Source organism: Sorex araneus, chromosome 1 (genome assembly GCF_027595985.1).
Source record: "Sorex araneus isolate mSorAra2 chromosome 1, mSorAra2.pri, whole genome shotgun sequence".
In the NCBI taxonomy this organism is placed as follows: domain Eukaryota; kingdom Metazoa; phylum Chordata; class Mammalia; order Eulipotyphla; family Soricidae; genus Sorex; species Sorex araneus.
The window spans coordinates 193,049,661-193,120,318 of NC_073302.1; positions in this window are offsets into that span (position 1 = coordinate 193,049,661).

Genomic DNA, 70,658 nt, shown 5'->3' on the forward strand with positions numbered 1-70,658 from the left:
CCCACTCTGCACCTCAGCTGCCACATGCTGGCAGAGCACTCGCCCTCGAGTCCCCCTGCCAGGGTGGCTCCTATTCTCGGGACCCCCAGCTCTGCCTGTCTCCCACCCACTGTCCCTAGGCACAGTCCCTCCAACCCGCACCCCAGGGCTTGGCTGAAGTTCCCCTGGGGGATTGACTCAATCAGGGGTTGCCGCCCTGTGCGCCCCCAGTTTCTGAAGCACGCCGGGCAGCGGCAGGACCGGGGCCCTCAGGGTGGCGGTACCCGGAAGGGCACCAGGACACCCACCGCTTCGGCCCCTCCCCTCCTCCCCGCCCCTCCCGAGATGAGCCTGAGTCGGCAAGCGGGGCTCAGCCCTGCCGCGCTGCTGAACGTGGGTCTGAGAGGAAGGGGCGGCGTGGAAGCTGCTCCGGGAAGACCGTGGCGTCCCCCAGCCCTGCCGCACTTGGCGCACAGAGCACTGGATGCCTCCGCACGCGTCCGCTTCCACGGGGCCAGGCTCTGCCCCTGCCTCTGCGGCCCAACAGCCTCTCGTGGCTGTGAGGACTCGAGTCCTGAGCTGCTCCCCCCAGTTTGTCTCAGGATGGCTGGGAAGGAGGCGGAGCTCCAGGGCCGTGCCTAAGCCTTCACATAAAACCTCCGGTGTCTCCGGGGGGCCGGAAGGAGGAGGTGCCGCCAGCACACCTTCTCCAGATGGATCCCTGGCGACACTGGCCAGCAACTAACACGGCTCCAGGATTCGGGACTGGGACACATCCGAGCTGCGCGGCCGATTATGCGGCCACGCGACCTTTTCTAAAACCTGAAAACATACAATCTTTTAATGGAAAACTAATTATCAAATGCTTCCTTGGTAGTAGGGCTGTCTTTCTTGGGGGGAAACTCCCACAACAATAGTGAGTTTTGTGTTGAAATATGGAACGTAATCAAGGTGAAGAGAAAATAAAGTGAAATTCATCAGTTATACAGTTGGGGTGGGGAGCGGGGGGTATACCGGGGATTTTGGTGGTGGAATATGGGCACTGGTGAAGGGATGGTGTTTGAATACGGTATAACTGAGACATAAACCTGAGAACTCTGTAACTTTCCACATGGTGATAAAATTTTTTAAAAAATAAAAATTAAAAAAAAAAACTCCGGTGTCTGCGTGTGTCCATGGATAGACATGGAAGTGCACATATATGCTACAAACAGTCTCTCCCACCCAGCCATCCATCCACCCACCATCCATCCACCCACCCATCCATCCATCCATCCATCCATCCATCCATCCATCCACCCATCCATCCACCCACCCACCCATCCATCCATCCATCCATCCATCCATCCATCCATCCATCCATCCATCCATCCATCCATCCACCCATCCATCCACCCATCCACCCATCTATCCATCCACCCATCCACCCATCCATCCATCCATCCGTCCATCCATCCATCCACCCACCACCCACCCACCCATCCATTCCTCCCTCCCTCCCTCCCTCCCTCCCTCCCTCCCTCCCTCCCTCCCTCCCTCCCTCCCTCCCTCCCTCCCTCCCTCCCTCCCTCCCTCCCTCCATCTATACTTCTTCCCTCCCTCCATCATCTATCCCTCCTTCCATCCCTCCCTCTATCCATCCATCCATCCATCCATCCATCCATCCATCCATCCAAGCCTAGCCAGGACCATGGTTTGTGCCGGTTATCGGATGGAGGCCATGTCTCAGGCATCATCCCCTCACAGTTCACCTCAGCCTTGGCCTATCTCCTCCGTTACAGCCGTGGTGCTCTTTGCTAAGTCCCCCCGGTCCAGGACCCTGTCATCTTCACGCTGCCGGTGCTGAAACAGGATTCTGTGCAGGAGGGACTGTCGCCACCGTGAAGGATGCAGGCCAGCTTCTGAGCCAGAACTCCAGGAGCTCGTGCTTCCCACCGGCGGGGGCAGCCCCACGGGGTGACCGGCGGCCACCCATGTCCTGACGAGGGAGATGAAACACTGCCCTCTGAAAATAATGGTATTTCCAGCAGATCCCAACGCAGATGCCAGCCATACTTTGAATTCTTCCCTTTGCGCTGCTCAAAGACTGCATATTCAGCTCCACATACTGGGGTCCACAGCCCTAGCGGCACGTTCTCACGGGACAGGCCCTCGGCCCTCAGACGCACCAGGCACTGTGGCCGAGCAGGCCCCGAGGGGCAGGACCCTCCCCCTCCTGCCGCGCTGCGTGGGGGAGTCAGGGCGGGTGGGGTCCTCAGGAGCGTCCCCCTGCTGCTCCGCGCACCCCGATCACAAGAATCCCACGGAAGATGGATCTAGGAGGCCTCGCTCACCCTCAGAGGTGGGCTGGCCCCCGCTGAACCTTCCCGCTGGGGCGGGAGCTGAGGGGCAGGCTCTGTGGGAACCTGGAGGAGAGGCTGCGGGAGGGTCTGAGGTGCCGGGGGCGGCCCCGCAGGTTCCTGACCCGCGTGGCGTCCTGCCACCGCCACCGGGACCTCCACTGCCCGAGTTCCGGCTCAGCAGCCCCTGTGAGAAGCCCCCGGAGTCACTCTGGGCTCTAGCCCCCCCGCCCGTGGTGAGGGGTTCTCCCATCCAGCTCCGCCTGGTTTGTCCTCACTCTCGGGGAGACCCGGCACCCCACTCCCCACAAGCCTGCCCCCCCGCAGGCCTCCACGCTCTCAGCCCGAGAGGGCGGCGCTGGCCCCTGCTGGGAACAGCCTGGGGGGGCCCTGAGCTCTGACCCCTGAGCTCTGAGTTCCCAGGATTGCCCAGGGGTGCTCTGGGAAGTGACGGTGCTACCCCGCCAGTGACAGTCCCGTCACGCTCACTCGTGACTCCGAGCAGGCCAGTTGCCCCGTTGTGTGAGTGTCAGACCTGAGCGGGTGGTTCTCTGCACACACTGTCACCTTTCCTCTGTCTTTCATTCTTTGTTTTGGGTCACACCCGGCACAGGAGTTACTCCGGCTCTGCACTCGGGAATTACTCCTGGCAGTGCTCAGGGGACCATATGGGATGCTGGGAATCTAACCTGGGTCGGCCGCGTGCAAGGCAAACGCCCTCCCCCTGTGCTATCGCTCCCGCTCCCACGTTTCCTCTTGGCTCGAACCCTGCCCAGCTCGGTGGCAAAGTCTTATGGCTCTGGCTTGGCCATCAGCCTTTCCCACTGTCCTATGGGATGTTTTGGGGTTGGCTCGGCCCCCGTTTCTGAGTGCCTTGAGCTCTGTCCTCCCCAGTGCAGGTACCCTAGGGCAGCCTCAGGGCACACGACAATGTTCATCCCCCAGGGAGTCCCGTGGCTCTGTTTGAGCAGAGGTTTTGGGTTCTGTTTGGATTTAGGGCCACACAGGGCTCTGATCAGGGCTGACTCCGCTTCTGGGCTCGGGCGAGGCTCTGGGGCCATATGTGGAGGGACTGGACATGCTCAGCCGCACGCAGGGCAAGAGTCTTAACTCTCGTATTGTCTTTCCGGCTCTTCTGGCTCTGTCGGAAACGTCTCCCCGACAACCTGATTGCTCCTCATCATCTCCGGGCCTTGTGCTCTGTTGAGAACCAAATCCCAGCCCCGGGCTCGTCTTTCAGCTTTGCACGTCCCTCCCCGCCCCAGTTTTCCAAACACAGAAGCCAGAGAGACCCTCAAACCCGAGTCTTTCCTTTGGAGGCTTCTTGGCAAGTTAGGAAAGATCCTCCACGTTATCCAGCTATTCCGTTTCTTGTCATCTGCCCCAAGAGCCCCCAAACACTACTTCAAAACAAAACTTTTGCTCCGGTGTTTGCTTCACTGTTTTTAACAACATCCAAGACCTGGCCCAAGTTCCCAAGAACAGGTGCAACTGGTATACAAATACAACGGAATACTACTCAGCCCTGATGAAGCAGGAGATCACGCCAGAGTGACAGCACAGCTGGTCAGATACTTGCCTCGCACACACCAGACTGGCTTAGATCTCTGGCACCCCATGTGTTCCCTTGAGCACTACAGGAGTCATCCCTGAGTTAAAAGCCAGACACAAGCCTTGAGCACAGCTGGTGCGACCCCAAAGCTAGAATAAATAAATAAAATACAAAAATAAAACAATCAAACAACAAAAAACAAACCAAAAATCAAAAACCAAGCAAAACCCCCCAGAAAGTGTGATTAGTTGCAACATGTCTGGGACTACAGGGGTTATGCTGAGTGAACAGTCGGAGGGAGCGAGCTGTAAACCCAGAGCTGTGTGAACTGCAGCAGCGCAGCAAGGGTAGGGAGGCGAGAATCACCGTAGAACACGGTGAGCGGGGTGGGAGGTGGCGGGCCCTGCCCGTGCGGTGGACTCCCTGCTGTGCAGTTCATGCCTGAGATGCTATTACTAACAGGACTGTAAACCAGGGTCACCATCACGATCAAGAAATCCCATTAATCATTGATTTCTCGGGCGGACTCAGTAACCTTTCCATTCATCCTTTCCCTGAGATCTTAGAAGTCTCTCTCGACTGGGCCGTCCCAACGATGTCACACTGGAGACTCTTTCAGGGTCAGGGGAATGAGATCCAGCTTGTTACTGGCTTTAGCATATGAATACACCATGGGAAGCTTGCAAGGCTGTCCCACGTGGGCAGGAAACTCTCAGAAGCTTGCCAGTTTCTCCCAGAGGGAGAAGTAGGCTACAAAATATTGAGCAGCCGCTTTGCGGCCACATGCTTCTGGGAGCTCGCTTTTAAGTCTCTGGATGTTGGTGGTTGATGGGATTACTACACACACCTGGGTTCCTCTGCTGGTACCTTCATGCACGAGGCTTGTCCAAACCTGTGGTGAGGGGCCTCGAGCATGGCTGCAGCTAGGTTCCGGTGGTCTTCAGCCGCCGGGAGCTCTGCTCGGGGTGGGGAGGGAAGCTGGAGCCCATCCCCTCCGAGGGGCCCCGGGGAAGACAGCCAGGCGTGCGGGCAAGGGACTCTCTCAGGGTGCCAGAGTAAAAATTTGGAAAAAATGTGCAGATGTTCATAATCTTCCTCCACTTGTGAAAACCTTATTTTCCTTCTGGAAAGTTCTGTTATGCCTACATGATCGATCCATTATTTCTCCTAATTCCTGGCCCTGGTTCCAGTTCTCTCCACTGTGGCCACAGCAGCCATGTGGCCACCTGCAGGGTCCTGGACGTTTGCGGGGTCCAGGTCCAGTCTCTGCCCTCGGCTGCTCGCACCCCCGGGAGATTCTGTTTGTCCTGTGTGAGGCTTCCTCTGCCCACCACAGCCCCAGGCCCAGCCCCGAGGGGCCTCTCACTGGGGCGAGCACTGGAGCTTCTGTTGGTCCCACAGTGGCCGTTGGTCAGTTGTTCCCAACTAAAGAAGCTGAGTGCATCTTCCCAGGGCTTCATCGTGATTCCGTGCTGTACCACAGAGGCCGGGGAATCACGCCCGGAGCACGGTCTGCATTTTTATCTCATAAAGTTGATCATAATATCGGTGGGAACTCAGAGGCCGGAGGGAGGGGTCCGAGGGTCCTGTCTGAGCCTGTCTTCAAGGTGCCATTCCACAGCATAGGGTGGCGACGTGACTGGTGCAGGGGACGGAGCCTTTCCTGCACACTCACCCAGGAGAGTGAGACCCCCGAACAGTCCCCCTGGGGGGAGCCCGCCAGGCCAGCTCCAGCCTCCCCCATGCGCCTCCCTCTCACAGTCCCCGAGTTCCTACAGCCTCGCCCCTGCCCGCAGGCATGTTTTGAAGTCATGTGAATATGTCGCAGGCTTTCAGGGGAGAGCCGAGAGCCGAGGCCATCCCACGAGTCGGCATTTCTCACACAGGAGTCCAGTGCAGCAACATTAACTGTTGGTGTCTGACGCGGTTCATCCTGGACTCTGTCCCCTCTGCCGGGTGCCCTGTGACAGCTCAGAGCTCAGCAAGCCCCTGCACGCTGCACCGAGCTCGGCCGACCTACCGCAGGGCCTTCTCCCCTGACCCCTGGGGCCTGGGCCCCCAAAGCTGGGAACTTTGAATGCTGCTCAGAAGCGTTGAGAGCACGGTGCTGGCGGGCGGAGCTTAGTTTGCTTGTATCAAGGTGCTGAGTTTGCGCAAAACCGACGGAAAACTTCTCCTGGTTCACTCCACCCTCAAGTTCTAGTTTGATGCATCAAGGAAACACATTTGCACTCAGAATCACCCGTGGAAACACACTACTACGAGCCATTCCAAGGTGACTAAAACTACAGAACAGAAGGTCTCGTATTACTTCATCCTTAATATGGTGACCCAGTGGCACGTGTCTCCGTGCTCCACAGCACGCGTGGAGGGGTCGAGCCTTTGTCCCTACCAGACCCCGGGAGGGAGAAGAAGGCCAGGGGCAGGGCCGCGGTGAGGGACAGAGGTTCGAGCTCCAAGCACTCGGGCCAAGTTCCCGGAGCCCTTGTGAAGGAGGGGACACTTGCCCCAGGTGACCAGGGTCTGGAGGAGAGCGACAAGGGACCCCCCGCAACCTGGCGAGTGCTCTGGCTCTGGAAATGAAGATTTTCACTTGGAAGTTGGAAAATAGCACAGGGAGGAAGAATGCGGGAGAGGAACCCGGGTGGCTGATGGTGGGAAGGTCCTGTCCCCCCCCCCCCCCACACACACACACTTGGCCTCTGACCTCCTGCTGCACGTGGCCCACACTTACAGGACCCACCTGCGGGCAGGTGCAGGCGTCACCCACCCTGGCTCTTTCTCCTGTTATTTCTATCCAATACACGCCCCCTCCCCCCCCGGGAGAAACAGTGAAACTGTGATCGCAGTCTAAGCTGACTCCAGAATACTCCACAAACGGTAATTATTTCCACAATGTGGCTAATGGACTCCAAACGTGTTTACTTCTCCTTCCCTGCTCCTGTGATTTTGTAAAAAGCCAGTCTTTCATGTTTAGGATGGCCGACCTCACGCTTTTGGAATTCAATCTGCTGAATGAACTTGGTCCGCCTGCCAGAGCACGGAGCCCGGGGGAGAAAAAAATTAGGCTGATCATCCTATTGTGACGACTCTGCTCTTTCTCAAGGCGCCAGCTCTTTATTAGGATCCTGTCCTGGCGGAGAGGCTGGAGACATTTTTTTTATTGAAGCAGGAGTGAGTCAGACGGCTTGACGCTCACTCAAGCAGTGGAGGTCGGTGGGCGGGAGGTCCCCAGCGACGTGGTGAAGTGACCACAGTCCCGCGAGCATAGTCTGGTCTGAGCGGAGGAGAGACCGGACATTTCCAAGGAAGAACCTCAAGGATGTCGGGGCTCTCGACCATAAAGAATCCGTGTTTTCTCTTTCCCACCCACACCTCTCAGAAGTTTCTCAGCATCTACACGCCGGATATCATTGTTCATGATTCTCCAGAACCGACTGTATGTCATGATGGTAAGAAAGTCTAAAGGTTTACATGATTTCCCCTGGAATTCCAGTGAAATGATGATGTTTGATCAGAGGGAGAAACGTTGATTCACCCGAGAGTTTCCATGAATTCCTGAGCTCTGAGCAGCTCCGTGTGTGGTGGACGCTGCGTGGACTGAGAATCTACAGCCCCCCGTCCCGGCAGCGCCCCCCCCCCCAGCGACCCTGAGCAGGCCGGGAAGCAGCAGTGCAAACAGCAACGAGCCGTTCGCCTCCGGAAAACCCAGCCTAGCAGAGACTCTCAAGGCTGCCACCAAGACTCGGCCGCTCTAATCTGAACGAGATCCCTCCCACCCTGGCTCCGACCCGGTGACTCAGACCAGGCCTATTTAAAGAGTATCAGATAAGCGGTCTCTCTGTAGGTCCGGTTACACGCGTGTGCGATCTGTCATTCTGACCTGTCAGCATAATTACTTAGTTGCTGATGAGGTTACCAGTAGTTGTGTGGTTATATGAAATGGCTCCGCAGGCTCCGGTTAGTTTCATGAAGATGAAATGTGTTTTAGATTTCTAATAACATTGGAATGAGGAAACGAGACTATAATTCATCTCAGATTTGCTGATTAAACAGCTAGTAAATCTGCATGAGTCAGCGAAAAGCTGGAATGATGCATTTATTAAAGCAACTGATTAAAGGAAACATGGAAAATAAATGGTCTTTTGTACCACCGTTTATCTTAAATATATTAAAGTGCTCGTGAAATAACTACAGAAGGTTAAAACGTCAATATTAAAGTCCAGGCATAGAAAGAAGCACAAGAACCAGACAGAACAAGGTGCGAGGGGCAGGGGGAGACTGAGGAGATTCTGAGGGGATGGGACGAGAGGCGGGCAGTCAGACCCTGGAGTCAGACCGAAGGGAAGGTGGCAGTCACCCGACACATGCTCCTCGCAGGCGTGACGGGGAAGCATCCCCAGAGCACGCCCCCCTCGTGCTGGGGTGAGGAACTCAGCAGGAATCCGTAGCTCAAGTGAATCAGTCACAGGGTGCTGGTGAGAGTTGTAAAGCAAAACAAAACACAACACCACCGAAACACAGAGCAGCCCAGACGGCCGCGTGTGGGGGCCACGGTGTCTGGGAAATCCCCGACAATGAGCCAGCACAGGGAGAGCCAAGTAGTTACCCCAGGATTTACTCTCGGTGCACCCCTTCCCGGGCTTCCAGTGGGAGCAAACAAGGTGGTGAACGCCCCAAGCAGCCGAACTCAGGAGGAGGCGGATCCAGGGAGCTCGTTTCCATGCAAGCATTTGACTCCAAGACCGACGTTTAAGACCCGCTTAAAAAGAAGGAAACAGCAAAATAGTCGACTGTGTCCACAGACATAAAACGGGAACCGCCGCCGTGGAGGCAGGCCCAGGTCCCTAGCCAGCAGCCACGGCAGCCCTGGGAGCACTCAGCAAGCTCTAGGGGAGCACTCTCAGCTTGGGCAGGTTGGGGCGCCCCTGTGGGAGCCCACCGTGGAGTTCCCACCCTGCAGAGGTCACACCGCGGCAGGGAGGAGGGGGGCAGGGCCTGAGCGGGAGCACTCAGCTGCAGGGAGTCCCCAGGTTTCAAAGCTTCGTGCTGCTGGCCAGAGTCAGAGGGTGGGCGATGGCGAGCAGGCGGCGCTTCCCTGAGTGGACGGCCGGCCGCGCTGACCAGCAGGCCACGCGGGAGGAGCGAAGGGCGGGAGGCGGGCGGGGAGCTCTGTGGCGGGCAGTGCCCCTCAGGCGCGCCCCCTGGCTGACCTGCACCTTTATTCACACACACACACACACACACACACACACACACACACACACACACACACACACACACACACACACACACACACACACACACACACACACACACACACACACACACACACACACACACACACACCCCGGAGGCAAGAGCCCGAACAACAGGACCCAGGCAAGTTTCACAGGCCCCGATGGTTCTGGGGCACACGCGTGTGGCTCGCTCCGCTCCCTGTTCTCGGTGGTGCCGCTCGCCTGGAGGCGTGTTGGCCCGGGCGGGAGGGAGAGGCGGAGGCGGGGATACTCGGCCGACTCCAAGTCTGGGACTAGACGCTGAGAGACTCGGAGCGGATCTGGACAGCCCCCGGGTCCTGTGGGAGTGTGTAAGAAGGGCTCACGGGACACCAGGTGTCTTCAGGGCTGGGCACGGCGGGGCGGCTGCCGGACGGAGCCGGGGCAGCTAGAGAAGGGCTCCCCGCAGCGCCAGCCCGGCGACCACTGTCCCCTGCACAGTGAGTCGGTTTGGCTGAGTCGCTGAGCCCTGTCCTGCCCCGCCGCTCTTCCTGCTGCTGGGACACCTGACCAGAGCAGATCAGGGCTCCGAGACCCCGAGGTTGGATCGTGGTGAGCCGGGGGCCTGTCTGGCCCCTCCCTCCTCGCCCTCCGCCAGGACCCTCTTCTGTGACTAAGCGGAGGGAGCTTGAGGAGACCCTGGTCGGCGAGATAGGCCAGGTGGAGGTGGCCAGGCCAGCCGGCCTTGGCCGTGTGGGATAAGAACCGACGAAACAGAGGAAGTGGGGGGCTCGGCAGCCCCCACCCGCGACTCAGGGAGAGCCGTGGTGGTTCCTGGAGGGGCGGGCAGGGCTGGAGGCCGGGCTGCAGGGCTTGTGGTGGCGGGTGCCACCGGCTGCACCCGGGATGCAGGTCCCCCACGGCTCTTTACTTAACGGCTCCTGGGGGCATATCATTGGGGTCACAGCTGCTGTGAGGACAGCGTCCAGCCAGCAATGCCGCTGCCGTGCTCTCCGCCCTGCCCACTTCTTTTTTTAAAAAAAATATTTATTTATTTATTTTAATTTTGTTGAATCACTGTGAGATAGTTCCAAGCTCTCATGTTTGGGTTACAATCACACAATGATCAAACACCCACCCCTCCACCAGTGCACATTCCCCACCACCAATATCCCGGGTATACCCCCCCTTTCCCACCCTCCCCCTGCCTCCATGGCAGACAATATTACACATACTCTCTCTCTCATTTTGGGCATTATAGCTTGCAACACAGACACTGAGAGGTCATCATGTTTGGTCCATTATCTACTTTCGGCACACATCTCCCATCCCAACTGGTTCCTCCAGCCATCATTTTCTTAGTGATCCCTTCTCTATTCCATCTGCCTTCTCCCCTCTGCTCATGAAGCAGGCTTCCAGCTATGGGGCAGTCCTCCTGGCCCTTATATCTACTGTCCTTGGGTGTCAGCCTCATGGAAAGTTACTCTATACTCCACAAATGAGTACAGTCCTTCTATGTCTGTCCCTCTCTTTCTCACTCATTTCACTTAGCATGATACTCTTCATGTTTATCCGTTTATAAGGATAAACATGAAGAGTATCATGACATCATCTCTCCTAACAGCTGCATAATATTCCATTGTGTAGATGTACCAAAGTTTTTTTTTTTTTTTTTTTTTTTTGCTTTTTGGGTCACACCTGGCGATACACAGGGGTTCCTCCTGGCTCTGCACTCAGGAATTACTCCTGGTGGTGCTCAGGGTACCATATGGGATGCTGGGAATCGAACCCGGGTTGGCCATGTGCAAGGCAAACGCCTTCCCTGCTGTGCTATCGCTCCAGCCCCATGATGTACCAAAGTTTCTTTAGCCAGTCATCTGTTCTCGGGCACTCGGGTTGTTTCAGATTTGGGCTATTGTGAACAGTGCTCCAATGGACATATGGGCACAGATGTCATTTCTCCTGTGCCTTTTTGCATCCTCGCCTGCCCACTTCCTTCCTGGGCTCCCTCTTCTCCACCCTCACCTTGCACCTCTCCCTTCCGCAGTCTCCCTGCTCCGCTCTCTCTGGGAAGACTCTGGGTTTCTGTACCTCAGGCTTCCCCGGCTCTCCCTGTTTCTGCTCCTGGTTGGTGGTCTATGAGGTCACCTGATCAGAAAGGCCGACAGATGGCAGGTGTAAATGAGGGTCCTGGGGCCAGTTCAGCACAGACGCACCTGTCCCTGGAGGGATTTGTAAGGAGGTGGTTCTGCCCAGTGAAGCCCGAGGGAGGTCAGTCGGGTCGGCTGGGCCCTCAGGAGGGCTTGTGGTCAGCCCGCTGGACTGGTCAGCTTCAGAATAGCTGGGCCCTCCTCTGCAGTTCCTCCCCAACAGGAGGATGGTGGGGCTCTGCTGGGGGGAAGCCGGGGACTGGGGAGGGGCAGGTGACGGACACCCCGGGGGATGGGGAGTCCCAAAGTTCTGCACAAGGCAAAGGGACAGCAACGAAACAGTAGACAAAGACACCCGCCAGCTGGGGTGAACGGGACATGGCAGAGTGAGGGGCAGTGGCGCTGGGAGTGGGTGGGGTCCCTCCGTAGTGCCTGGGGGTCCCTCTCCAGGCTGCTGGTCCCCGAGCAGGAGGGGCCTCTCGGCTGCCCCACAAACACGCTCTGAGCTGGCGGCGGGTCCTCGGGCTGCAGCTCCACAGCCAGGGGCTCCGTCCTGCCCCAAGAGCCCAGGGCATCCCGGGAACTCTCTCCCCAGGGGACCCCAGAGCGAGCGGTGGCCCCTCTTCTGGGCACGCAGTGTGTCCCCGAGCCGGTCGCTGTCCCAGTTGCCGCCGGGCTGCAGAATGGGGACACTGAGGCCTGAGACAGTGGACAGTGGACAGTGTGCAGGGAGGCGTCACGGGGGCACCTCGGGGTGGGATCTCAGGGTGGGCTCCCGTCCTGCGGGGCCTCTGCACGGGTCAGTCTGTGGTGCTGGCGCAGCCGGGAGCCCAGCGCAGCTCTGAGCGGGTGATGCTGGGTCCCGTGGCGCCCTCAGGAATGCAGCCGTGTGTCTGCCCGGGGGCGGGCGGGAGCAGGCGGTGGGCAGAGCCAGCCTGTCCGGGCGGGCATGAGGGCTTTGCTGAGGTACAGTGAGGGAGGGAACTTTGCAGGGGGGCAGCGGCCGCAGGACGGGCCGTTGGGAGGCGCAGGGTGGCCGGGCAGAGGATTTCCCAGTCTCTGCCCCCTTGTGGGGCCACGTGAGTTCCGGATGCTTCCCGGGAAGCAGCGAAGCGGAGCCGGGTCAGACCCCGGCTGGGCCAGTGGCCCGGGAGGGCCTGTCTGCAGGGGCTGGGCGCTCGCCCGGAGCCCGGCTGCTCAGCTAACAAAGAGCAGCGGCCGCTGGGCCTTGTGGGGGCTCCTGATCGGGAGCAACGGCGGGTCCATCTTGCACGAGCCGCAGACTCCGGCCTCCGGGGCGGGAATCGTCCCAAAGGCTCCGAGTGGCTGTGAGAACCCCGGGGTGGGTGGGGATGGCACGCACTGTCCGGGAGACGGGCAGGGGCTTGCATCTCCTTTCTGAGCCTCGTGGAAATCTGGGGTGTGACCAGCAGAGAAAGTTCTGGAATTGCCTATGACGCAAGGTTCATCAGCCATTTCCCTGAATACCGGATCTGTGGAGCTGAGTTCCGTGAGATTTGCTGGCCAACATGACAGGACTTGTCCTCCTTCAACAGCAGTGGGGACAGAGGTCACAGAAGGACAGTGGGACTGAACAATGAACCCCACAAACACTGGCATCACATTCTCCAGATTTCTCCACTTGGGCTACAAAGTGAGGATCCAGCCAGGAGACTGAATCCCTCTCACCTGTGCCAGGTGTAGCTGGGAAAGTAGCGTGCACCCCATCTGTCCAGGTGTAGCTGGAAACATAGTGCATACCCCACCTGTCCAGGTGTAGCTGGGAAATAGAGTACACCCCACCTGTCCAGGTGTAGCTGGGAACGTAGCGCACACCCCACCTGTCCAGGTGCAGCTGGGAACATAGTGCGTACCCCACCTGTCCAGGTGTAGCTGGGAGCGTAGCGTACACCCCCATGGCTCTGCATCGCCCAACTGAGACGGCCGCGCAGTGCAGGAGAGGTCGGGCAGTGAGGGTCAGGTGGTCTGTGACTGGAGGTGGCGGTGCAGGATTTGGGCACTTTGGTGCTGGTGGGGCCGCATCTTCACACCCCCAAGCCATAAATGTTAACACTGTAGCAATCAGGATCATTGTAAGTAACCAAATCATAACAATAATAACCCTCCCCCGCCAAACTCGGTGACGACACCTTGGGAAACCCAGATGTGTAGGACTTTTGTCCCGGTGAGAGGCAGAGAGCTGTCCTCGCCCGCTAACCCCGCATGCCGGCCACTGTCCCTCACCCTGGACGTCCACGGCCTGTGCCACGGCTCCCACCCGCAGGTGATGGCCACCCGGGAGAGCCCTGAGCCTTGGTCACGCCCCGTAGAACATGGTCATCTGAGAGCCAGGAGGCCAGGTGGCCTGCAGGTAGAATGAAAGAGCTGGTTTGTCGGAAACGTCCCAAGTCTGGGAGGGTGATTGCTGTAAGTGCGGGTAGGAGGAATTGGAGATTATTCGAGACTGATCAGCAAAGAGTCAGAAGTACCCAGATAACACAGAGAGGACCCGGGCACTTTCAGGAACAAAGTCCCCAGACAACTACCTTTTCTTTTTTAAGAGTGAAAAACACTTACATTTAAATACTTATTTAGTCCTGGGGAAGATCAAACCCAGAAACAGGACATTTATTTCACGCAAACTGGGAAGTTATCGGAGGAAGCAGAATTGTGTTTTCTGTTATACAAGTTTGCGGATTAGATAAGATTATGACTTTAAAATGCTATCTCAGACAATTTTCTAAATAAATTCAAATTCTCATTTTCATAGTCCCCAAGTCCCCGAATGTTACAGATTGATTGCCAAACTCAGCCCAATGTCATTTATATTTTGGTTGCAATTGCATTTATTTAAAAAAAATTTAAAATGTCTTATAGGTTGTCCTTGACGAATAACGAAGACTCTGACTATCACCTCTCCAAACCTAGATATATTTATCTACAAACACACTAGAGATATCCCATGACCTGCCTGCAATTATTGGGCTTTTTGAAGGATTAGTTGCCTCAAATCTCTCTCTCATCGTCAATACTAACTCACGGCCCTCAAGGGCCAGGGAAGGCGCTCACACCTGCCACGGGGGGTCAGAGAAGCCCCGCCTGTTCCTCACCGTCCCGGAGACCAGCATCCCGCAGTGGGGCCGGGTCCTGGGGTGGGCAGAGGGCGGGGCCGGGCTCACCCTGAGGCCCTGCAGCTCTGCACGTGCCCCCCACACCAGCCCCCCCTGCGCCTGGGGGTCTCGGGGCTGCGACTGGTCTGGACCCGCTCCTCCATGGGGATGCGCATGGCCGCCACCCCCAAATCCTTAGCTCCGTCTCACCCAGAAAGATGCCCTCTCTGCCCGTGCTCTGCCGTCCCTGGGTCCTGAGGGGAGTTGGGTGGCTTGGAGGAGCACTGTGACACTCTCCATGGCCTACCATGGGACACTTTCCTTGATTTGCTTCACAGTCGTATTTACTCCTTGGGGGGCATTTTTGCCACGCCCCGCCGTACTCGGGGCCCGGCTCCTGGCAGTGCTCTGGGGGCCCGTGGGGAGCTGGGCACTGAGCCGGGGTTGGCTGTGTGCAGCCGAGCGCCGTGACCGGCTCCCTCTCTCGGGCCCTAGGGCTCTCATTGACAATGAAGCACGCTGGGGTTTCTTGTCGGGCCCTGGGGCGTGCTCTGCAGTGCCCGTGAGCTCCGGGACCTGGTTCCCAGGCCAGGGCCCAGTGGCCGCTGTCCGGAGAGGGGTGGGCCCTGGCGGGAGGCGGTCTCACCCCACAGGTGGCAGGAGCTGTTCCCTGAGACGCCCTGCGGCTGTAACACAGGGACTTCCTCACCTCTCCCACTCCGCGATCCCCGAGGAGGTGGTGTGGGATGTGGGCACCGAGCGCTGGGGCCAGGGGACGTCCCCCCGCCCCCCTGCAGCTTTGTAAAGATCGATCTCACAGTGACTCAATAATAAAACCTTTAAAAAGGTTAGGTGAACAACCAACAAACTTACCAAACGTCTCAGGTGCTAGTAATTACTCTGGCAGAGAGTCAGTCCTGTGGAATTAGCTTTCTACTCTCCACAGCGATGAAGACAAGGTCAGCACAGAACACCCGCGCTGTGGTCACGTAAGAGGAGTCATCCGGAGACAAAGTGAGGCAAGCGATCACACCTAAAATAGCACCCAGAGGAACAGAATAATTAGGGGCAAATTCTTAAAATACACAACTATGCTCTGAAAATTAAACTGATGAAAGGAGCCGAGGCTGCCTGCACGGGGACAGACAGCCCTGTCCTGGGCGGGCCCCGATCACCCTCGGCCTGGCCTCCGACTCCTGGCACTGAGGAAGAGGGAAGCCGGCGGTGACAGCCAGGGCGCAAGGGCAGATGCTGCGCCGTGAGAAACACCACAGGGGCCGCCTCTGGGTTTTCCTCCCAAGTGAAGCACAGTCCAAAAACAGAGACTGGGGGGCGGGGGGGCACCCAAGCTCGCGATGACAGCAGCCCGGAGACGTCTCTGCACCCTAACCCGGGCTTCAAAAAGCTGCAAACCTTGGAGCACGGAGGGGCTTCACCGCGGGGACGCTGGTGGGGGACCCTCTCCCTCCCCTCCACACCGAGAGACCCTGCCCGGCACCCCCGGAACACGGCCCACGGCGTGGGGATTCCTGCCCACATGGAAAGGACGTGGGTGCTCGGCTTCTGCGGAACGTGGGTCATGCCCAGCGGGACTCGGGAGCTGGCCCTGGACTCGGACTCAGGGATGGCTCCTGACAGTGTCGGGGACCCCGGGGGCCCAGGGATGGAGCCGGGGGTGCTTGTGTGTCCGGCGAACGCCGTAAGTGCTGTCTCTCTGGTCCTGCGCCAGGCAGACTTGAAGATCAGGCCTGGCCGCCCCCTCCTCTATTCTTGGGTTTTGGGAACACACCTGGGGCTGACTCTGGCGACGGGCGGGGGCTCAGCAACCACGCGTGGTGGCAGGAACGGACCCCGGGTGCCAGCGCGCCAGGCAAACACCCTCCCCGCTCCCCTGCACTAGCCTCGGGCCCGGGACAAATCAGGAGGTCGCAGGACCCTGTCCGCTGAAGGGAAGTAGCAGGAACCTTCAGTTTCGTGGGGAAAGTGCCCACAGCAGCTCCGCAAAGCCGCGGTGTCCCCGTGGAGGCCCTAGGGTGGACACGGTGCTTCCCAGCGGAGGCCCTAGGGTGGACCGGTTCTTCCTAAAGATGCAGCCCTGGGCGTGGCGAGACTTGCCCGAGGACACAGCCGCGGCCAGAGGGGCCGAGGGTGCAAAGGAGCACGGTCAGGGCAGATGGCTAAGTCCTGGCCTACGTGAGACCCCGTTTCCCTCCCCCCTTGGGCCCCGGGCTTCCCGGGATCCCAGATCGATAGGATAACGCCTATCAATGGCGCAGCAGCGGGCGGACCACCCGGCGTGCGGAGCACTGTGTGTGGGGTGCTCACTGCTACTCGGCCGGGGAGAGCACTCTGCTGTGTTCTTACTGACGCTGGCAGGGAGAGCACTGTCAACAACGAGTCACTTTTACTGAAAGTCATTTCCAAGTAGCCTTTCTGCAGCGGCACTGAGGAAAGGACTCGGCTCATTCCGGACGCCCGGAACAGACCCGCGCTGACAGAGGGCCAATGCTGTGGGTCTCGCGGCCGTGTGCATCCAGGTGGGTCTGCTCACTGGCGCTGCCCGTGGCTCCTCGGTGGCCGGGGCGGGCACGCACACGGACACACACGCCGCGCCCAGAGCCAGCCCGTCCTGCAGGCGGTGCTACTGGGACGAAGGCTCCAGCTGGGGATGTTTGTCTCCGACGCCAGGCAAGACCCCTCCCGGGTCGCGGGCCTCACCCCTGCGGAGCCTAGCGTGTCTGTGAAGCAGCGGTGAGGAGCAGGCAGGGGCGTGGCGGGTGGGGGGGCCTTTCAGGTCAGACCTGAGCAGACTCGGGGACGCGCGTCCCGGCCGCCTTGGTGCCGCCCTCTGGAAGCAGGCTGTGCCGCAGCCCGTGTGGGGCGGGCGGGGCAGGCGGGGGCCGGCCTCGGGGCCTGCCAGGCTGGCCATGGTCTGGGCCGTGCCCGCGACCTGGAGGAGCCCTCTCCTCGGGCTGCAGTTCCCTCTGCCCCGGAAGGACGCGGCGGGGAGCAGCTCGCTTCAGTCCCGGGGTCCGTGGTCGTCGCCCAGCCAGAGCACGGGACACGGAGTGGCTCACCCAGCCCTGCGACTTGCTCTAAACGCTCCCCTCGGCTCCTGGGGGAACCAGGCAGACAGACCCGGCCCGCCCTGCGGGGCCGTGTGGCATCTGCCGCGTTTGCTTGGCCCAGGTGAGCGGCGGGACGGGGGCCCGAGGAAGTTCTGGAAGCGTTTTACTGAAAAACAAACCTTGGCAGGCCAAGCCCAACGCCGTCTTCCTCTGGAACGGATCTGTGAGCAATTCCCACGTCGGCGCGGCCTGGCTCTCCTGGGCCCCGCACAGACCTGTGTCCCTTTGGTCCCCACCGGGGCTGCGGCAGGCGAATGCACCCCTGCCGTCTCCCGGGAGCCATGCAGCGTGGAGCTGAGCCAACGGGCCTGCAGCATTCTCGGGTCGAGAGCACCGGAGACCGGAGCACCGGAGATGGAGCACCACGCTCCATCTGCAGCACCGTCTCATCTCTCCTGGGCTCCCCGGTGACTCCGAGATGCTGAGGCGCTGCCCGGGCTGCCCCGTTTCACACTGAGCGCCGGTGATGCCTCAGACCAAACACGGTGCGCGGCGAGCACACACAGAATAGACTTGCTGAGGAACACAAACACTGTCTCGGGGTTGCCAAGTTACGAAACAGCACAACAACCTCGGATGGGTTCAAAGGAATGCTCCGGAGAGCACCCCAAACTCAACAGTGCTCCAAGCTGGGAGGGGCCCTCCTGCCCCCAGCCGCCCTGGGCCTGCCTCGCCGCTGCCGCTGACACGGGAGGGCCGTGGCGAATGCAGACCTGAGGTGACCAGCTGCGGCCCCCTGGCTGGACGCTCGGCCCCACTGGTAAAGGCAGAGCCCAGAGGTGTCAGCAGCGGACACAGCTGCTGTGCGGAGACTCAGTTTCCCTCCGAAAGGCGGAGAAGACACGGAGAGGGTCGAGTGTCCATCTTCCCACCGAGGTGGAGCTTCCAGATGCCCGCGAGCACTGTGCTGATTCCTGGGCCTGGGGCCATGAGGACAGGACCCACGTGGCCGCGGGAGGGGCGTCTCCATGACACAGTGATGGATTGGTTCCCTACGACCTTTCACACTCACAGTGTCACGTCACCGAGGACGACGGTCGCGACACCAGGAGATAAGGCAGCACTTAACCTCACAAATGAGGAGGAACGAGACCAACAGGAGGAAAAGCAGCCGCGAGTGTTCCCAGCCACACTTCCTGGAGGGGAGGGGTCCGGCTGCAGTCTGGGGGAGAGTGACGCGGCGTTCTTCCCGCAGGGCCCGCCCGGTCCTCCTGCAGGCCCCCCTTTCTCTCTCTCTGTCTGTCTCTGTCTCTCTCTCCCCCTCTCCTCTGTCTCTATCTCTGTCTCTGTCTCTATCTCTGTCTCTGTCTCTCTATCTCCCTCTCCTCTGTCTCTATCTCTGTCTCTGTCTCTCTCTCCCTCTCCTCTGTCTCTCTCTCTGTCTCTGTCTCTCTCTCTCCCTCTCCTCTGTCTCTCTCTCTGTCTCTGTCTCTCTCTCTCCCTCTCCTCTGTCTCTCTCTGTCTCTGTCTCTGTCTCTCCCTCTCCTCTGTCTCTATCTCTGTCTCTCTCTCCCTCTCCTCTGTCTCTATCTCTGTCTCTGTCTCTCTCTCTCCCCCTCCTCTGTCTGTATCTCTGTCTCTCTCTCCCTCTCCTCTGTCTCTATCTCTGTCTCTGTCTCTCTCTCTCCCCCTCCTCTGTCTGTATCTCTGTCTCTCTCTCCCTCTCCTCTGTCTCTATCTCTGTCTCTCTCCCTCTCCTCTGTCTCTGTCTCTGTCTCTGTCTCTATCTGTCTCTCTCTCTCCTGGTGCTTCCTTTGATACATCCCCGAAGTGGAGGGAAGTCCCATCTCTGCGTTCTCGTCCCCGAGGTCACCCCGGCCCACCACCTCCTGGATGGTTCTGGGGCTTCGAAAGCAGCGATGCTCACGGTTGTGGTTTATCTCAGGGAAAGGTGCGAGGGAGAGCAGTGGAGGGGAGGGAGCTGCGGGTCGGGTCACAGCCCGAGAAGTCGGGCGCTGGTCCGTGCCTGGCTCCTGCAGCACCCAGCCTGGTCCCGTGGGGAGCAGCTCCCGGGGTCCAAGAGCTCCCATTGGCAGTGCTGAGCCTCTCTGTCCCCGCCTGGCTGGAGACCGGCCGTGTTACTCTCAGCAGGTCAGTTCGGGACGGTTTAGTCTAGAGGGCGGGTCACACCCAGCAGAGCTTCAGTCTGGGCAGGCGGGGAGGCCAGGAAGCAGGAGGGTGGGCGGGGGGGGGGGTCAGTGCTCTTCTCAGTGGCTCAAGGCGCCCCGCGCCCTTCGCCCCGACAGGCCCCAGGTGCTCCACTCTACGTAGCAGCTGAGTACTCTGATAAAGAGCTGAGTACTCTGATAAAGAGCTGAGTACTCTGAGAAAGGCACCGTCTGGTTTCGCCTCTGCCAGCACAGTTCCCTGCTGCTCAGAAGCGGGTATTTTCTTCTGTGGGGCAGAGGAGAGGGGGTACAGCCAGTGTTGCTCAGGGCTGACTCCGGCTCTGTGCTCAGGGGCGCCCCTACACGGTGCTGGGACGGAACCCAGGGTGCAAGGAAAGTGCCCGGGTCACTGGAACATCTCCAGCGGCCCTGGGAAGCTTCTCGATCACTGGTGGTGGACATAGATCAGGTTCTGGGCTGCAAGTGGGTTTTACTTGTGTGCTGACCGTTGGGTTTTACTACTTGTTTGCTAGTGTTGGATTCCGCTGTGGGATCCGCATGCACTGAGCTCGCACTGGACACCTCGCTGGACCCAAGCCCACTATGAGGGCTCTTGTGTGAGTTTCCACAGTGCTGTATGTCACACAACCTCACCATCCTGTGGATTTCGACTTGCACTTTATTTTTGATTTTATTTTTATAATTTATTCACAATAATTTGTTGCATTTAATATTCCGACACCAACCCCACCACCATGACACCTTTCCACCACAATATTTAGAATGTTTCCAACCTGACCCCCCTGGCCTGCTCCCAGAGCAGGACCTAAATAATTTATTTTGTATTGCTTTGTATGAATAGTCTGCTACGAATGATCCAAACGTTTTCTTAGAGGAAGGAGTGTGAAGATTGTTGTATTTCGCCCTGGAGCCATAAAGCCCCTATATAAGAAGCGGTGCAGAGTATGAGATGTTGCATGGCTGCATTCGTGCTCCAGGAATTCTAAAATTTTAAATACAGTGGTACAGCTGAGGCTAATTTAATTTTTTTTTAACTGGGTGTTGACTTCTGGGTCCCGGAGGCATCTCTGTGGCATGTTGCTCTCATGTTGCTCTTTTCCGAGGGTTTATTTCTGACTCTGGATCCTGGCCATTAATGAGCTCATGCAGTGCCAGAGGCTGCTCATGGGTGTGACTGCCGGGCTGCCCGGGGCAGGGGAGACGGGGGGAGCCCCTCATACCGAGTCTGTCGAGTCGCACTGCAACAGTTTGTTTTAGAAGGAATTATGGATGGCAATAGAACAACTTCTCTCCAGTTGGGAGATGAAAAGGTGTTTTTAAAAATAGAAGTTAGTGGCTTCTGTCAGATTGCAGGAGAATGTCTTAGGGGTGTAGTTCCACACTCTTTTTTCTTGCTTTTGGGTCACACCGGCGATGCACAGGGGTTACTCCTGGCTCATGCACTCAGGAATTAACTCCTGGCGGGGCTCAGGGGGCCATATGGGATGCTGGGAATCGACCCCAGGTCAGCCGCGTGCAAGGCAAATGCCCTCCCCTCCATGCTATCGCTCCAGCCCCGTAGTTCCACACTCGTCAATGCATGCCGCCATGCCATGTCCACTGCTCCTCACCGTTAAGCCCCCCTCCTTCCTCTGGCCACCGTGATTCCGGATGGGAACGGAAGGTTTGTTTGCTCTGTTTATCCCCTTGATCTGATTTCTCATATCCTACATATAAGTAAGATCATTGTATAATTGCCTTTCTTATTCTGAAGTATTTCCCTTCACAATTCTCTCCGGTTCCATTCATGCTGTTTCAAAAGCCAAGATTTCATCTTTCCTAACAAGTGAGGCGTATTTCATTGTGTCTAGGGGCCTCATGTTCTCTGCCCATTGGTCTGTCATTGGCCACTTGGGTTGTTTCCAGATCTTGGGTATTGAAAGAAAGGCTGCAGTGAACGTACAGGTGCACAACTTACTTAGATTCCTCAGTGTGGAATTCCTGTATCAGAGAGAAGCTCTAGTTCTATTTTTAAAAAAGCCTCTGCTGTTTTCCACGGGAGACACAGCAGTTCATTTCTACCAGCAACGACGGCAGCTGCCCTATGAGGCACAGCTCCCCGTGCTCTCTGCTCCGGTCCCGCACTGCAGCCTTACTCACGGGACTGAGGTGGCACCCCAGGGGGCTCCCACTCACCTCTCTGGCAGGCAGCAAGAAGCACGTGTCCACGTGCCCTTTGTCATCTTCAACGAACAATGCCTGGAGTATTTTCTGTTCAGTTCGTCCCCCTAACTTTTAAATAAAAAAAAAATCTGTATTTGAAATTTTCACTCTAGAAATGTCCCCCCCACCCCCCAGCCAATTTGAGCTTGTTGCCCAAGGCGGGAGTTGGCATTAACGTTTCTCTGTCTCGGATCCACCTGGGTTCTGTCTTGTCCCCTGGAGTTCAGCTCGAGTTCCGTGAAGGTAAGACTTGGCATAGCACTTTGGTGGTCACAGAAGAAGGTGGGTGTTGGTTTTCTCTCGTCTACGCTTGATTTCTCTAAGAGGCTGTGAAGTGGCCTGAGAGAAATGAGACAGTCACTCCGCACTGACAATTCAGAACCACCCCTTGGGAGACTCGAGTAATGTGGCCCAAGGGAAGCCGCCAGAGAGGGGCACCCCAGAGGAAGACGGTCTGTCTGCAGCGCCTGCCTGAGCGCTGAGGCTCGGCTGGGTATTCGGGGAGGGAGAGACTAGAGTGAAAGTGGTGCCAAGTCGTCATCGGAGGGACACGGTCCCAGTCTCTCTGGATCATCGCCGCGCTGCTCTGCTGTTTTTCTCACCTGGCTTTGCAGTATCTCAGGGCAATGAAGATGGCTATACTTATGTCTATAGAATCGACGGGTAAACGGACACTTGGAATGCATTGTTTAGGATTCTCCGGTCAGCAGTGAAAGTGAAAATAAAGCCCCAAAAGGTGGGTGGACAGAGAGACAGAGACACATACGGAGAGAGAGAGAGTGAGAGGGGGAGAGAGAGAGAGAGAGAGAGAGAGAGAGAGAGAGAGAGAGAGAGAGAGAGAGAGAGAGAGAGAGAGAGAGAGAGAGAGAGAGAGAGAGAAGGAAGGAAGGAAGGAAGGAAGGAAGGAAGGAAGGAAGGAAGGAAGGAAGGAAGGAAGGAAGGTGCCTGCTGTAGGATGACATTACTTTGTCCTCTCCCTGCTTGCCACAAGTAGCTTGTCCCTGTTTTCCCCGGAGTTTAGGCTTACCCCAGTCTCACCCATCAAGGTGTTCCTGACTCTCTCCCATCCCTTTGTTTAGCTATAATCACTTCTCCATGCTCTCTTCCCCAAAAGAGTTAATCCTCGGCTTTTCCTTAATCTGACTCTGCTAATTTGCAAGGTCAGACCTTCCTAGGATACTGAATTTATATTATATAAGTTAATATTGCCTTTCTCCTCTTCTTGTGCCTTTTGAATAATTTACTTTAAAGCTATGTCTGTTTTGTATAGACACAAGAAGACAATATTATGTTTTTATAACTTGGGAATTAATTGGCCTCAAATATTATTCCCTCCCGGGCATCTGCTTTCTCTACTTAAGCCTCAGTTGCCCTCAGTTCCTAGCACCCCAAAGTAGGGTCCCCGACGTGGGACGGGAAGGATCCAGGGCAAGCGGTGAGTTATGTGCTACCCTGGCATCGAGATGGGTCTGGCCAAAGTGCCTAATTCTTAACTATAAGTTAAGAGCTTGATCATAGACAAATGCTGTCATGATCCAATAGTAATTATGAGACTGGGATCCTGCCAGGGATAGGAAAGACTGATCTGGCCTGAGCACTGTAGTCTGAGATTGAGATGGCCCCAGGAGAGCAATTCTATAAGCTTTAATGCATCTCTTATTGTGTCCATACAAAATAATTAATATTGTGAATTCTTATATGTTTGCTGGCTGAGGAGAAGAGAAACACACTCATGGGACTTCACCCTTGGGTGGATCCTCCTGCTGAAAGGGAGTCAGTCCTAGGAGAAGCATCCCCTGAGGGAAAGGAACCTTACCCTATTGATGGTGACCACACCTATGTGTACGCCCCAACCCCCTCATGCTGGGGAGATTTAACTAGGCTGGAAGAGTGGGTTGGGGGCGAGATCCACGGGGGCGAGATCCACGGGGGCGAGATCCACGGGGGCGAGATCCACGGGGTCAGATCCACGTGGGCCAGATCCACAGATCCAGAGAGAGACCGAGAGCCGGGAGAGAAGCAGGGAGAGAGAATGAAATAAACTGATCAAGCAACCAGTTTGGCCTTCTTCCTTCTTCCTTCCGTCGCCTGCCCTCGACCGACAGCACACACAGCGGTTCCGGGGCACCGAACGTGGGCGGTGAGACAGAGCCTCCCGGAGAGCCCGTGAGTGCTCGAGTCCCTCCGCGAGCCTTAGTTTTTTACAGCCTGCCATAGAGATAGTCTGGGGTGGGGGAAACTGGGGACATTGGTGGTGGGAAGTGGACACCGGTGAAGGGGTGGGTTATGGAACATTGTATGACTGAAACCCAATCATGAAGAATTTTGTAACCGTGTCTCTCACTGTGAGTCAATAACAAAAGTTAAAAATACAAAATAAAAATAAAGTATTGATGCCTTTATTTGTGATGCCCACGGAGATGGCTTCGTGGGTGTGAATACACAGGAGCATGCGGACGCCTAGTCTAGAGGCCCCGTCTTCCCTGACTGGCTCCGTTGCCCTGCAGTGGACGCCAACGTACACCAGCGTCCAGGCCATCGTGTTGCGAGCTGTTCCCTGCAGGTGGCCAACGTGAGCCAGAGAAGCTCATGTTGTCCCATCGTCTCACTGTTAGGATGCCAGCAGACGTGACAGCGTGACAATCTTTGAGAAGCATCTAATGTTCTTGGTCACTCCAAAGACCACGAACTTCTGAATGACATTAGCGCCATTAACACCCTTCACATGCGGCCCTCTTCCCACGGCAGAGTTGTGATCTGTAACCAATTACTTTCTGGACTTGAATGAACGCTGCAAGCTCTGGGGGCAATCTGTATTCTTGGTATATGCAGATGCAATTATTTCTATTTTTCCCTTGGCGTTTCACACGAGTATTTTCTGTGTTGGTCTTTTACTGAGTTGTTTACAGCCAAACACTTCCGTCTCCCTGGTGAGTCCAGCCAGTGGTCCTCCCTCTGGCCGGAGCAGGACTGCAGATGGCACTCCTCAGGACGAACCTTGGGGCTCCACCCTCAGAGCCTAGACCCAGCTGGGTTAGGGTTCGTTTCACATCTAGGGGACGCTGTGCTGGGAACTCAGGGGCACTGTGTCCCAGTTGACTTAGCCTGATGCCCCGGAGGCCTGGAAGGGACCTTCTGCCTCACTGTCGCGTGATCAGAGAAGCGCCTGGCTAGAGAAACAAGGGTGGATATGGAGGGTCTCCCAACGGTTAAGAAAGAACCATTTCCTTTCCTTACAATTAACTAGAAGTCTTGAAGCAGGGAGAAGGAGGAGAAACGCTCATTCAAAGACACTAATGCTTCTCCTATAGTCATGTCAGAGCAATTCTCAGTGGCCCTGAGTTGGGAACAAACCAGGTGACCATCAGTGGGGGAGAGGGAGAGGACACGGCCCGTGAACATAGGTTCCAGGAGCCCGGCGCCTCGGGACAGCATGGATGGGGCTAGAGGGGCCTGTGCTAGTGAAAAAGGTCAGAGGACCGATGCCACAAGTCACTCCTACGTGGTAAAGAAAACCAATTAATTAACTAAACCAAAGAGAAGCAAGTTTAAGATGGTAAGAACAAAATAGTGGATACATGAAGGGAAGACGAAATGAGTCGGCCAGGAAAATCGTGTCACCTACAAGGTGATAGGTGAAACTAGAAGTCTGAGGCAAGCATCTGCAATAGACACAGGTTTAAATGCATCTCTGAAACCCGTGTCATTTAATAAATCAAAGAGATTTACATTAAAATAGGCAAAATACCTTGGAATTATCTAGATGATAGTAATGCAATTAAAAAAAAATCTGTGTTTACCTGATTTAAGTTAAGTGGCACTTAAACCTCTCTTAACCAAATGGCCCCTCCCGATATTTCCAACTTTAATTGACTTATATTACCAGTTTAGATCAATCACTTGTATCACTTGTCATCCCGTTGATCTTCGATTTGCTTGAGCGGGCACCAGTAACATCTCCATTTGTCCCTGTCGTGTGTTAGTGTAGCCCAGTGGAGTTTAGATCAATATCCAAAATATTGATATCCAAATTTCTGTTTGTCTGAGTAAGTCCCCTCTTAAATTTTTATGAAAAATATCTCAGATTGCTTGACCTGAATGGCATTAATAAAATGTCCTCACGCCCTCGCCAAAAATGTGTGGACTCAGGAGCTAAGTGCTTGCTCTGCCCTGGAGTGAGTCATGTCACAGACAGAGCAGACCCACCCGTCCCCGTCCTCCGTCGCGTCCGTCTCGGCTGGCAGGTGGAGCGCCAGCAGTCTAGGAGTCACCGAGGGATGTTCCAAGCAAGTCAGAGTCCTGCAAGGACAGCTGGCATGGGGGTTCTTAGCCCAAGTTCCTGGGGAGAAGCAGAGGCGAGTGTGGACACGTCTCCTGTGTACACTGATGCTTTCCTTGAGAGAATCACAGTGGAGTTTCCAGCTCTCTCTGTGTTAATGCACAGACATTACTGAAAATAAAATTCATGTGAATTGGCTGGGTTTCTTTTTTTGTATCTTTCACAGAAGAAACACAAATGCTAGGGGGTCCCTGCTCTTAGTTGGCTATTTAAACAGGCGATGTACCATGAAGCACAGCTGCACACAAATCTTTAGTATTCACCCATTTTCCACTTAGTATCGTAAAGATCCTTTGAGGACTCACCATCTGAAAAGGCAAAGGACAGGTTCCCATTTGTGTGCTCTGGTTCTATTTTTACTGAAATTCTCCCCCCTTCAATCAGCACTTACTTCCTTACGGAATTCAAAATTGGAGGTAAGGAAGACAGTGCCTGGGTGAGTTTTCTCCAGTTATTTCCTGAGACTCTTCACCCTATTGTCCACCTGCAGAGGGACCATGTGGCCTGGGCGGAGTCAACACTGGCCACAGGAGGGGCTCGTGAGGGGATACAGGGGCAGCGAGTGGGAATCCTCCACCCCTGTGTGGCTTCCTCCCCCGCTCTGGCCAGAGGGCAACCCGCAGGCTGGACTATCCAGGGTGACCGATTGAGAGAGCCGGTGCCCTGCGTAGGGTCAGCAGAGAGGGAGTGGCCAACATCCCCCCAAAGTACAAGACTCCAGCCCCAAGCAGGGTACAGCTCAGTGGAGAGTCCGAGCAGACTACAGATGGACCATTGTCCACGGGAGAGCTGGCCGTGGGAGAGGGGCACTGTCCAGGGAGATGCTGGCCGTGGAAGAGGGGCACTGTCCACGGGGATGCTGGCCGTGGGTGAGGGGCACTGTCCAGGGAGATGCTGGCCGTGGAAGAGGGGCACTGTCCAGGGAGATGCTGGCCGTGGGTGAGGGGCACTGTCCAGGGAGATGCTGGCCGTGGGTGAGGGGCACTGTCCAGGGAGATGCTGGCCATGGGAGAGGGAGCACTGTCCAGGGAGGTGCTGGCCGTGGGAGAGGGGCCACCGGAGTGGAGGAGGCAAATAGCTCTCTGAGTTCGGAACTGGGACACAGAGGGGTTCCAGAGGGCGGGGGCCAGTGTCCAGCACTGACCCTGGAGATCCACCCGAAGGCGCTGTCGATGAGCCTGAGTCGGGCCGTGTGACACGGGTCCCGCACTGTCTCGGCTTGGTCAGTCACCCCTGGCCGCAGGTGTCTGAGGGACGTGACCCTGGGCGTGCGTGGCCGGCCTGTGCAGATGGCCTGTGAGTCCAGAGCTTCCCCGGGGCCGGGAGAGCAGCGCTGGGCAGGCCTCCCACCGGGCAGCCCCTCAGGGGCGGCACCCGCCAGTGCCCAGGGGAGCAGGAGCCCGGAGGCCCCTCGGCGCTGCTCTCACGCGCCGGCTCCGGCCCGAGTCTGGGTCGAGCTCAGCGGTCACGCTCACAGGATTTACCCGGCCTGATGCCCGGAGGGAGGCTCAGACAGCAGCTGACCTCAGCCCCGTCACCCCCCGGGGAGCAGCCGGCGCAGGCGGGCACCGGCGGGCACAGCCCGGAGAGTGTAGGAGACGGTGTAGCAGCTGCCAGCCCCGAGCCGGGCCGGCCGGGGGGCTCGGTCACACAGCCGGGCCCGGGGGCAGCAGCAGGGAGAGCGTGGGGGTGAGGGGGGCTGGCGCCCACCCCACAGCCCCTGACTGCTGTTCTCCAGGACCCCAGAAGACGCTCACATGGAGGTGACGTGGCCACGAGGTCACTCGGACAGACGGACAGACAGGCCACAGCCCACCGGGAGCCCTCAGCATGCCGCCTTCTCCGAGAGAACTGACGGGGATGAAGGCGTGAGGGGCACAGACCTGGGGTCAGGAGCAGCCGGAGTGGCTATGTGTCCCTGGGGCGGATGCTGGCTCTGCCACGAGGGCCGTGGTCTCAGAACCCTCTAGAATCCAGTCACAGGGGCTGGAGCAATAGCACAGCGGGGAGGGCGTTTGCCTTGCATGCGGCCGACCCGGGTTCGATTCCCAGCATCCCATATGGCCCCCTGAGCACCGCCAGGGGTAATCCTGAGTGCAGAGCCAGGGAGTAACCCCTGTGCATCGCCGGGTATGACCCAAAAAGCAAAAAAAAAAAAAAAAAATCCAGTCACAGCTGAAGGGTCGTGTCGGGTTCAGGAGGGGAAGCAGGGACCTGAGAATGACAGGGAGCCCTGTCAGCTCTGACCGAATCTCCTCCCGTGATGGAGTGTGGGGGACTCGGGTGCTCAAGGTTCTCCTCAGTACATGTGCACACAGGTACATATATACACACATACGCACATGTGTGCACGGATGCACATGTGCACGCACACACAAGCAGGCACGCGTGTGCACAGTACTCCACGGGAACCCGAGTGTCATGAAAGGCTCTTGCAGTGCAGTCTGTACCTGCAGTCCCTCAAAGTCCAGGTCTCCCCAGAGACCCTGCACACTGCTGTCTCGTCCGCAGTGTCTCCCTGCCCTCTGCCCTGGAGCAGTAAGAGCCAGCTGGGCGTTATTAAGGCGACTCGGTGCCAGTATGATCCTTCCCCCACTTTGCCTGTTTTTGCTCCCAGGCAGTGGCTTGGGTGTTGGAGTCATGCGCGTCCCCCATCAGCTGCTGAGCGAGGAAAGCGGGGTCCTTGACCCTGATGAAATCCGTATCACTCACCAGGAGCTTCGAGTTGTAACGGAGGGTTTCTGCATGGATCCCCCGAGATAGAAACAGCATGTTTCTCCCAGAAAACAAGCAAACGCAACAGAAGGAAAATGTAGTAGATGAATCTTGACGATTAATCAGAGGAGACATGGAACTCATTTTCTTTATCTCACTCGTTCCAAAGTGAGATAAGAGTTGTGGAACATTTTGAGAACTACGAAGTGATAACAGTCCATTTTATTAAATGCAGTATCAGATGGTAATTGGCAATGTAACAAGGCAATCATTGCACACTTTACCTCTGAGGAATAAACTTGTAAACCACTTCAGAATTCTGATGCTGGACTTTATCTTTTTCCAAAGGAGAAAATGGTGAGAGAGAACAAGTAGGTACGTGATTTTTCGGTGACCTTGTCTACTTAGGGCTTGGAGATTGGGATGCATTAAACGTTGACAGTTCGCCTGTCGTTCATCTGTCTGTCCCATAGCCCACCGTCCCTGGTTTACACTGCTGACCCTCCACTGGGCGATTCTTCTGGGTTGAGTTTTAGTTCCTGCTTTTCTAGTTTCTAGCTCACCCATCCCGAGAGTATAAGCAGAGAGAACGCTTCTTCCCATTGGCGATTCCCGAGGGGCAGGCTTGTCTGAGGCCGCTCAGGGAAGTCCTGTGAGCACGTGAGAACGAGTGGAGAATGCCACACTGTCCACCCACCCACCCGCCCGTCTCCCCTTCAAATGTTCTCTGCTCTGGACGCCGAGGGCAAAGGGCCTTGTTGCTGGGAGGCTCTGATAGCACGCCCACCATTTGGTATGGGAAACAAGCGTGCCCCAAATTTCAAGAAAATAGCCGAAAGTAGGTTCCAATTATACGGCTATTTTTACTCAGGTTTATGAGTACTGGGGGAACGGTGCGCAGTGCTGAACTGACCACAGTTGTACAGGGGTCTGACGCCAAGGAAGCGTTAGTAGATGGGAACACAGCCCTTGGCATGGCAAGGTGCTCTCCGGGCACCCCCCTCTGGATGACGTGGAGAGAAATAGGGAAGGATGGAGGCGCCTTAACAGACCCACGACCTACAGCGGCGCTAACTCTGGAATCACTGGGGATCGGAGTCCAGAAACAAGCAACTTCAGAAGGAAAATAAATGCTCTTATCAGTGTGATGTTGGATTTACTCAGGAGAAGGAGAGCCGCTCTTGCAGCCGAACCAGGGGGCTATTAAACCCTCACTTGCACCTCGTTAATCCCACAGACTTTATGTGAAGCTTTCTTTTTGGGGAATTTTGCCTGCACCTTTGTTTAATCCCAAGCAGGCAATTGCATCAGAAACGGCCACAGCAAGCAATTTAATAACAGCAGCTCCGCAGGCCGCCTCGTTCCAGGAAAGCCCGGAGCACAGAGGGCCGAGCTAAAATCCAGGGGGAATGAGCCGCTCCTCTGAAAAGCTCTCAGAGGAGAACCTTGAGCACCCGAGTCCCCCACGCTCCGTCACGGGAGGAGACTCGGTCAGAGCTGACAGGGCTGGAATTCTCAGGTCCCTGCTTCCCCTCCTGAACCCGACACGACCCTTCAGCTGTGACTGGATTCTTTTTTTTTTTTTTTTGCTTTTTGGGTCACACCCGGCGATGCACAGGGGTTACCCCCTGGCTCTGCACTCAGGATTACTCCTGGCGGTGCTCAGGGGGCCGTATGGGATGCTGGGAATCGAACCCGGGTCGGCCGCATGCAAGGCAAACGCCGCCTCGTGCCAGCCCTTTGTGGAGAGTCGCCCGTGGCCGGGCGCTAGGGCAGCCCTGTCCCAGGGCCGTGGCCTCCAAGCCAGGAAGCAGTCACGGGCGTGGGAGGGGAAGGCTTTCCCACACAGGGGATCCGGGCCCTCCGTGGACGGAGCTCTCCCGGGAGCAGCGGTGACAAGTTCCCGGGAGCTGACGGAAGCCAACACCCCGAGGCACCTGCCCCCTGCCCGGGCTGCCGGGTCCTCCTTTCACTGCACAGAACCTTACGGAAGCGCCGGCGAGCCCAGCCTCTTACCTGAGGGGCTGGAGGACACGTTCCTGGTGGAGGGATTTTAGATTAGAGACCAAAGGGGCATGTTGTTTCTCCCACCTGAGGCCTTCCTCTTCCTTCCTTCCTTCCTTCCTTCCTTCCTTCCTTCCTTCCTTCCTTCCTTCCTTCCTTCCTTCCTTCCTTCCTTCCTTCCTTCCTTCCTTCCTCCCTTCCTTCCTCCCTCCCTCCCTCCCTCCCTCCCTCCCTCCCTCCCTCCCTTCCTCCCTTCCTTCCTTCCTTCCTTCCTTCCTTCCTTCCTTCCTTCCTTCCTTCCTTCCTTCCTTCCTTCCTTCCTTCCTTCCTTCCTCTCCTTCCTTTGGTTATTTTTTCTCCTTTCTTTCTTTCTTTCTTTCTTTCTTTCTTTCTTTCTTTCTTTCTTTCTTTCTTTCTTTCTTTCTTTCTTCCTTCCTTCCTTCCTTCCTTCCTTCCTTCCTTCCTTCCTTTCTTTCTTTCTTTCTTTCTTTCTTTCTTTCTTCTTTCTTCTTTCTTTCTTTCTTTCTTTCTTTCTTTCTTTCTTTCTTCCTTCCTTCCTTCCTTCCTTCCTTCCTTCCTTCCTTTCTTTCTTTCTTTCTTTCTTTCTTTCTTTCTTTCTTTCTTTCTTTCTTTCTTTCTTTCTTTCTTTCTTTCTTTCTTTCTTTCTTTCTTTCTTTCTTTCTTCCACACCTGGCTCTGCTCAGGGTTTACTTCTGGCTCTGCACTCAGAGATCGCTAACTGTGGCACTTTGGAGACTATATTGGGTGCTGGGGATCGGACCCAGGTCAGTTGTGTGCAAGGCAAACACAGTACTGCTGTACTATCACTCCAGCCCTTCAGCTGTCACCTTGAGTACAAAGGCCAGAGGTGACTAATGCCATGTCGTTTCCATAGTGGAAACTGGTTAATGACATGAAACTGAAGTTATCTTTATCTGAGAACGTCTGAGCTACACTCCACTCAGGAAGGAAAGTTTCTACTTTCGTGGGTGTTACAGGTCATCAAAACTCACATCCCCAAATATCTAAGGTTAAATCTAATGGCACATTACACACTGTTTTTTAATAGAATTGGGTGGCAGTTTTTGAGCATTTGGTTGAATGTTTTTTATTGGTAGCAAATTGCTAGTACTTCAAACCAATATTTGCACTTGTAGTGAGCGCTCCTCTGAGAAGCTTGAGGATTGTGTCCACGCAATCTGTACTTAATTCTTAGGCACAAGATGACATTCCAAGGATGACCGCTATCATTATCCAGTATTGCACAATTAGAAAAGAGCATTTATTTTATTTTACTACATAATGAATTAGTAGATACTCAGCGGCTTGGAGACACACCCTTTATCAGCTCACACTCGTCTAGATCTGCGAGTCCGTGGCTGTGGTCTCTCCCCAGGGTCCCACAAAGCTTGACCGAGGGATCATCTGCGCTGTGTCCCTTGCTAGAATCATTGCAGAGGAATTCACTTGCAAGTCCACTCGAATTGTCGGCGGGGGTGGGGGCGAGGGGCAGAGACAAGACGGAGGTCAAGGCGCTTGTGGAGCGGCCAACCCTGGTCTGATCGGTCTGATCCCCGTCCCTGCAATGCCCAGCCCCGGGCATGTCCAGCAGCGAGCCCTGAGCAAGCCAGGAGAAGCTCCGGACACCACGGGGTGTGGCTCCAAACCAAACCAAAGAATTCAGATAGTCAGCAGGATTTGGTCAGCGGGGTCATGGGCCTAAGGTTCCTTTCTCTCGCTGGCTGCTTGTCCACTGACACGGGGCCCACCACACCTTCCAGCGGAACGCCGGTCTCGCCAAGTCCACTCGCTCCCCGAGATCTCCTCTGCCAGGAAGAGTCCAGGTCAGCTGATGCTTTCTGTCCTGACTAAGGTCATACTAAGGTCATCTCCCTCCCTTACTGTCTACTAGCTTGGGAGCTTAGTCACACATGAGCAGACCTTCTTAGCCCTCCTAGATCAGCATGGTGGTGATTAAACGGGTAACTCTGTGGCAACACCCGTGAGAGGCTCCGGGGAGGCCCCGCACGATCATTCTAACACAAAAACGAAGGCACAGAAATGGCACCCCGAGAAGTTCCTTATGAGAGGGCTGTTTTCTGCGTGGAGCGATAACACAGCGGTTGGGCGTTTGCCTTTCACGCGGCCGACCCGAGTTCGATTCCTCCGCCCCTCTCGGAGAGCCCAGCAAGCTACCGAGAGTATCGAGCCCGCGCGGCAGAGCCTGGCAAGCTCCCCGTGGCGTATTAGATATGCCAAAAACAGTAGCAATAAGTCTCTCAATGAGAGACGTTACTGGTGCCCGCTCGAACAAATCAATGAGCTACGGGATGACAGTGATTTCACAGTGACAGTGCCTAGAGACGTACCATCAGGCCGAGCTCTCTGGGCCCAGAAAGTCAAGGACAGGGTGAAGGGTGAGAAGGGCAGGCAGTCGCCACCCTGACCCTGGTACCCACTGCTAAGATTCCCCGTTCCTCAGGCCTTCTTCCAGCCCCGCCCCCCAGCTAGCTGGGAATACCAGGACCCACGGAGTTCACAGAGCTTTCGGGGACATTGTCCATCCGGACGAGGGGTTGGCGTGTTGCTCGGTGTAAGGAGACGTCTGGGGAGCTCTCGCTCACAGACCCCCATTCTAGCCCACCCACCCACAGTCCTGCTAGCCACGTGGAGTGGTCACTGTGTTGCTTTGGGTCTGAGGAGAAGCCAGAGGCGGAAACAGCCAACACGGGGCAACACGAACCAGAACAAGGTTGAGTCGGAGGGTGCACCCGTCTCACGGCTGCCAGGCTTCCGGGAAAGTCTGAGCACACACGAACAGTCTCCCTGCATTCGTCTGCCCGTCGGCCACTCCGGGCATTGGCGGACCCGCACCCGTGGTGCCACCCTGACAATTCTGCGGGCATCATTCTCCCAGGGCCCCTTGGGGTTCAGCCCCCGGCTGCGTCCAGGGCTCTGCTCTGCTCGGCCCACCCCCTGCTCGCCTCTCCCTGCCTGGGCACGGGCAGTTCTGGTGCGGGTTCCCGGTAAACGGCCGCAAGCCTCGGAGCCCCCAGTCCCTGCCTTGTTAGTCGTAGACGCCTCTTGGCTTCATCTTCCCGCCAGCTGCACTTCTGTTCTCATGAGCCTCTCCCGCAGTGCCTGTCCCCGAGCACCTCGATGGCTCCACACGATCGTCACTTGAGTTGGCCCCTGGACACGTTGTGTCCTCATTTCCTTTTATACCCAGCTTCCTAGCAGGTCCCAGGGGAACTCCTTCCTCCCCCGTCCCTCCTTCCCTCCATCCCTCGTTCCCTCGTTCCCTCATTCCCTCCCTCCCTCCCTCCCTCCCTCCCTCCCTCCCTCCCTCCCTCCCTCCCTCCCTCCCTCCCTTCCTTCCTTCCTTCCTTCCTTCCTTCCTTCCTTCCTTCCTTCCTTCCTTCCTTCCTTCCTTCCTTCCTTCCTTCCTTCCTCTCTCTTCTCCTCCCCCCTCCCCTCCATCCCTCTCTCCTTTCTGCCACACAGGATCACTGTGGACAGGGGCTGTTGACCGTGGCCAGCGGGAGAGCACATGCCCTGACTCGGACCCCAGCACCTCACAAATTCCCGTCCCTTCTCTCGGCCAAGCACAGCTGGTGTAGCCCCAGCCCCCCCCCCCCCAGGGACAGCAGGGGTCTAAGCTTCGCTGGGAGTGACCCCTGTGAAAATATTAGTTTCTTTCAAAAGAAGAAACTTCCCCTCCAGGGAGGGGGCTATGAGGCACAAGGGTCACGGCAGAGAAGGCCAGTTGGGGCAGGCGCGGAATGTTCTGGAAGGCTTCCTGGCGATTGCCATCAAAGTTGCCGTCAACTCTCTGGTCTGTGCTGCTGTGGCGGGAGCCCCGGGAGCCCCAAGGACAGGCGTCGTCCGAGACCACGGGTCTGAGGGCGAGGCTGGGCGGGCGCAGGGGCTGCCCAGAGGGCAGCTGGGCTGCCCAGAGGTTTCCGCTTCTCCCGGAGAGACGACGCCTGGCTCGAACCCGACGCTCCTTTGCTGCTTCTCGTCCCTCCGAGGTGGAGAATCTCATTTTATTATTTTTCATTTGTTTGGTTTGGGGTCACACCCAACAGTGCTCAGGGCTCACCCGGCTGGCCTGAGGGACCGCATGGGGTTCTAGGCTCCCGGGCTGGCCGCGTGCAGGGGGAAGGGCCCTCTCTACCCCCTGGGCTATCTCTCCGGCCCCTGGATGGAGGGTTCTGAGAGGGGAGCCTTGGCCTGGGCCCAGCGCCCGGCAGGATGTCGGGCACGTCCCAGTGCCCAGGGGTATGCTGCCGGGAGAGCACACCTGCCTTTGGGACACTCCGCCTGGCCGGCTGCGGGCGGCTCCCGGGGGGTGCAGAGAGAGGACGAGCCCCGCAGGCGAGCTGGGCAGGCGCACACTGACCGCGGGCCGGCGGGGGCTGCCCTGGGCAGGACAGAGTCTCTCTCGCCCTTTTGTCTTTCATTTAAAAAAAATTTTTTTTGCTTTTTGGGGTCACAGTCGGAGATGCTCAGGGGTCACTCCTGGCTCATACACTCAGGATGTGTGCTCCTGATGGTGGTGCTCGGGGGGCCATACGGGATATTGGGATCGAACCCGGGTCAGATGTGTGCAAGGCAAACGTCCTACCCTCTGTGCTCTCGCTCCAGCCCTCCCTGGCCCTTCTGGATGGCCACTGGGGCGGTGCCCACCCCAAGGTGCCCAGGGAGCCGTGACCTGCGGTGGCCGCCTCGCACTCGGCTCCCCGTCCCCGTGTCCACGCGATGGGAACGCTCCCGGTGCGCCCTGCCAAGCCACCGCGAGTCCCTGCCGACCTCTCCCCGCCTGCACTCTGCAGGGTGACCCTCCCCAAGCGCCGTCTCCCCGGGATCCTTCTGGGTCAGAGAGTCCCGACCTCCACGGCGTTCATCTAACAAGTATTTATGACCTGGCAGCCCCGCGGCCTGAGCCTCCCGGCCCGGCCGGTGCCGGCCCCAGGGGGCCCAGGGGCGGGAGCGGAGGCTCGAGGCGGGCAGCTCGGGCCGTGGCCCCCTCGAGTGTGTGTGTGCTCTGGTGCCGCCCCGGTTTCTCGTGTCCTGCCCCAGTTTGGGACCCCCAGTCGCAGAGAGACCAGGTCCCCATGCAACCATGCAAAAGCCAAGGAGCTTCACTGCTAGCCCGAGCCAGGGTCCGAGTCTCATCCAGCGCCGTGGGGTCTTGACCAGGACCCCGACTCCAAACCCCAAGCGGTTCCTACAGGCCCTGATGTTGAGAGGCGGTTTACACACTGGTCTGTTACGGCAACAGCGGCCAGCAGTGAGGCATGGTCAGGAACGCTTTCCAAGGAGGCGGCAGTGACCCCTGTGACCGGCCAGACCCAGCTGCCCGGTTCCTCATCTTGGCAAATCGCTCAGCTGGGGGTTTCCAGCAGCCGCGAGTCCTGCTCGGGGAGACAGACCGAGGCCTGGCGGGGCCCCACTGTTGGCTGCGGCTGTTGGGCATCAGTTCCGCCCTCACACTCTCCAACAGTGAAGGCGGCGAGGCGTGTCCGGGCGCCGTGAGACTGTGAGACGCGAAAGGGGCAAAGTGCACAGGAGCTCGGGGCACCCGGAGCCCAGGCCCTGCCTCTCCCGCTGGGCTGGCGTCGACGCCCCTGAGTCTGGAAAGCTTCTCCCGACTTTCCCAGCAAGCTGCGCTCTCACTCCTGCTGCGTCTCTCTCGGCCTTCACCTCCTTTCACGTCTCTACCGGGGAGAGAACTCCTGAGCGCCCGCCGAGCGGCCAGGGAGGGCCCAGGGGTGCCGGGGCTTGTCAGGGGGCGCACGCCCCTCTCCAGGACTTTGAGCAACTCCCGGCCGAGCAGCCGGGAAGGTTCTGTCCCAGGGTCCATCTGTGGCCGGGGCGGGGTGCAGACGCACTCAGGTGAATGAGACGGGACTCAGGCCCGGGGGGCGGGGGGTGACCAGGAATGGGGGCGTCCGCCCAGGCTGGTCTAAGCCCCGCCGTCCCCTGGGAGCAGGGTTGATCTCCCCGAGGTTTCGGTGAAACCAGCCGAGCTTCGCCAGGAGGAGGAATTAGTCCCGAGGCCATAGGCCCAGAGTGGGGTCACCGGCCACTTCCCGCTGCCCGCCCGGCTTCTCTCTCCAGCCACCCTGGCGCTCAGAAGCACAGAAGGGCCCGGCTGGGGAGCCCGCGGGCCCACGGGACTCTTGGTCCCGTCAGCGCCGCGAAGAGCTGGTCAGAACCCAATGCAGAGAGAAACGCCTCGTAGGGCTTGGGGCGACTGACGTGTCTCTCCCTTTCTCTCTCTCCCTTTCTCTCTCTCTCCTTCCCTCTCTCTCTCCTTTCTCTCTCTCCCTCTCTCCCTCCTTCCCTCCCTCTCTCTCCCTCCCTCCCTCTCCCTCCCTCTCTCTATCTCCCTCTCTCTCTCCCTCCCTCTCCCTCTCCCTCTCTCTCCCTCTCTCCCTCCCTCTCTCTCCCTCTCCCTCCCTCTCCCTCCCTCTCCCTCTCTCTCCCTCTCTCCCTCTCTCTCTCTCCCTCCCTCTCTCTCTCTCTCTCCCTCTCTCTCTCCCCCTCTCTCTCGGCTAGTCCCTCCTGTGCTGGGATGCCTTGGGCAGTGCCGGGGGACCCCAGCCGCAGCCGTCCCGGGGACTAGAGGCCGGGCCTGCCTTGCTCCAGGCAAGCCCCTTCACGCCTGGGCTCTGGGGTCCAGTGTCGCCCTGGTTCTAGCAGACCCTTCCCGCCTGCGGTCAGCCCCCCAATCAGGGCCGGTCCTGCCCGCCCAGCCCGTGTCCTTGTGTGACCGGGCAGCCGGCGCTGGGCAGCGGGTGGCGAGGCTGCTTGGGCTCGGCCGACTGGACTGGGCACAGGCGTGTCTCGACTCCGGAGACTGCACCAGTGAACACTGCACCAGCCAGCTGCTCCGTGACGTGTGAAGGCACACGGACACGCCCATTCGAGCCGTGACCTCGTGGGCCATCCTACCCTCTGTGGTCGGCCGCCCTCGGCGAGGCCCTCAGCCCTGCTGCTCGGGGCGGCGACGGCCAGTCTGTCTCCAGACCCCCGAGTCCCGGAGCACCTGAGGGGGCCGGGGGCGGGTGCCTGTCGCCCTTAGCATGAAGCTAAAGGGTAAGCGGGCTCACCCTCTCCCTGCTTCTGAGCACGTTCCCTGGGCACGCCGTGTTCTGATGGGAGCCCAGTGGGTTTCCTCCCCCTGCAGCGGGCAGGGTCCATGCCCGAGACTCCCGAGTGTGACGGCATCACAACACATCACAGCCCGGTCAGTACTGCGCAGAGCCCGCCACACTCCCGGGAACACAACCCTCGGCTGGGTGGGCTCTTCAGCACGTCACGCCTGGGGGGCACCGGGCCTGCTCCCGCTCTGACCTCCCCTGCCTCCCGCCCTGACCTCCCCTGCCTCCCGCCCTGGCCTCCCCTGCCTCCCGCCCTGGCCTCCCCTGCCTCCCGCCCTGACCTCCCCTGCCTCCCGCCCTGACCTCCCCTGCCTCCCGCCCTGACCTCCCCTGCTTCCCGCCCTGACCTCCCCTGCTTCCGGCTCTGACCTCCCCTGCTTCCGGCTCTGACCTCCCCTGCTTCCCGCCCTGACCTCCCCTGCTTCCGGCTCTGACCTCCCCTGCTTCCGGCTCTGACCTCCCCTGCTTCCGGCTCTGACCTCCCCTGCTTCCGGCTCTGACCTCCCCTGCCTCCTGCTCTGACCTCCCCTGCCTCCCGCCCTGACCTCCCCTGCTTCCTGCTCTGACTGGTCCCCATCGGTGCAGATTTCAGGTTCTAAATCGTCCTCCTTTGTCTAGGTATTTGTCTAGGTTGATTTGAACTCTATAAATGTCTGAGCATTCCAGAAGCTTCTGTTGAAACACTCTTTCTGCATTTGGGAGCCAAATTCCTCCGTGCGAGCTGTGTGACTTCGCTTCGGGGTTTTCTTCTCTTCCTGCGAGAGTCTCGGCCGGCACAGCCTCTCGGGGCCTCTGCTTTAGTCTTCTGAGTTCTTTCAACTTCGTCTCTGCACGTCCATAATCCTGAAAATAAGTTTGTCTGCTCTAAAAGCATGCCGAGGACTTGACAGGAATTTTTGTGGCATCTATGGATAAAGTTGAGAAAAAAATGAACTTCATAAAATATTAAATCTTTCTTTCCAGAACACTGGATTCTTGAGACTTTGATTCCTTTTATCTAAGAGTTTGCTTTCCATGTAGGAAATGTATATTTTTTGTCATATTGTGCTTAGTTTTTGTGCTCGTAAAAATTGTATATGTATACATAAACATGTGTTTATAATGCAAAATCCCTATGTGTGTTGTGAGTATGTGGGGACGGTATCCTGCAAGATCGCTATATTTTCTTTTTTCCAGTATATATTTTTTTCTCATGTGTTTGGGATCTTTTTGCTATAAAATCAAGTCCAGGCAGTTTTCATCCTTTCCCCAAGCGTCTCTTTCGTTCCCTTTTCTTCTCTCATTGTGTGAGCGGAAGCGAGCAGAGGGGAGACACCGCCTGCATGTTCACAGTCTCGGGCAAAGTGTGAAGTTTCCCTCAGGGATGACGTTACTCACACGCTGTTTGTGAAAATTCCTTCGCTCATTAGGAACGCTCACACGCTCCGGCCTGGGCACTTCCGTCAGCAACGGGTTTGGATCCTCCCAGCGGCTCAGATTTTGCCTCTGACAAGGGCATATAATATCGTTCATTAGTCTATTTATATGGAGGATTGAGTTGATTAATTTTTAAAATGCTGAAACAGATTTGCACATGAGAATAAAACATTTTGTGAGCGATGTGTTTCTATAAAAGAATAGACTTGTGTGGAATAGTTGTTGGAGAGATCTACCTTCACTGGAGCTAATGTTCGTGGATTTTCTTTCTTCTAAAATCTTTATTTTCTTCTGTATTAGGGCAACAGTGGCTTTATAGAACACCTGAGGAAGTTTCCCCTGGGCGTCTGTCTTCTAGAAGAGAGTGAAGGCAGTCAGCATAATTTGTCCCTCAAATATTTGGCAAAATTTGCCCTGGACACCAATTTGGTGCTTTCCTTCAAAAGGTTTTCATCAACTAAATTTATTTAATGATGGGGGCTTTATTAATTTTTTAATTGTTGAGATTACTGTTTGAAGCCTCATTGTGATTTTATCTTTCATGTTGTTGGTACATGTTATCTAAGCCTCAGATGTGTGGGCGGAGAGTAACTCATCTCATGCCACGATGACCCCGCCTATATCAGGACGAGGACTGTCACTGGGGATGACATTCTCATTACTATGTCTTTCTGTATTTTTGTTAGCCTGTGCACAGTCTATCAGTTTCACTGCCCTTATAAAGAAGTCTTGATTGCTTTCTATTGCATTGATTTTTCCCTATTTCTTCCTAATTTTACTTTCATTAGTCAGTGCCTGATTTTTATTATTTGCTTTCTTCTGGCTTATTGTCATCTTCCTTGACAAGCTTCCTTAGGTAGGAACATGTTGCCTTTATAATTTAAAATAACCTAGCATACACATTTGAGTCTAGTTTCCCTATTTAACACACATTTTGATAAGTTGTTTCATTTTCACCTATTTCAAAATATTTTATTTAAAAATATTTTTATTAGTGAATTGACAGAGGTACAGTTACAGACTTACAAAATTTCGTGCTTGTGTTTCAGTCGTACAATGCTTCAGTGCCCATCCCTCCACCAGTGCCCGTTCTCCACCACCAATGGTCCCAGCATCCCTCCCACCCCCCCACCCCGTCCCCTCCACCCCACCCCGCCTCTGTGGCAGGGCATTCCCTTTTGCTCTCTCTCTCCTTTTGGGTGTTGTGGTTTGCAATAGAGGTATTGAGTGGCCATCGTGTTTGGTCTATAGTCTGCTTTCAGCACGCATCTCTCATCCCGAGCGGGTCCTCCAACCACACTTTACTTGGTGCTCCCTTCTCTATCTGAGCTGCCTTTTCCCCCAGCATGTGAGGCTGGCTTCCAAGCCATGGAGCCAACCTCCTGGTACCTATCTCTACTATTCTTGGGTGTTAGTCTCCCATTCTGTTGTTTTATATTCCACAGATGAGTGCAATCCTCCTATGTCTGTCTCTCTCTTTCTGACTCATTTCCCTTAGCATGATACTTTCCATGTTGATCCACTTATATGCAAATTTCATGACTTCATCTTTTCTAACAGCTGCATGGTATTCCATTGTATAGATGTACCAAAGTTTCTTTAACCAGTCATCTGTTCTTGGGCACTCGGGTTTTATCCAGATTTTGGCTACTGTAAACAGTGCTGCAATGAACATTTGAGTTGTCATCGCCAGCGCCTGGTGAGAGAAGGGGCCCCCAGACACAGGTGGGCCGGCGGGCGGGGCCCTCCCCTCCCTGAGGCTGAGGGGGACGGCCGGGGGGAGGTCAGAGACTCCACGCTGGAGAAGAAGCTGCATGGAAGGGCAGCGCGTCTCAGGAGGGCGGATCTGACGGAGGGACTCAGCCCTGCCGGCCACCGGCCCAGCCCCCCCCCCCACCTCCCGGACGCCTCTGGTCTCTCTGAGCACCAAAGTCTCCATCGTTGGTGCTCTCCTCAGAGCTCTCCTCGGGCCCCGGAAGCCTCCCCCTCTGGTGCTCCCGAGGGGCGGGGGCCGTTAGGCGCCTGTCGAGGGGCAGCTTGGATGGTGCTTTGTGAGGTGCGTCTCGCATGTCCGTCCCCGGGATGCCCTGTGTGGGCAGCTCTTGCTCCTCCCCCCAGACGCCCGATCTTGCTGCCTGAGCTAATTCTCTCCTGACTCATGTTCACTCATGTCTGGTGAAACTGACGCGGCCACCGAGCGAGGAGACGGCGAGGAGCAGCTGAGGGAGTGCTCCGAGCCCCTCCAGTGCTCTTCCTGCATCTGGACTCCCACTGCGAGTCGTCTGGCTGCGCCTCATCAGGCTCGGTGACGCCGCGGAGCCCGGCCCCCCCCCCCCCCCAGGAGCTGCCTGTGTGTGGCAGGAGCGTTTGCTGAGTCAAACTCACTTGGGACTCCTGACCCGCAGCAGCAGTCAGGCTGGGTGACTGGAGGAGTCGCGTGGAAACCCGTGCACCATGCCGTGTCCCCGGGGAATCCCGGCCCCGGGATGGCTCGGCCATCTGGTCACTCAGAGAGCACAACCCCCCAGGCCGTCAGCACCGCCAGTGGCTGCTCGGAAAGCAGCGGGATGTGGCGGACGCCTCGGGAGCTGTCCTGGGCCCATCGGTGGCCGTGTCGCCGGGGCAGCGCCTCCCGCAGGGTCTCCCCGCCCCCGCCCCATGCAGAAACCCAGCCCACGCGTGAGCCCTGCTCCCAGTACGCCTCGCTCTGATTTTTTCCAGAGTGTCCGAGGCTGAGGCGTGTCCGGACGTGCCGGGTCTGGTGGACGCTTGCCTGTGATGTCCCTGGAGAGTCCGTCCTGGCCTTGGCGCTGCCCCTCACGCAGGGCCCCTGTGCGTTCCGTGCACGGACACTGAGGCAGAGGTGGCTGGGGCCCGGGGTGGCCGCCTCTCGGCACTGCTGTTGCTCACACGCGGCAGCTGCGGGACCCTGGCCCAGGGGACTCTGCCTGGTTCCACCCCGGCCCGTCACAGCCGCCAGCTCCACTGTCCCTGCCGGGGCCTCCGGAGGCTGGGGCTGGACGCCAGCCTGAGGCAACACTGGCCAGTGGACCAGGAGGCCTGAGCGACCGTCCTGGGCTCCAGAGCACTGCCCCCGAGACCCTGGGCCCTGAGAACCAGAAAGCAGAGCATGCCTGACACACAACATGCCTGAAACACAGAACATGCATGACACAGAACATGCCTGACACAGAGCATGCCTGATACACAGAACATGCATGACACAGAACATGCCTGACACAGAGCATGCCTGACACAGAACATGCCTGGTGCACAGAACATGCCTGACAGAGACATGTATGAACCAAAGAACATGCCTGAAATACAGGACATGCCTGACACAGAACATACCTAACATAGAACACATGCCTGAAACAGAACAGGCCCGACACAGAACATGTCTGATACAGGACATGCCTGACACAAAACACAAGTGTGACAAAGAACACGCCTGATATAGAACAGGCCTGACACCAGACATGCCTGACACAGAACATGCCTGACACAGAATAGGCCCGACACAGGACATGCCCGACACAGGACCTGTGTGGCCTCGGACCCTCCGTGGAGTCGGCCTGTGCTGCGGGAGTCCCTGGACCCTTGGGAGAGCAGGTCTGGGCCCAGGGACAGGCTGACCTTGGTGCCCCGAGCAGCCCACGGGTGGCCCAGCCTCAGGAACCGGCCCTGGGCACGGCCACCCTGCAGGAAGGAGCGACCCTGCGGCCTCTGAGGGGCAGGTGGTGTGCAGAGACGGCCCGTCTCCGGGATCCTGAGCACTGTGCAGGACTGAGCTTGGGCCGGAGGGACGGGGCCTGTGGGGCGGGACGGCGGGTGGGCGCGGAGTGTGGCCCGAGGCGTGGCAGCTGGGGCCGCCCCGGGGTGCAGACCCCTCCGGGGAGTGTCTGGAGACCAGCCCTCACGCAGCGGCCAGCCGGGAGACTCAGCCTGTGCGGGTCCCCCCAGAGCTGGTCTCTGGGCCCCGATCAGCCCCAGGACCGCGGCCCTGGGGGGGCACGTCCCCGCCTGACCCTCAGGCCTCCCCTCCTCACCGCAGGCTTCTGTCAGGGACCCGCTTGCTGCCGAGCGCCAGGCCCTCGCCTGAGGCGCCGTGGAGAGCCTGCAGCAGAGCAGGCCCTGAAGGCAGGGAGGTGACGGGGCCACCCCCTCCCCCGCTCCTGACCGGGCTCCCTGGCCGAGCACTGCGGGGACAGTGGGCACGGCCGGGGGTGAGGCGTCTCCGCAGCATCAGGACACGCGGGGGCACCTGCCGAGCTCCTGCTGGGAGGGCGTCAGCCCCCAGGGGTCCCTGGAGCACCCAGGGCTGAGGCCTGCGGGCCCCCCCCCCCCGTGTCACCCCAGCACCCCCGACTCCACTCAGGCAGATCAGGCCTGAAACCGCCTCAGCCCCTGCCTGGTCCCCGCCTGCCCTGCCAGCCGGTGCCAGTGGGGGCCTCTGCCCTCCCGCAGCCTTTTCTCTGCAGTGCTCACGAGTCCACTCTGGCTTTGACCAGGATCAGATCTCAAGAGCATCCAAGATCCCACCCTTGCGTCCCCGGTGAGTGCTCGGGCTCCGCGGCAGGCCCCGGGCTGGCATGCCAGCGTCCGTCTCTCACGGCCTCGCCCCAGCCCTGTCCGTGTGGCGGCGTCTGCGTCTGGATCAGAGTCTGCGCCCCCTCAGGGCACCTGCAGCCCTTCCGCAGCCCTGTCTGTGGGGTCTGCAGCCCCCCCCCCCCGGGAGACTCTCTGCCCCCTCTCCCACTCTCCGTCTCTCGCTCTCCCTCTCTCGGGCTCTTTCTCTGTCTCTCTCTAGTTTTCTCCCTCTCTCAAGCTCTGTCTCTCTCAGTCTCTCTGTCTCCATCTAGCTCTGTCTCTCTATCTCTCTGTTTCTCTCTCTCTGTCCCTCTCTCTCTCTGTTTCTCTCTCTGTCTCTCTCTCTATCTGTTTCTCTCTCTCTGTCTCTCTATCTCTCTGTTTCTCTCTCTGTCCCTCTCTCTCTGTGTTTCTCTCTCTGTCTCTCTCTCTATCTCTCTGTTTCTCTCTGTCTCCCTCTAGCTCTGCAGCTCCATCTCTGCTGGTTCCGCCTCCTGTCGCTCTATCGCTAGGGAACTGGCCGCCTCCCTAGCTGGGTGACCTCACCGCACATCTGCCTCTGAGGGAAGAGGAGGCTTGGAGCCAAACTAGGAGCAGTAGCATTGTGTGTGTGTGATAGTGTGTGTTGTGAGTGTGTGAGAGTGCATAAGGGAGTGTGATTGTGTGTATGAGTGAGTGGGAGTGTGTGCATGTGTGAGAGAGTTGTGTGTGTGAGTGTGCATAGAAGTGTGTATGAGAGTGTGTGACAGGTTGTGACTATGTGTATGTGTGTGAACAATGTGAGACTGTGAGTTGCATGTGTGTGTGACTGTGTGTGGTGTGTGTGTAGTATGTGACTGTGTGTGGGGGGTGTGTGTGTATGTGGGGTGTGTGTGTGTGTGTGTGTGTGTGTGAGGGGCTGCTGTGGAGCGGGGAGCCCCGACCTCCCTCTCCTTGCCACCCACCGGCCGTGGCCTCCCCCGTCCACCCCCGCCTGGAGCTGCCCCGAGTGGCCCCCCTGTGCAGTGGGCACGGCTCCGGGCGGGCGGCTGGGTGAGGTCAGCCTTCCCCGGCCAGGCCTGCGTGGGACGCTCCCTCGGGAGGCCCCGCCCTGGCCGGCTCCCGCACCCGTCGCCCCAGTGGCGCTTGATGCTTCCCAGATGTGCGGGCCGAGGGAGCGTCGGCCAGCACGGACCCGGGACCCCAGCGCAGAGGGCCACCTGGGGAACGCACACGCCCGGGCGCCCGGACTCTAGTGCTCCCCGGGTGCTGGGACTCTCAGTGCTCCCCGGTTGCTGGGACTCTCAGTGCTCCCCGGGTGCTGGGACTCTCAGTGCTCCCCGGATGCTGGGACTCTCAGTGCTCCCTGGATGCTGGGACTCTCAGAGCTCCCTGGATGCTGGGACTCTCAGTGCTCCCTGGATGCTGGGACTCTCAGTGCTCCCTGGATGCTGGGACTCTCAGTGCTCCCTGGATGCTGGGACTCTAAGTCCTCCTTGGGTACTGGGACTCTCAGTGCTCCCCAGGTTCTGGGATTCCTGTGGGGGTGTAACCAGTGCTCTCCCGGGACTCCCTGTGGGACGGTGGCCAGTGCTCCCGCTCAGACGGGCCTGGATCTGTGTGTGGACAACGAGGATCTGCAGCTGGGAGCTGCAGTGTCTGTCCCCGAGGGGCCACAGCGGTCAGGGGTGCTGGTGCCGCGGGGGGGGGGAGGCTGGACAGAGCGTGGGCACAGGCCCTGGCCGGGAGGACACCCCTGGGCGCATGGAGGAAACGTCCAGATGGTTTCTGTCTTGCCGTCACTCCCAGCCAGAGGCCCAGCCCGTGTCCCTCCCTGCCCCGCCCTCGGGGTCTCCTGGCCAGCCCTGGGGCCCGTCGTCTTTGCTGTCTCATCCGCAGAGAGAAGCCCCGTCCAGGGAGCACCCTGGGAGACGGCCCTGAGTGGCCGCTGCCACGGGGAACGGGGCCCTGGGGGGGGCGCTCTCCTCGCACTCCCAGCGTCGGGGTGAAGCCGGCCGGGTCGGGGGGCTCGCAGACCCAGGGGAGAGGACAGAGCCGTGGCCGGGTCCCCCTGCGGAGGAAGGCGCCTTGGCAGCCTGGGGTGGGGGGTGCGTCCCCGCCTTGGCTGCGGGCAGGGCGTCACTGCGCGGTCAGGGCTGCGGCCCCAGGCACAGGGCAGCCTGCAGGGGTCACTCCCCGCTCAGGCCAGCGCAGACGCCTGCTCAGGAGGGCCGAGGGGCGGCGAGAGACGGTGTGAGGAACCTGCTCGCACCCAGGTCTGTTCTGGAACATTCCGTGAGCTTCTCCCTCCAAGGTCTCAGGCTCCGGCATCCCGAGGGTCCGCCTCACTGAGGCAGGAAGCCCCCCCCTATCCGTGCAGCCTTGCCCCCTCCTGAGGCGAGGGCTCCGGGGGAGAGGGAGCCCGCCCCCACAGCTCACCCCGTCCACGTGGCCCACGCGCGTCTCAAGCGTCGTGGGGAGGGGCAGCGTGTGGCGGCCCCGGGGCAGCGTCCCGCTGGTGGTGAGCCCAGATGCGAGGCTCCACCACGAGGGGTACCTCCGAGACCGGGTCATCTCAAAGCCCCAGAGTAAAGGCTGGAAACAGGCTCAAGGGGCAGAACTGGCTGGCGGCTCCCGTGTCTCCGTGTATCTCCGTGTGTCTCTGTGTGTCTCCGTGTGTCTCTGTGTGTCTCCGTGTGTCTCTGTGTGTCTCCGTGTGTCTCCGTGTGTCTGTGTGTCTCCGTGTGTCTCCGTGTGTCTCTGTGTGTCTCCATGTGTCTCCGTGTGTCTTTGTGTGTCTCTGTGTGTCTCCGTGTGTCTCCGTGTGTCTGTATGTGTCTCCGTGTGTCTCTGTGCCCCTGGTGGCACGCTCCCGTGTGCCGCCTCACGCACACGACCCAGAAACGGTGATCACGCGGGGAGCCTGGTGACACTCGCTCACACACCCCCCTGCCCCTGACCCCAGCCAGAGGCCAGCGGGCAGCTGGGCCGCGTCCTACAGTGGCCGCGTCCTTCCCCGGAGGTGCCGCCCGCCCGTGTAGAGTTGGCGCTGCCCGGCTGCTTTGACCCAGCGCGGGCGCAGGGCAGCGCCAGGCTCTCCCCACTCGCCCCCTGCCTTGGGCCAAGGAGTGGCCACCTCCACAGAGTGGCCACCGGGGAGCCAGGATGCCCCCAGCCCGGGCTGCTCCCAGGGTCTTCTGCAGTTTGGTGCCCGCCCAGCCCCGCCCCTGGGGCCACCCCCGGGGCCTCTGTCAGGGCCACACGGCCGCTTGCGGGCCAACAGCCACAGTCCACCACACCGGGCTGCCCGCAGGGCTGGCCCTGGTCAGTGGGCGCTGGTCCTCACACCTGGGCCAGGGCTTCGGGGGGCAGAGCAGCCTCGGGGCGCGGGGTGGCTGAGCCGCTCGTCTCTGACACTCCGGGGGCAGAGAGCCCGTGCAGACACGGGTGCTGGTTCCCGCGGGCAGAGTCCGTCAGCCTCGGGGCTTCTCTGACCCGGCAGTGGACACTGCGGCCCAAGGCGCCGGGACCGTCCTGGTCCGGGAAGGGCTCCTGCACCCTGGGGTCCCTGCGACTCACCCCCTGTGTCCTTCCTTGGCCCCGGGCAGCCACAGACGGCCCCGGGCAGGGGCACCTGCTCGCCAGCTCACCGGGAAGCCCTTCGCTCGGGTCCGAGTAGGGCCCACGGAGCAACAGGACGGCTCCGTCTTGATGGGGGAGGGGCTGGGCTCTGTCTCAGCCCAAGGCCACTCACCACCCCAGCCCGGCGGTTCTGTGACCCCCGACCCCCCCAGTGGTGTGCAAGCTCTTAAAGGGGAAAGAGCACCAGTGGCCGGCCGTGGTGAGAGCCTCGTAGCTGCGCCCACCTCGGCAGGGCAGGTGGGAGTGTCGCCAGCCCAGAGCACTGGACGTGAGCACAGACACGGTGTGGGGGCTGCCCCTCCAGCCCGCACACCCACGACGGCCCCCACTGGGCCCAGGGCTTCTGCCTCCACCCGAGCCCCCACCCCGGCCTGTGGAGCTGAGCCAGGCCTCCACACTGAGCGTCCACACTGAGCGTCCACACTGAGCGTCCACACTGAGCGGCCTCCCGCAGCCTGGAGTGGGTGGAGGCTTCGTCCGTGTCCAAGGGGAGCCGCGGCTGGGCCGGCCTTCGCTTCTCCCGACCAGATCTTGGTCGTTTCTGTCTTTCTGGGAACTTGTTCTGCAAGCCACCAACCGACTGACCTAACTTTCCCTCCCTCCCTCCCTCCCTCCCTCCCTCCCTCCCTCCCTCCCTCCCGCTGAGTGCTCCCAGGGCAGACCCTCGGTATCTCTCAAGAAACCATGTGACAGGACCCCAGCGCCTCGACACAGGCCCTGGCCAGCATGAGCCTGCCTGCGCCCAGTGGAGGTTCCACACTCCCCCGCGACGCCCCTTCCCTCCCCCACCTGGCGGTGGTGCCCACTTTCCCCCAGGCCCGTGCGGCGGGGACCCCGGGGAGCAGGGTGCCTCTCCCGCAGGCCCAGCGGAGGGAGGACTTTCCCTCCCTTTTCTGAAGCGCGAGTAGAACCCAGCTCACTGGCTGGAGGCGGCCCCGGTGCTCCCTGCCTGGACAGGGACACTCGTCTGCTCAGGGTGGGCGAAGATCTCCCCGGGAGGCTGTGATCGGAGCCGCCCCAGGCCCGGGACCACCGGCCGCCCCACAGCTCTGTCTTTCGGGGTTTCGTGGATGGTAGCCAGCCTCACGCCACGGCCGCCCCGCCCCCAGCGTCTCCGGCTTCACTCATTGCTCAGTTCCTCGTCACGCCTTAGCCCCCTTTCCATCCCCCCCTCCTCCCCCCGCCTCCCGCTCACTGCCCTTAAAGCAGAACCATTGTTGACATCGTCTAAGTGTTGCTTTGCTCCTTCCTGTTTCTTGATTTCTGTTTCCTTACTTGTTTGCACTGTCTCACTTATTGGGGTTCCGTTTCTTCCTTCCCTCTCTGAGGACACCCGCATGTTCTTCCTTCCGAGAGTCATCCTAGTGTCGTAAGATTCTCGGTTATCAGGGGTGGGTTGTGTGTAAGCATGTAGCTTAAAGTCTTTCCTTCGCGTTTCTCCATTGCCTCGTGGTTTAATGACACGCGCAACATTTCCTTTTAAAGTATTGGGGGGTTTTCAGAGATAGTTTAATAATTCAGCTTTATTTCGCAGCAGTGTGGTCAGAGCCTAAGCTAGGCTGAATCCTCCCACACATCGTGGGGCCTGCTGTGCGTCCTGAGTGTCCCCCATCTTGGGAAGGGTACTTGCCGTCTGCAGTGGACGGACGGTCTCTAACTCAGGGACAAGTCAGTGATGCGTCATTCAATCTGTGTCCTCATCCTCTCTCTACTAACCCCCCAGCTGCTGAGTGGAAGTCGTTGAGTAGAGTTGTGGATTTGTCTGTTTCTTTTTGCCAAGCCAACAGATTCTCCTGGCACAGTTTGAAGGGGTTAGAGCTTGTATGCAGCTTGAGGATTCTATACTTGGCATAGAATTATGAACTTAATCGAAAAAACGGACCCTGTGTTAGATCGTGCATCTAGCGGGAAAGCAGCTCCTTTGTCATGAGGAGCACTGCTGTTCTGACCCGGGCAACACCCTTTGCTCTGAAAGATACTTTTCCAGAAAAGTACAGGCCTGGCCCCGGGGCGCGTGGGCTCGGCGCCCGGGAAGCAGCCCCCGGGCAGACGCCCTCTCCCCAGGGAGTGCTGGTGGGCGCTGGCCGGAGGCCTCCTCCCCGGGGCCCTGGGCAGCCCTGCGCGCGGAGGGACACAGTCGGCTGGCAGCTGCCCTGCAGTGAGCAGTGACCAGCTCACAGTGCTCGCGCTGTGCCTGCCCTCCTCAGGCGGGAGGAAGGACGCAGAGGTTTTCCAGAAGGTTCCGCGGCCCGGGGCTGCCTTGGGGAGCTGCTGCAGCCCAGGTGCCACCCCCGCCCCAAAGGCAGCTGTGACCCAGGCCGGGGGCGGGGGGGCGCTGTGGCGGGCGCTGTGGGCGGTTTCCCGGCAGGTGCCTGCAGGCCCCTCTGTGCTGGGCCGCGACAGCGCTCTGCTGCCCCCGGGTGGCCGCGCTCAGAACAGCAGTGAGCGAGTGGGACTGGGGGTCCCTGTTTGGGCTGCTGGACCCGAAATGCTCCTAGATCAGGTGGGGGTGATGCCGCCACTTCCCAGGGGCACGAAGGGTCGTTTCCAGGCCATGACTTTGGGTCTAGCCCACGGCAATCCTGGCGGGCTGGGGGGGAGGCAGGACCTGCACCCCTGGGCCTCTGGGGGTCTCTGTGGGGGATTAGGCAAACTTCAGGGCCCCAACTCTTCCCCAGATCAGAGCCGGCCCCTATTCCCCCTCCCTCGCCCGCCCAGAGCACCCTGGGGCGAAGCAGAGGAGAGCCCCTCCCACCCACCCGCTGCCTCAGCCCACCTCTCACCACCAGCAGAGATGCAGAGACTCAGAGACAGAGAGGTAGAGATGCAGAGACACAGAGAGGTAGAGATGCAGAGACCCAGAAACGCAAAGACGAAGAGACACGGGGATGTAGAGATGCAGAGATACAGAGACTCAGAGATACAGAGACCCAGAGATGCAGAGACTCAGAGACACAAGGATGTAGAGATGCAGAGACACAGAGATTGCAGAGACCCAGAGAAGCAGACACAGAGATGCAGAGACCCAGAGACCCAGAGATGCAGAGGCCCAGAGACACAGGGATGTAGAGACGCAGAGACACAGACATGCAGAGACCCAGAGATGCAGAGATGCAGAAACCCAGAGATGTAGAGATGTAGAGACTCAAAGACACAGAGACCCAGAGATGCAGAGATGCAGAGACCCAGAGATGCAGAGATGCAGAGACCCAAAGATGTAGAGATGTAGAGACTCAAAGACACAGAGACCCAGAGATGCAGAGATTCAGAGACCCAAAGATACAGAGACCCAGAGATTCAGAGACCCAGAGATGCAGCGATGCAGAGACCCAGAGATGTACAGATGTAGAGACTCCAGAAACACAGGGATGTAGAGACGCAGAGACACAGAGACACAGAGATGCAGAGATGCAGAGACTCAGGGACACAGAGACACGGAGATGCAGAGAAGTCTCCCCTCTGCCGCCTTGTCTCAGACACAGGGCAGATCCTTTGTGTGTCTCCAGCACTGGTGCTCTCCTGGCAGTGCTCACCTCCTGCTCACCCCCCACTAGCAGGAGCGGTGGGACTCAGGGGTGGGGTCCCGGAAGGACTCTCCCCTGGTGTTTCAGAACCCCCGCCACTCGCCATGACCCAGGCATGGTACTGACATGATGTCGGTGTGACCTCAGCGTGGTGTTGGGACGAGCTCAGAGCCTGGCTCTGGCCGTGGTCGTGGCACCTCAGGATGCGTCCTCAGAGACAGGCGTGTGTTGTGGGCCACCCCGCAGTGCTCAGCCCCGTCCTGCCCACCTCCAGCAGAGGTGCTCAGAGCTGCCCTCGGGCACGCAGCCGGGACCAGCCCGGGGCCCACACATGTGAGCCCGGCCCAGCCCGACCCAGCCCCCGCCCTGTTGCAGACACTGCTGAGAACTTGCAGTGGAGGGGTGGGGGAGGGGCAGGGAGGAGGGGACGGGGGGGGGATGGCAGAGGGAGGGGAGAAGGGGCTGGGGAAACTGAGGAATGGGGGAGGGAAGGTGGGAACAAGAGAAGAAAATGGAGGGAGGGAAAGAGAGAAAGTGGAGAGGAATGGAGGGAGAGAGGGAGGGAGGGAGGAGGAGTGGGGAGGGAGAGTGAGAGGCTGGCGGGAGTGTGGAGGGGGAGCGGGCAGAAGTCGCCCACACTGTCCCTCAGGAGGAGCAGACAGTGACAAGGCCACAGGCTGCGTCGGCAAGCCAGGACACGAGGCCTCTGTGTCCCCCCGACTCGTGCAGCCGTGTGCGTGTGCATGTGTGAGCTCCACGCCTGCCAGTGTGCATGTGTGTGCGTGCACATGTGTGTGTGTGGGCTCCACGCCTGCCCAGTGTGTGTGTACATCATGGATGTGAAGATGTGTGCTGAGCTGTTTTCACTGTTTGCACATGCATCTGAGTGTGCACATACATGAATGTGCATATGAGGGTCCACGTGTTTTGTGTGCATGCATGTGAGTTGCATGCATGTCCTGGCTGACGGGCCATCATACGCACATGTGAGCTGTATACATATTATGACACATGATTATGTGTATACACCTGTGGTCACATGGATGTGCACATGTCATCATACCTGTGCATGACTTGCACACGTGTGCCTGAAATTTCATGTGTATGGGAACAATGCCATCATATGTGTCTGTGACTGCATGTGTGTGTACAGACATGCAATCCTGTGGGTGACTTGCATGCATGTGGACACACATGTCACCACACGTGTGCCTGTGGAGAGGCGTGTGCTTGCATACTGAGGCAGGGAGCTCAGGCTGGAGGTGCCGGTCTCCCCTGTGCTCAGCGACTCTGCCCCCTGCGCTGGCTCCGGGTCCAGCACTGTCCACACACAGGGCTCCGGGCAGCTGCTCCCCTCCCTGCACTCAGCCTGGAATGTCCTGATGTGGGCTCTGGAGTCGGGACAGTCCTCACGCAGGGGCGGGGCGGGGAGGGGGCACCTCTGTTCCAGGCCTTGTGTCGGCCTCAGGGTCTGCAGCCCTGCAGCCCCCACCGCCTGGCCCTGCACTGTGTGTGCCATCTCCCCTCCCCCCTGTCCTCTCTCCTCCCCTCCCACCCCCTCCCCTCTCACCCCTCCACTCCTTTCCCCTCCCTTCCTCTCCCCTGCTCTCGCCTCTCACCCCCTTCCCTCCTGCAGGGTCCCGCTGGCTGGTGAGGCCTTCTGGGTGAGACCCTCTGGGTGGGACCCCCTGGGTGGGACCCTCTGGGTGGGACCCCCTGGGTGGGACCCTCTGGGTGGGACCCTCTGGGTGAGACCCTCTGTGTGGGACCCGGCCCCAGTAACGCCCAGGTGCTTCCTGCCGCCACGACCTGTGTAGTGGCTGCGGTGTCACACTGTGCCCAGCAGAGGGCGCTCCAGGCCAGCCTTTGCCCAGCCCGGCCAGCCCCAGCGCCTGGCACAGCTGTGCCCCAGGCTCCCTCCGCCCGGCCTCGCTCCTGCCTTCTTGCCGTTGCACTAACACGCTCCAGGAGCTGCCAGGGCCGGCGGCCGGCGGCCTGGGCTCGACTGGGAGGCTGGCACTCGGAGCGCCGGGAGGACAGGCACCGTCCCCGACCCCGTCCCAGCCGCCTCTGCAGGGCTGCCCGCGGTGGGCGGGACGCCGGCCTCACCTGGCGCAGGGGCAGGGCTGCCCGCAGAGCCCGAGCCTGCCCGGCTCTCCGGGTCTGGGCCGGGCGACCAGCCGGATATTGCGGTTTAAAAGCATTCCTGGAGATGAGATAACGGGATTGCATCTGGGCTGCTGAATATGAATCGGCTCATTGACGGCCATCGAGAAAACAGATAAACTTATCGGGTGCTGCTCTGAATAGATTCATGAATTTAAATGATCTCCTCCTCCAGGAGGCCCAGCCGGCCCGGGAGAGAACATCCTTCTGGAGTTGGTAAATCATTCATAAATTAAATTTTATTAAAAATTTAAATAGAGGCGGCGCACACTCTCCTCTAACTAAAAATTCATTTTCTCTTTCCAAACTATTGAGTAGACATCAAGGTGCGTCTCCTAATAATATTCGATAGGGGAGAATGGCAATCTCTTTCCGGGAGCAAAGGTACGCCGGCTTTTAAATATTTCATCCTAACAATCGTGGATCTTTAGCACCGTGCAGGGGAGAGGCTCGTCCTTGAGTTTCACATTGATTAAAAATAAATATTCACTTGGATCATAGGGAACGAGATGGCTGGTACTGGGGAGGATGGAGCCGCGTGCGGCAGACGCCAGCGGAGATGCCGGCACCTGGACTCCGGCCGGGCGGGGCGGCGCCGGGGGGTCCCAGGCTGCCTCCACGGCACCCCTGGGCCTCTGTGCAGACGCTCCCGTGGCCTCCTCTCCTCCCTGCCTCAGCGTCCAAGTGCAGGCCCCCTGCGCTCTGCCCTTGATCGTCCCACCATCTTCTTCTCTGGAAGCATTTCCTTCTGCCCTTCACAGTTCACCACCATGGGGCTCACCGTTCGTTTCTGTGTTCTCAACTGTGTTTTGGTTTTTATTCAACACACACACACACAAACACACACACATCATATTTTATAAAAAAACAAAACAAAACAAAACACACATTCATCCACGTGTCTGCAGCAGCCGATGTGGGTGTCAGAAGTGCAGGGCCACCAACGTGCCCGGGAGCCCGTCACACCTCACCCCAGCGCGGCCGGCCGGCTCCACCCCTGCCCGGGCTCACCCACGGGCTCTGGAGCTCAGGAAACGAGAAGGCTGAGCTTGGGGGAGGTGCCAGCGAGAGCGGGTGTGAGAGGCTGATTCGGCTGGGCAGCCGCTGCCAGGATTTTCCAGTGTCCCGGGGCGGGGCAGATGCTGCCCCGTGTGTCCAGCTCTGACCCCTGCCCTGCCCTGCCAGCAGCGAGAGCAGCAAGGCCAGGAGTATGGGGCATCCTCGGAGTGGCTGGGCGGGGAGGCGGGCACATCAGAGGTCTTCCTTGCACAGAGCGACACGCTCTCGGGCCTGCCCAAGTCACTGGCGCTGACCGTCCCAGACACGTGCCGGCGGGCGCAGGGGCCGGTTCCAGCCCTCCGTGGCTCTGGCTGTGGCTGCACTCTCTCCCCGTCCTGCTTCTGGAATCTTCTCTCCGTGTTGGGGCTGGTGCCTGGCCCCGGAGCTCCTGGGGTAGCAGGTCAGTATACGGGTCACTGTGGGTCGGAGTCCTGCAGTCCTGCTCTCGACCACGCGCCCGCGGTACCCTGGCTGGACTCGCCCGCTGGCCTGCGGTGGGTGCCCACATGCCCCGGGGTCACGTAATGCGGCATGTCTCCCAACACGCAGCTCCCGGGGGCTCTCGGCCCGGCCAGCGCCTGCGACGGCACAGAGACCCTCTGCCTCGCTCCCAAAGCCCACGGCAGCGGCCCGGGGCTCCCCGCACCTCGGCCTCTCCTGTCTGTCTGCCTATCCATCCGTCAGTCTGTCTGCCTATCCATTTGTGTCTGTCTGTCTACTCGTCTGTCTGTCCATCTGTTGTCCGCCTGTCTGTCCATTTGTCTGTCTGTCTGCCTGCCTGTTCATTTGTCTGTCAGCTTATCTGTCCATCTGCCTGTCTGTCCGTCCATGTCTGTCTATCTGTCTGTCCATTTGTCTGACTCTTTGTCCGTAGGTCCATCCATCTGTCTGTCCATCTGTCCTCTCTCCGTTCACCTGCCTGTCTATCCATCTGTCTGTCTGTCCATCTGTCCGTCTGTCTGTCCATCTGTCTGTCTGTCTTCCCATCTGTCCGTCCGTCTGTCATGTGGCCCCGTGTGCCTCCCTCCCTCGTCTCCGCAGCCGAGACCCCACAGTGCCACGTCCTTCGGCCTCGCTGCCCCGTGTCCCTCCCCGCACGTGGCACTCAGTGCAGGGGCCGCCGCTGCCCAACCTCTGTCCCTGGTCAGCTGGGCAAGGGGCCCGGGCCCGTGGAGATGGGCCCCAGGGGCCCCGGCAGGAGGGTGTGGAGCCACGCCGGGGCCTGTGCGCCCCCCAGGAGCTGTACGCGGAGACCCCGCCCTGCCAGGGGTCAGGAGAGGAGCTCCACAGCCCCGCTCAGCCCCGGGAGGGTCAGGACGCAGCTGGCCACGCAGCTGGTCACGGGGCCCGCCCCGCTGTCCACACGGGAGTGATCCCTGAGCCCCGCACGGGCAGTTCCCCAGGGCCCGTCCACGCACACAGGTGCCACTCGAGTCTCTGAGGCCGGCCGAGCCCGGCTCTGCCCCGGGCCCGGGCTGGAGCCCCCCGGGGACGGCGACGTCCGGCAGGTGCCCAGCCTGAGCATTCCCGAGACCGAGAGGCCCGAGGCGGGGTCAGTGCCGGCCCCCGGGCCCACCGGGCTGCTCCCTCCACGCCCCGACCCTGCCGTGTCCGTGTCTGAGGCCCGTGCCTGGGACGGGCACAGAAGAGGCTCCCCAAGGGGGCGGGCGGGGCCACCGGGAGCCTCCAGTCACCCAGCTCGGGGCCCACTGCCTTACGCCCCGTGGACACAGTGCCCGTGGACACAGTGCCCGTGGACACAGCGCCCATGGACACAGTGCCCGTGGACACAGCGCAGTGGATACAGCACCTGTGGACACAGCGCCCGTGGACACAGTGCCCGTGGACACAGCGCCCGTGGACACAGCGCCCGTGGACACAGTGCCCGTGGACACAGCGCAGTGGACACAGCACCCGTGGACACAGCGCAGTGGACATAGCACCCGTGGACACAGCCCACCCCACGCGCCCTCCCAGTGCTGGGCCACGCAGCATTTCTGTTCAGCAGCCGGGGCTGGGCTGGGCACCTGCTTCTCCTTGTCGTTGCGTGTCCTTGTGTGTGTAGGGGGGGTGGGGGGGCCGAGGGCTCCGGGTCTTCCTCTGAGAGCGAAGGTGACGGGAAAATCCAGGAGAAGCCGCGCGCCTCGACCAGCCGGGGGCTGAGGGCCGGGAAGGCGGTGGGCGAACAGCGGCCGGCCTGGCCTTCAGGGGTCAGAGACCCCCGCCCGCACGCTCCCAGCACACGCTCCTCCAGCCGGGCCCGGCTGACGCACTGTCCATCAGGACCCGCAAGGCCTGGACTTTGTCTTCCAGTCGCATGTTGTGTCTCACTCGCTCTGTGCGGGCTGGGCCTTCAGGCTGGACCAAGAGTAGCCAAGAGGGGCCCCAAGCTTCCCGAGCACTGTGGGGGGAGCCACTCCCACCATTCATGCAGCTCCATCCTGCACTGCCCAGTGCAGGCGTCCTAGTGCTGGGGGGCCAACGCAGACCAGCACCCCAGAATAGAAGCCCGCGAGCATCCCAACACACGCCCGGCTAGACTGGGACAGAGAAGCAGAAGCCGAGGCAGAGAGAGGGAGAGAGAGAGAGACAGAGACAGAGACAGAGAGATAGAGAGATAGAGCCAGAGAGCCAGAGAGCCAGAAAGATTGATAGGAGAGAGACAGAGAGGCAGAGAGATAGAGAGACAGAGAGACAGAGAGGCAGAGAGACAGAGAGGCAGAGAGACAGAGACAGAGAGACAAAGACAGAGAGACAGAGACATAGAGAAAGAGAGGCAGAGAGACAAAGACAGAGAGACAGAGACAGAGAGACAGAGACAGAGAGACAGAGACAGAGAGACAGAGACAGAGAGACAAAGACAGAGACAGAGGGAAAGAGAGGCGGAGACAGAGAGACAGAGACAGAGAGGCGTCACCAGCGCATCAGGGCAATGGGCATCTCCAGGCAGGGGAAACTAAGAGAACAGGTCGACAGAAAGTCAATGGAGACCCTTTACCTTGGACAGAATTAATACAGAAACAGATCATGGCTTTAAGATGCAAAGTGACAAACTTTCAGGACAAAATAGCAGAAACCCTTGGAACCCACGGTGGAGCAATCTCAGACTTACTATTTTTTCTAAATATGTTTTCATTTGGGCTGGAGCGATAGCACAGCGGTAGGGTGTTTGCCTTTCACGCGGCCGACCCGTGTTCGATTCCTCCGCCCCTCTCGGAGAGCCCGGCAAGCTACCGAGAGCATCGAGCCTGCACGGCAGAGCCTGGCAAGCTACCCGTGCATGTTGGATATGCCAAAACAGTAACAATAAGTCTCTCAGTGAGAGACGTTACTGGTGCCCGCTCGAACAAATCGGTGAGCAACGGGATGACAGTGACAGTGACAGTGACTATGTTTTCATTTAATTAAGGAACTGTGATTTTCAAAGTTATAGATGGTTGAGTGTGAGGCATTTTTGAACACCAACCCCACCACCAGTGTCCACTTCCGTCCACGGTGTCCCCTGCTCCATCCAGCCCCCCCCACCCCACTGCCTTCACTGCCACCTCCACAGGCCATTGCAAAGTCCAGAGGTGGCAGCTTAGATTTTGTGCTTTCAGTGTTGTCAGACTCATTATTTTAGGGATAAAATTAGTTAAGAATAGAACAATAAAACGGACCTCAAAAAAAGCCCGACAACTTTAAATCCCCAAAGAACTCGAGCGCAACTTTTGCCGAGTAGGGGCCTTGTAGCGGGCTGGCAGGCGCACGCCTGCAGCGCTCTGTGGCCAGCTGCTCAGACTCACAAACTCAGCTACACACCAGGCGTGACTGGCAGGTCAGGAGATCGGCAAGAGCTGGGAACGGCCGGAGCACTGAAGGGAGCCCCCAGGGCACGCGTGCCCACGGAAAGGTGCTCGCAGCGAGGACCGGGGCTGGGCCGGAGAGCCCAGGGAACCCTCCTCTTACCCCACAGCGGCCGGCGTGCCCAGCCACCCTGGACGCTGGCAGGTGCAGCGGCTTCTGGAGAAGGAGAAGGTCCCTCCGGACAGTCCCGGGGCTTGCGGGGAGCACGACCATCGGGCCTCGGGGCTGACTCCTGGCTCTGTGCTCAGGCGTCTTTCTCGTGGGGTCAAGACCGTACGGAATGCTGGGATGGAACTCTGGTCAGCTACACGCAAGGCCAGCTCCCCGCCGGCCGTGTCACCTCTCCGAGCTCCCTCCTGCCGTGTCGCCGCCCCGTGGTGGCGGATGGTTAATCAGCGGGATGCAGCCTCCTCACAGCCAGCACTCAGCCCGGGCCGGGCTGGGCAGCAGCACCCAGGAGCACCCGGGGTCACGCTGATGACAGCCGATTACGAAGGCTGTTCACTACTTGACTCCATTTTAATGAATTTTTATATATTTGTTTTTCCATTTTTATAAATTTGTTGCAATGCCAAATGTCAGGCACACGACAGGGACAAATGGAGACGTTACTGGCGCCCGCTTGAGCAAATCGAAGATCAACAGGATGACAAGTGACACAAGTGAAGTGTTGCAATGCCAAAGCTCTAGAGATTGGAGGGGGCAGGGGTGTGCCTCTAAGAGGGAGGAGTGGGGTGTCGGGGAGCCGGGCACCCTGTGTGTGCCTCAGGGTGGTTGTTGGAGATGAGCCACGAGTGTGGAGAAGTGGGGAGTGGAAACCTGCTCTGAGTGAGACAGCGCTGTGTGCCAGTGTCTACGTCCTGTGAGCAGAGAAGGGAAACACATGCACATGCACACACACACGTGCACACACATCAATTACAGAATACACACAGACACACGTATATACACACTCACACATCAATTGCAGACGTTCATACCTGCACACACATGTACACACATATATACACATACACACATGCACATACAAGCACATATCAATTACAGATATACACACATGCGCACACACATGCACACATATTACAGATATACACACATGCACACACATCAATTATAGACATACACACAGACACACACATGCACACACTCACACATACCAATTACAGACATTCGCACATGCACACACATGTACACATGTACACGAGCATGTATACACACATGCATGCATCAATTACAGATGTACACACATGCACCCACATCAATTACAGACATACACACATGCACACATGTGCACACACATTACAGACGTACACACACATGCATACACACATCGATTACAGCCGTATGCACACAGGTACACCCCCGATTACAGCCGTAGAGGAGAAGTATTCTCAGAGGTGTGTTAGGGCGCCCCTCCGCCAGGCCCTCCATGAATGGCCTAGCGGCTAACGTCCAACAAACGTGCAAAGACACAAACGTTCAGACAGAAACAGTAGGAACGTGGGTGACCCAGAGTCTGAGCCGGAGCGGAGAAGCGATACGGGTGACAGCAGGGACGTCCCGTGGGGGTGAGACACGCTGGCGGGTGAGGCCAGGGAAGGACTGAGGCGGCCGAGCAGAGTGGAGAGGAGAGTTTTACGATTTGTTTTTAATTAATTTTAAGGACATTTGGGGCCACACTGGCTGTGTCAGGGATGACCGTGGCCCTGTGCTCAGGGTTGCTCCTGCCTCTGTGCTCAGCTCTCTCCTGGCAGAGCTCGGCCGTGGGTGCCGCTGGCCCAGGAGCCGGGCTGGCTGCGTGCGAGGCAGACGCTCGTCCCCTGTGCTACAGCTGCAGCTGGGACGGGGTTAGGGCCTTGCAGCTCTGTGTGGGTGGCAGACAGCCATGCTCAGATTACGCGTGACTCTGAACTCAGTGCTCGGGGGGACCATGTGTTCAGGGATTGAACTGGGTTGGCCGCGTGGAAGGCGAGCACCCTACTCACAATTTCTCTCTGGGCCTGAGAGGAGGATTGTTAAGACTGGACATGAACGGGTGCCCAGGACCCCAGACACAGCCAGTGTCAGCTGGACTGTCCTCCCCGTGGAGATGAGCCCGGGCAGGCGTCCCGGGAGGGTTCCGGGCACTTTCCTGCGGGCACACAGACGTGGCCGTGTGCGAGGTCCTTGTGTAGAGGGCGCGCTGGCCTGGGGTTTGCAGAAGAGCCTCCGGAAGGCGGGAAACTGCGCCAACCACCAGGCGTCGGCGAGGGGAACCAAACCCGAGCTGGGGACCTGATACCGAGGGTGAGGTCGGCCGGTTCCTGCTCTCTCGCTGGAGCACTGAGCCCAGAGACAGAGCAGCGCACGGTTCCCCGGTGGAAACGCGGCGGGAGGATATTGAACGCGTGGAACCACGAGCCGCTCAAATTCCCAACGAACAGCAACCTGCTTCCCACGCGAGGCTCGAAGTAGGATGCCCAGGGGCGCCTGAGCTGACCCGTCCCCCCGGCGGCTGGAGAGGATGGGGCGGATACACTATGTATTAACATAAAACTCGTGTCAACATTTCCAGAGAGCTTTTGAACGGACGAGAGCAACGGAGACGTGATGGTGATAGATGCACTTTCCTAGTCTGTCTCTCGGGCAGCAGGCCTGAGGTCACGCCCGGTGGTTCTCAGCCCCTCGCCCAGAGGTCCAGTGCTCGGGTTTGAGGCTGGGGCATTGCTCTGGCTCCACGTTATGAGGGACTGCAGGGGACCCCCAGGGCCACACCCAACAGTGCCGGGGGGGGGGCCCTGGAGCCTCAGCCGGGGGTGCTGGGAGGCCATTTGGTAGCAGGGATCTAGCCGGGCTTGACCTTAGTTCTGCACTGTGTTCTGGAGCACTTCTCGGGAGCGTGCGTGCTTGTGACCCAAGCCCTCCTAAGAGGGCTTTGCATCCGAACATGCTTGTGTTCCGCAGTTCCCAGGTCCCCGCTGCACCTTCCCCGGTCCCCGGGTCATGCTGCTGTCCTTGCAGCTGGCGTGAGTCCCCTCCTGGGGCGGGTCCTGGTGGCCCCGGCCCTGCTGCCGGCTACGGGACAGTGTGTGTGGTCTTCACGCCAACTTCCCCACAGAGGTATGTGGAATTCTTGACTCACTTCAAGAGCACCAGAGTCGTGGGAAAAGTCACAGAAGGGACGAGAGTCCACACTGACATTGTTGAGGCTCGGACCCGTGAACCCAGGGGAACTCCGCTCCCGGGGCACCAGGTCCTGCTTTCCCGGTCGGTTTCTGAGTCTTTTTAAAACCCAGTAACTGGGAGACGGAGCCATAACACAGCGGGGAGGGCGTTTCCTTGCACGCGGCTGACCTGCGCTCGATCCCCCGCATCCCATATGGTCCCCAGAGCACCGCCAGTAGTGATTCCTGAGTGCAGAGCCAGGAGAAACCCCTGAGCATTGCTGTGTGTCACCCAAAACAAAAAAAAATCAAACGACTGCCTTTGTGACCCCGCCACCAGCACCTCCGTGATCCGACTGCCACCATCGCCCGCACATGTCAAAGTTCCTTAGAGTTTCCCCTGCTATGTCTTTGTCCATCGAGAGAGCTTTCCCCTTCCGGCCGCCGACATGCTCGCACGAGTCCCAGTCACCCTCGGCGACCCTCCAACTGTCGCTCCATAAATAGCTCCTTGGGGACCGAGACCAGGCAGGGACGCCCTGTTAGAGCTCGCAGGGACTTCACACACAGGCGTCAGGGAGAACCAGAAATGGAGGCGTTTTGCCATCCACAGTGTCATCGACCACTTTCGTGTTGACCCAAAGGGAACGGGCAGGAGGGTGTCTGCTGGCTCCCAAACGCTGGCGCTTCGCAGCATTCTGGTGGGTTACCATCTTCCAAGCACGTTTGGCGTATGTGCCCCCAGCTGATCTGCCGAGTTTGAAAAGCCACTTCCTGCCGTCCTCCTCTGCTCTGGGTTCCGTGACGTAGCGTGCTCCTGGCGCTATGCCATGTGGCTTTTGTGCTGCTGGTTGCTCCCGGAGAGGTTGCAGGGAAGTGAGGTCACCAGCGTCGTCCCTGCCAGGGCATGCTGAGGAGCTAGTTCCAAACTCAGATCTTTTCAGTTTCTTTTTTGTTCTTTTTTTTTTTTTTTTTGCTTCTTGGGTCACACGCAGTGATGCTCAGGGGTTACTTCTGGCTTTGCACTCAGGAATTACTCCTGGCAGTACTTGGGGGACCATATGGGATGCTGGGGATCGAACCCGGGTCAGCCGCATGCAAGGCAAACGCCCTACCCGCTGTGCTATCGCTCCGGCCCCTCTTTTTTGTTCTTTGCTCTTCATCCTTAAGCAACAGTGAAACATCGATGCTACTGTAATCGTGGCTTTCCACACCCAAGCTTCCCCCTGGGGCACAGCTGTAGCAAAATGTTGCAGACACACTTCCTGCGCCTTGAACAATGAGCGTGTCCAGGAAGTCGGAAGGTGCTGACCGACCATTGCTGTCTCGAGAGTCCGTTTGCCGAACTAGAGAGCTTCTGAGGGGATTTGCACCGTCCGTCCCTTCGGCTAACACCCGGTGCTGCAGCTCCGACTCCTAGTAACACGCTCCCGCGAACGCTAGTGGAATAGTTCAGGGTAACATTTGTGTTCCTTATCAGACTCCTTACCCATTGCTCCCAAGCCTCACCAGAAGGAAATAAAACTCGAACTCCCCGCATCAATCAATGTTCCAGTACTCCATTTTTTTTTCTGTTTTGTGAGAATTTTGTCCAGATCAATTGATAACTTTTGGGTCATACTTTTCACAGAAACGCAAAATATGCAAACCTGCAGTAAGGCCAGGGGGCTGAGTCCTCTCTGTCCTGAACACCCAGAGCAAGGGTCCGCAACACAACAAGGCTCTTTAAATATTCATGGAATAAATGATAGGGAAAATCACTTATCTGGATATAAACAATTATGGGCTCAAGACTAAGTCTGGTTGCAATTCTTTTCCCTGAGCAGTACCAGTAAGATGCAGAGTTCCCGCAAGACGCCTTCAGGAGGGTTGGCGGCAGGGTCCAGGGGCGGCTTGGTTGCTTCCCTTTTCAACGAGATCAGGATGCTCTTGTTCACATTCTCAGGGAATAAAATTCCACTTAGCAATAGTTACATCCTGTGATCAACCCGTAAGTGACCTACGGAAAAGTCTTTCCTTTCAAGGATATTTAAACCGCACAGTGAGGAAGACAAGTGGTGTGGTGCGATGGACATCGGAAGGACAGTCCCCTTCCACCTCTGATACGCTTGCATCAGTCCCAGGAAGGGACTCAGAGGAAGCTAAACTAGCTCCATGGAATTTTAGTGTGTAACTATGTGGTAATTTCAAGTGCCTGTTAATAAGTTTATGAGATTGAAATATTTTATCTCAAGGTTTTCAGTTTTTTTTTCTTTTTGGGTCACACCCAGCGATGCTCAGGGGCTACTCCTGGCTCTGCACTCAGGAATTATACCTGGCAGTGCTCGGGGGACCATATGGGATGCCGGGGATAGAACCTGGGTTGGCAGTGTGTGAGGCAAACGCCCTACCCGCTGTGCTATCGCTCCAGTCCTCAAGGTTTTAAGTTTCAATCTACTTCAGGCTACAGGTGAGGTATCACAAGCAGCCGCTCCCCCCCAGTCCCTACTTGGATATCCAATCAGCGTTGGTGCTCTGGCGGCAGGACGCCAAGGAGTGACGCGCTGTGTGGGGCTGGTTCTGCAGCAGGGCTGGCGCAGGCGTGACGCCCTCTGAAGGGCTTTGTGCCCGCAACAGCCCAGACCTGTACACTCAGGCACCAATCATGGTCTGGGAGAAGATGAAGAAAGGTTTGAGTCCCCCCTGGGTGATTCCGGGGTGTGATGGGCTCAGAGACGCCCAGGGTCCTTCATTGCTCAGGGCTGAGTCGTTGAAACCAGAGCCTGAGTAATGCGGGATAACGCATCCTCGGAGCCCCCGGCTGATGCCAGAGGGGACCCCGCGCAGCCTCTCTGCCCACAGTCATCACCAAGACCCCCGTGGCCCTGAGTTCTCGGCTAACTTTCCGTTGGAGCCCGGTGACTTACAACCTCCGTTCTCGAGGGCAGCAGCGGTGCCTGTCAGCCTGATGACTGGGCCCCAAGGTGCTCAATTCACAGTATCTATAGTGGGGGGGAACGAATGAACATCTGTACGTTTGCTCAGATACTATGTCAGCCCATGTGAAATTAGCTGTCATAACAAGTCCATAAAGCCCCAACACACGATTTGTCTTGTTCAGTTTATAAAGTACATCGGCGGCGGCTGATCCGTGTGCTCTTTGGAGGACGGCGAGACCCGGGTGACAGACTCTGCACAGATGCGGCCCCGGACCCCTCCTTCACTCAGCCCGCTCCCGCCCACTCACTGGGCGCACCGCGCCCACCATCTTGGTTTTTTCTTTCTTTTTTTTTCTTCTCTATTCATGTTTTGCTTCAATAGGTGTTTAGAAAAATCTCTTTTTTTCATCCCAAGCTTGCTACAAATAATTTCTTTGCTTGTGTATTCAGTTAAAATTCTGAGAGGAAAATGTAAGGCTCAATAAAATCTGTTTCCTCACAGCAGTGGGTAAAGAAAGAGAGTTGAACACCGAGAAATACAACGACTGCCCTTTGAAGGAACCATGATTGTTTGCAAAATATTTCAGAGGTATCTCACCATTTTCCAGATATGATGTGTGATCTGTGCTTTACCGAATATGGTATCTGGCACTTTATTTCTGTTGATACCAGAATTTTCAGGTCAGTATATGTGTGTGTGTGTGTGTGTGTGTGTGTGTGTATTTATATATATGGGAAGCTTTTAACTTAAGAATCAAGAAGTGAGGCCAGAGAGACACTACGGGGGAATATTCCTGGCCAGCAGCTGATGTGGGTTTGATCCCTGGCACTGCCCTGGGTCCCTGAAAGCTATTCAGTATATGCCACGCTCTGCTGAGTACGACTGAAAAATTAAAACGCAAAAACAAATAAAGCCTTCTCTTATATATGATTTCAGAGATGTAGAGGACAGTAAAATCTAAGGCTGTAAGTTCCATATGGAAAAATCTTGGGTTCATGATTTGAAGGTGGTATGTGAGTGTCGTGAATATTGGAAGCAGAAGGAAAACACTAGAAGACCCACCTATACTTATAGTGACAGACAAGCAGGTGTAAGATTTAAGTTCTGATGTTTATTCCATGAGCTGGTTCTCAGGCTACCCTGTGGGACAGAGGATGGCCCTGGCCGACTCGCCCGGGGGGCTGAGGGTGACGGGCTCTGCCAGAGAGGACCACTGCCACTTTAGCCTCGCCCTCGTGGCCGTGGCACGGAACGCAGGCGTACCCCCGCCAGGTGGAAACTTGCCTTGTAAAGCTCTGCCCGAGAAAGTCACAAGAAATGTCCGTCTGTGGACATCTTATCAGCCGCATGGTAATAAAATGACCTAATTATGGCTATGCAGAAGGTGAGCCTCCAAAGACCCGGAATTACCAAATAGATTTGAAAAATGTTATTACCGCCACTTTTTTTTAACAGACTCACCCGTGGGGAGCTTGCCCCGAGGCAGGGCGGCATCCTGGCTATGCGGGCATCGTAAGAGCTGCTCCGGCACTCGGGGCCCGGGCACCGCCCGTCAGAGCTCAGCTCAGAGCAGTACCCTGAGCGCCCGCCTGGGACCCGGGGAAAGGGCAAAGAGTGCCGGGCCTTCGTGCTGTCTCTGCATCCGGAGTGCAGGGAAAGCTACGGGATGTTTCCCACGTCGGGCGCGAATCCAGGCTCTCCAACACACTTTACATTTTCATGTTTAAATGTCAGCAGGGCGATGCGGAAAAAAAGTACGTGTGCTGGTGTGTGTCTCAGAAAACTCAAAACGCAACGGTCTGATCCCAACAATCGTGAAATAAAACTACACAGCCATCATTGTTAACAGAGAGGTGAGCTCGCCGGAGGTTCGAGAAGTGGAATCGTGCCAGGAAAATGTTCCAGTTCCTGGTGCCCAAGGTGCCCCGGCCAGGGGGTTCACCGCCCGCCCAGAGGTTTGTAGATGGACAGTGACAGCGAAGCTAGAGCCAGGGGATTCCGACACACACACACACACACACACACACACACACACACACACACACACACACAGTGTGGGCAAAATCGGCTCATTGTTTCCGCAGGTTCTCAGAAACTAGGTGAGAACTTCCCGAAGCCCTGAAGACCCGAGCGGGTGAGCCTGAGCTCCCTGAGCCTCACGCGACGGGGCGGCTCCCTCACAGAAGGGCACCCGACGGGACCGAGCAGGTGGCCGCTGCGGCTCTGTGGAGATTTTAAGCTTAAAAATAAAAATTATGGGGCTGGAGCCACAGCACAGCGGGAAGGGTGTTTGCCTTGCACGCGGTTGACCCGGGTTCAGTTCCCAGCATCCCGTGTGGTCCCCCTGAGCACCGCCAGGGGTAATTCCTGAGTGCAGAGTCAGGAGTAACCCCTGAGCATCGCTGGGTGGGACCCAAAAAGCAAAACAAGCCAAAGAAAACGAATTATTTACCACCATGATCACAATTTCCGGCAGGGGTCCACGGGCGAGATTCCAGCACCACACTCCACACCCCGGCGTGGAGAGTGCCCACTGCCCTCCACACGGTCTCGGGGTCCGCACCCCGCCTGCCCCACACCTCACCGCCCACCCTCTGCTCCCGGCTTCCCGCTGCCCCCCACTCGGAGCGAGGGCCTTTGCCGGCTCCAAGGCCCTCCAGGCTCCTGGACTCCCAGGGGCTGGGCGCCAGCTCCCGAGGGAATGCTGCGGCCCCCCCTTCTCTGCACCCAGCCCCGGCCCCACCTCCCGTGCCCTCTGGCGAGTTCTCCCTGAGGTAGGCGTTTGGGGCGGTTGTTTGCTGTTGCCAGTCCATTGGCTACGTCATTTGTGTTCCGCCTTTGAGCGGGGCCGTCTGGCAGCCGCCTTCCACCTCCTTCCTTCCTTCCTCCTTCTTTTCTTCCTTCCTTCCTTCCTTCCTTCCTTCCTTCCTTCCTTCCTTCCTTCCTTCCTTCCTTCCTTCCTTCCTTCCTTCCTTCCTTCCTTCCTTCCTTCCTTCCTTCCTCCCTCCCTCCCTCCCTCCCTCCCTTCCTCCCTCCCTCCCTCCCTTCCTTCCTTCCTTCCTTCCTCCCTCCCTCCCTCCCTCCCTCCCTCCCTCCCTCCCTTCCTCCCTCCCTCCCTCCCTTCCTTCCTTCTTCCCTTCCTTCCTTCCTTCCTTCCTCCCTCCCTCCCTCCCTCCCTCCCTTCCTCCCTCCCTCCCTCCCTTCCTTCCTTCTTCCCTCCCTCCCTCTTTCCTCCCTCCCTCCCTCCCTCCCTTCCTTCCTTCCTTTTTCGACCACTCAGGTTCCGCCACTCTGGTCCGGAAAGGCACACTTTCCTGCTGGATTTTACCTTAGAGGGTGGGCACACACCCAGTGGTGCTCAGGGAGCCATTGGCGGGGCCAGGACTCGAACCCATGCCAGCGGCCTGCAAGATAGAGCCTGAACCCCTGCACAATCTCTTCAGCCCATGTGTTTCTGTTTCCTAGGGCAGAGCAGCGTCCAGCCGAGGCCAGTGGCCTGTGGCCGGGCCTCCGGGCGGATTCCAGGTTCCGGCTTGTGAGGGCTGCTGGTGCAGACACGCAGACGGCGTGTTCTCCGTGCGCCCGTGAATACATGTCCGCACCTCCCGGCTCTACTCAAGCCCCACGCGTGGAGACGTGGAGGAGAGGCCAGAGCCTCCACCGAGGGGCGGGCAATCTGTCTGACTCGAACACTGAGCTTCTCCCCGCCCGCCCGTCCATCAGAGCCGTCGGGCACTCGAGGACTTCGGGGTCTGGACGAGCGTCTCCTGGCGCCTGGCCCGCCCGAGTTCTCTGCATATTTCTGCTCCCGGGCGACGGCGCTTTATCATCTGTGATGGCAATTGAGATTCCTGAGCAAACACCCGTTCCCGTGGGGCTCCGGAAGCGAAGACACGGTAAGAAGCACGCGGGCTGCGGGGGGAGAGAATCACCTTGAAGTGCAAAAGCGTGAAGGCACAAAGCCGCCCACTTGGCCCTGCACGGCAGCCCTGGCCCGGCCTGTCCAGCTTCCTCACGGCAGGGTCCTCCTCCTGCCTCAGGCGAAGGGGCTCCCTGACCCCTTCCCGGCCACCCCCCATGGGTGCATGGGCCTCTTCCTAATAGGTGCCCTCTGTGACCGCAGGATGGGGGTGTCATGGGCTGGGGGCCACCTCCTGGCCCGGGGTGCTCGGGGCCGACCCCGCCAGGCCAAGGCCTCTGTGGACAGTGGGCGTGGACACTCTCCCCTGTGGGCGCCCCTGACTGTCCGTCCGACGGGCGGCTCCCGTGGACGCGGCACCGAGCCCCTCGTCCTGGGGGGCAGCTTCTCTTTGGAAACATCCCTGCGCTCGAGGGTGTCAGTTGCTCCCGAAAGGGCCACAAGAGCCACCAAATAGCAAGTTCACAGGAGCAGGACCCAGGCTGGGCCAGAGGCGCCTCGAGACTCCCCACACGCCATCCACTTCCTGTTTCCTGCACCTTGGTCTGAAAACTGCCTTTGAGGCCCCCGCTGGTTAGAGCACCGTCGGGTCTGCAAACAGCCCTTTAAGGGAGTGTGGCTTTTCTCTCTGGGTTGTTGCGTTGTTGTGATTGTGCCAAACGGTTCATGCCAACGACCTCACATCGCAACCAGTTGTGGAAGGTGGGTGCTGCCAGCTGAGACCTCCCGGTGGGCGCCATGCAGAGCCACCAGGCCCCCACTCTGATGTGTGAGCAGGGTCGCACTACCTAACTTAAGTCTAGTGGGACATAACCGATGAGAACAGGCTGAGGGACCTCTTCATGCGACACGCCAGGATTGCAGACGGCCATAGCTCCTGTGCATCCTGCACGTTCATTACGGCAGCAGGCCCCGCACACATCCTGCACGGAGCAGCCACTGATGCTGTGTGAGACAATCTCCAGCAGCCAAAGGAGGGGAGGGGGGGGAAAAAACAGGCTGATAAGTCAGGGCATTAAAGTTCCGGGGGTGGGAAAATCTACACAAACCACTTAAGCACACTCATTATTATGGCGATTGCCACCCCGGGCCACCGGAGACCCGGTAATTTAGTCAGCTTTATGCAGTTTGAAGTGTTTCATGTTCTGCATGGGAGCCGGCTGCAATTCAAATATCAGTGGCCATGAAAAATATGCACATACGTTTAGCAGGGAAATCTCCGAGGGGACAGCCGAGGGACGGGCCTGTGCCACACTGCGTGATGGAGAGCTCCGGGAATTAATCATCTGGACATAGTTTATCGCCATTTTTCATTTTGCCAGAAACACCCCCCCCCCATTTGTCGGGGAGACTTATCATACACGCGCTCCTGCAAATCAAAGAGGGCCAAGGTCTCGGCGGCTTAGAGGCTCGGGGTTCCGGCTCCCCGGTGCCCTGTCCTGGCAAGGGGTCCTTCCCCGAGCCAGGCGACGCGTTCACGCGCCCAGGTCTGGGAGCTGGGGGGTCCTTCTACCTGCTGTGTTATTACAGCAATGACGGCAAGCCCTCGTCTTGTGTAATTTATGGGGGAAGATCCAATTTCCTTTAGATCATTTTTTTTTTTTCCAAATGGAACACGTCCTTTGTCTGGAAGCTTCCGCACTGAAATGGATCTGACTCATTCTAGCTCAACATCTGGCCAGGCCCGGGCCCGGGTGATTTGTTTGTTTATTCCGGGGTGTGTGGGGGGGCTGTGTGGCCTTCCAGATAAGCACTTTCTCAGGGAAATGCCCAATCTCCCCAGCGCAGTGCTCAGGAGCGGCGGTCTCCAGCCAAGCCTTCCTGCGGCCCCTCCGTGCGGGCGGGCGCGGGGCATGGCTGGCACAGGCTGGCGCGGCCGGAGCTGTGCGTGATGGCGAACAGCCTCAGCGTAAACCACAGCAATTGCTTTTGACACTTAAAAAGGATTTTATTGACAGTTGGAAGCACGTTGGGGATTTGAAAAGAGTATTTTTCCATCTGTAATACTTGGTGTGATCAAAGATCACTCAGCAGCTCTAGATTAGTGGAAACGAGGCAGCGGCGGGCGCAGCCCCTCCGCCCTGGACGAGGGCTTGCTTTTGATTCACGCTAATCCCCCTCACGATCCGAGAGGAATTTGCCGTAATGTGGATATACTTCTCAGGGCTCTGCCGACGTATTTTTAAAGAGTCCTAAAGTAGATAATAATATAGCGAGCTTTAAAATTTCCCTTTTCAAGTTCAATCTTACTTTCCCACTTTCTATTCATGCATTTCTTGAGTGTCCCCAACATCTTATTTTTAACTCCCTGCAGTTCTCACATGCATGTGTGGATGTGTGGGTACACACTGTGGCGTTTCAGACAATCAGGATCAATCTGCCGCAGCTCTCACGGAGCGGCAGCTGTGACGGGGTGCAGG